This window comes from Salvia splendens, chromosome 13, assembly GCF_004379255.2.
Source record: "Salvia splendens isolate huo1 chromosome 13, SspV2, whole genome shotgun sequence".
Taxonomy (NCBI): Eukaryota; Viridiplantae; Streptophyta; class Magnoliopsida; order Lamiales; family Lamiaceae; genus Salvia; species Salvia splendens.
This window is the reverse complement of record NC_056044.1, coordinates 26,542,138-26,614,226: the sequence shown is the minus strand read 5'-3', so window position 1 is coordinate 26,614,226 and position 72,089 is coordinate 26,542,138. Positions and strand designations below refer to the sequence as shown.

The window sequence follows — 72,089 nt, the reverse complement described above, 5'->3', positions numbered from 1 at the left end:
AAAGGAAAGGTGTGAGTAGTGCGGGACGGAGGGAGCATGCGTCAATTTTCAGATAAATCTCAAGTAGGCTACCAATTAATACATGCAATAATTATACATAGTGACCAAATGTTGTCAGAGACTTTCAACTCCATCAACCACCTATTCTTCAAAGTTCAAACACTATAAACCATAAGAGCATCCACGATGGGGCGGACGATAGCGCGTCCTATACATCGGACGTGCTATCGTCCTCCACTGTGGGTGCGCGGACGACGGACGATGGGTTGTCCGCGCCCTAAGCTTAGTCCGCGGACGAAGCGCGAACCCGGGTTTATTGCTTGGAAGGGTAGTATCCTAACCATTGGACTACAAGTTAATTGAGATATTTTGAAAACTAATTATTAAAAATGCTTAGTGCCTTACTAATTATTTGTTAGCTTCGTGTAATTGGACTACAAGGGTAGTATTCATTTTTCCGATCATACTAATTAAATATAACCTTATTGTGAATAAATTCGTGTAAATCTAAAACTATTTACACGAATTTATTCACAATAAGGTTATATTTAATTAGTATGATCGGAAAAATGAATAAATAAAATTATGATTAAAAACTAGAATTCGGTGAAACAAGAATTTGCTTCTTCGAGTTATTAAGATGATTAATTTTATAAATGAAATGAAGGTTTTTCTCAATTTTTGTAGTTATTTAAATATTCAAATAAAAGAAAATGATTAGGGCGCCCCACTGCAGGTGGAAGGGTAGGAGGATAAAATACTGATGTGGCAGTGCATAAGGCGGGTTTTAAGGTACCTTTAGGGTGCCCCATTGTGGAGGCTCTAAATCTATCTTAGCACCCACCTTCATCACCCTCAAATTCTTTTGTCAAACGCAATTAATTCGAAAATATGCCTTTGGGTCAAATTTGTGTCACAACTCAATCAAATTTTGATACGTATATAGGTGCCACACACATACATATAAACATTCAAATTCGCATCTGATTATTAGAGCATTAGTTCAAGGTCTAGTTAAAATAATATTAACCTCATAATTTCACAATCATGTAATTCTCTGAAAAGATATTTTTTTATAAATTTCACTTTAATTGTTGCTTCCCTAGCTAGATGTGTACTAAAATCTTTTACACATAATTTTATATGAATTTAAGAAAGAGGATATAAATGAAAATAGACTTGGAACCCAAATGTTTCACAAGGGAGAATTAATATCCATAATTTTGGGATATAGAATATATATGTGTGGAATTGTTGGAATAAAAGAAATGTAGAGAGAGGGGGATGGTGTTGGTCTCGGGTCAAAAAGTGGCGGTGCCGGCCTAAGCACGTGATAGGGACGGCGGAGGAGTGGGGCTGAGCCACCACACACGTGGTGCCAAAAATCTATTACTGCCTCTCTACAGCTTCCACGTCAACTCACACTATCACGATTCCCTGATGATTAACTACATTATTTTCACTATCTTTTACATTCTTTATTTCTATCTTTTATTGTTTTTTTTTTGTTTCTTTCATTGCTTTCCCGTTTCACTTTTCATTTTTATTTTTATTCATTTCACCCCATTTAGCTATTCCTTTCTCCTTAAATCTAATCCATTTATGATCCATGTAGGGAAATAAATGAATCATTTACCTTTTTTTTTCTCTATGCAATTGTAACGTTTGATAAACAATATCAAGATTCTTGCATGGTATTTTGGAAAAAAAAAAGATTGTTGCATGTGATGGTTTTTATTTAATTGATGAAGCGTTCAAGTATACTGAGGGGAAGTTAAATAGGTTTTTTATTTTTGAAAAGGGTTTTTAATTTAGCAGATTGGTGTATATACACGTATAAATACGAGGTCCTATTAGACCGCGCTAACTAATTTAATTTGTTAACTTTGCTAACTTGTCGACCTGCATATAAAAAATGTCAACCCGATAACATTACTATGTCAACACAAATCTAGTTGACATACTTATGTTTTTGTGTTGATATCTATATTAAATGTCAACACAAATTTGTGTTAATATGTTAATGTTTTCATATTGATATTTTTAATATTTTTATTAATAAATTAGCTAAGTTAACAATTCATCAGCTCCCTATATATATAGTCGCTATAGTAAGTAGTAACAATTGCAACTAACAGATGGACCGCCCTTATTTTGCTTGTGACTTTTTCAAGGAAAAATAAGATTGAAAATTGAAGTGAAATAAGCATTAGTAGAAAACTAAACTATTTATCTTCAAGACTTCAACAACCGAAATGATCACTTTATTACAGGATGGAACTTTTTATATGGGTACCCTATTCCTGAACCAATGACACATATATCCACGATGTTATAGTTTTATTTTACAAAAGTGTAAACATTCACCAATCATACTTAGTAGTAATTTCATCCAATCAATGACATGCAACGCATAGACATATTGATAACTACCTTGTTTATTTAATTGAAAGCAGATCATTTCATATCTACATTTTATCAGTTTTCCCACAATAGAAACCCACTATCTTTATCTCACTGGGACAAAGCACGAGAGTTCAATTAAATCGAAAATATTAACATAAGGTTGTGATCAATTGAGATTTTTTAGCCTAATTGAGAACTGAGATGCATTATCAGTCACTCATTTTTATTAAATAAGTGGTCTCATGTCAACTATACACATATAATGTCAACTATAAGTTGTTGACATTTGATGTGCAGGCTATTGACGATAATACCTCCGAGTTGACATAATCTACTTGCAGTTGACATTTCGAAAATGTTATGGATGAGTGGCTGAAAATTCATCTCAATTCTCAATTAAGCTAAAAAATCTCAACCTAACATGACCTATTAACATACATATAGTGATGTATTCATTTCCTTTTTGAATCTTTTGTTCTTTGTTCTTTTTAATCTCAGCCCCACGATTTTGTCATCCGACGGTTAGATTGGTGCCACGTGTCATTTAATAATGCAGATTTTCAGTTGAATAATGCACACCGACTAATAATGCACCATTATAGTGTAATAATGCAGATTTCCAGTTGAATAATGCACACCGACTAATAATGCACCATTATAGTATAATAATGCAGATCATCTGGACCGTTGATGAATGAGATCTAACGGCCCATATTAAGAAGAATAAAGGATCTAAGGGATGAATAGGAGAATAACGCTCCTATATATATATATAAACACAAAAAATATCTTTACAATTGTATATTTTGTTGTCCTTTCATCTATATATATGTATATGTAGTAATGAAAAAAATAAAAAAGATGAAGAGGACAAGAACAATTAAAAAGGAGGAAAGTGTCTGGTAGCTATTTTGAAAATTGGGTCTTGCGATGTGAAAGAGAGTATGGACTTTGGCGTGAAAATTGTCATGCGTCCAAACAAACAAGCAAAATGGACGTACTTGAATTACGTATAATTGTGGCCACACAATTGTCATGGAATTAGAGAGAGATGGAATGAGGCTGAGTTTAAACAAATATGATTAGCTATCACAAGCACCATGGTGGCTTCCTACTCAACCAAACATAATTAATTTATTTTAATATATACATGATATAATGTTCTCCACTTACAGTGATTTTCTAGGAATGGTTATGGCGTCAATAATTGAATATGCACAGCGTGTTCCCATAACTAAAAATAAATTCTATTTACATACCACTGTGATACTAATATATTATATAAAACACATTTTTTATAATTATTCAAAAATATTAAATAAAATTTAGTGATTTTTTACTATGTTTACGATTATTAATTATGTATAGTTTAACTTTTAATATACTCTATCCAACAATAGATTATATATTATAAATATTTTAATGCATCATATCAAACACGACACTAATATAGTAATATGTATAAATTGTGCTTTTGTTATAGATCCGGTATCAATGACGGACCCTGGTGGGGTCGAGCACCAGGGTCCGATTTTGGACCTTTCCTCGGTCCTAGTTTCTCCGCCGCCGTCATTGGTGATGTCGCCGCTGTTGCCACCCACCGGAATTTCGGTGTTGGTGGCACGGTCTTGAGCGACGGTTACCGCTGCTCTCCCGCCTCCTCGGCCTCCGTTGTTTCGACCTCCATTTCGGGTCTGCCTCGCCCTCTTCATCTTTTGGTGAGCGAGGTTGTCGGTTGGGGAAGGGCCGAGAGCTCCATCGATATGAGATGCTAAGCCCTTTCCTCCGATAGCCCGCTCCATCAGATTTGACCGGACGGAGCAATTGTCTCCCTTTACCCTGGATTGTAGGTGGAATTCCCCAAACAACTCTGGTTTAGGGGAGATTCGGCTTGGTTAGTTTTGGTTTGATGGCTTTGATTGTTGGCTGTTTTGCCATTTCACAAATTCTGCAAATTGTGCAGCAAGATCTGTGTTTGAAGTCATATTGGATAGTTGGAAGTTTTCTATGGGTTCGGTTTTGGTTTTGTCAAATTCTGACATTTTTTGTGGTTTTGTGACAACAAGGCCGCCATAAGCATCTCAGAAAACCCAGTGCAACACGACAAAACAAAGCACATGGAAGTGGATCGGCACTTCATCAGAGAAAAACTAGACGGCGGTGTTATCGAGTTTCCGTTTGTCCGTTCTGAAGAACAACTCGCGGACATACTCGCCAAAGCAGTTCTGCCAAAAGTCTTCAAGGAAACGTTGGCCAAGTTAAGCATTGGAGATACCATTGCTCAACTTGAGGGGGAGTGTCAAACATACCAAAATTGAAGGACACAATTAGAGGAGAAAGATATGTAATTGATATAGAATTAATGTGTATTACATTGTCCTAGAATAGGTTGATCTCTTACCTAAAATACATTGTAATTCACTCCTACATAAGGAGGTAGAACCGAGACATACACATATCAAAAGAAATGCAATACTCTTCTCCTAAAAGCTTCTAATATGTATCACCTGTTCAAGTCTCTCGATTACCATCGTTAAGATGGTATCAGAGCAGGTTCGGGACTCAGAACAGATTCATCACCGTCCCGGGCATACCTTTCCCGACCTTTCCTAGAATCCCTGTAAAACCAATTGGTTTTAGGATGGAACCCCCGAACAGATTCATCACCGTCCCGGGCATACCTTTCCCGACCTTTCCTAGAATCCCTGCAAAACCAATTGGTTTTACGATGGAACCCATGGATTTCTATCATGGTATCAGAGCGGGTCGCCGACTGTGGGTCATATTTAACTGACCCAACAATATATCTGGGCTGAAACCGAAAAAAAATGACTGACCAGCAGTATAACTGGGCTGAAAATTTGGGCCAGTGGTCCAACCGATCGAAAAAAATTGGGCCGATTGTCCAATCGATCATAAAAAAGTCCAACCCCTCCAAGATTCACCTTCAAGGGTTTGAGGGAGGGTGTTGGCAATTGAAACATAACAATGAACAGTGCGGAGCCAGAGATTTCATAATGGGGGGTCCAAAATTAAACTTCAAAAAAAATTACATAAATTAAATTATAAGGTTCAAAATGTAAAAGTCAAATGCAATCACATCATAACATTTGTCTTCTATTCTTCATCTTCTGAAACCGCTGCATAATAGTTTCATTGGTAACTTTAACAAACACATCCTTTTCGATGTAAGGAACTAAGCAATCATTTAATAGTTGGTCTCCCATGCTATTACGTAGAGAAGTCTTGATGATCTTCATTGCTGAAAAGGCTCTTTCTACTGATGCAGTGGCAACTGGTAAGATCAATGACAACTTAACTAATGAATAAACCATTGGAAAAACTTCATGTTTCCTTGTAGAAACCATCTTTTGAGCAAGACCACTGATTCCTGATTACGTGGTCATGATTACGTGGTTGACACGGACCTTTAAGTAAGTAAGCTCTGCGAACTTGTTCTATTAAATTTGGTGGATAACTCATTATATCAGGTCGTTCTCCTGGATCACTTGGAAGATTCTCTAAATCAACCTTACTTTTATCTTCATTCGATAATTCTTGAGGTTGAAGAAGTGAAGGTTCAACTGATGAAGAATCAACGGAAGAAAGTTTCTTGAAATAACAATCCATATACCTACAAAAATAGTCTACACTGATTAAGTTCAAAATATTTGATATTTTCTGTATGCAAAACTATTAACACACACATCAAATAAAGAATTGGAGTTATAAAATTCCAACTACAGAACCACCGTAGTCCGTAGCCATTGAATTACATAAGCTATCTTCTTTCTCCCCCTTTGAATTATTATTGCAGCCAAACAAAAAAACAACCTATGTAGAAAAATTAATTGAATTATATTTGAGTTTTGAATATACCTAGTTCTAGTTTACCAGATTTCATACTTGGAACGGCAGAATGAATACGCTAAATTCAGACTTGGATTGGAACGGCAGAATGAATACGCTAAATTAAGAGGCACGATTCATATATATTTTGCTGAAACCTATCTCTAATACTCCCTCCGTCCCGTGTTACTTGCACTTATTTCCTTTCTGGGCGTCCCAAGTTATTTGCACTCTTTCCATTTTTAGTAAAAATTATCACCTACAGCCGCAATTGTTGACTTTGCTAATCACTCGTTCCTTAATCTCCGTGTCGAAAAGCAAACGTGCGAGTAGCACGGGACGGAGGGAGTATTATATTTATTATAAATTATAATTATTGTGAAATTACTAAAATACCCCTAAGTTTTTTAAGAATTAGTGGGGGGACCATGGGCCCGGCCTCGCCCCACCCTCCCTCCGCCCCTGACAATGAATATAATAATATCTCACATCAGCTTAATCCACTATATAAGTCTCATGGGTCTCTCCTCTTATCACCAATTGGTTTTAAGATGGAACTCATGGCTTTCTATCAGCCGAAAACTCCATTCTTGGACCTCCGAGATCCCGCACAACTCCATCTTCGACCCCACGGAGCTCCTCCTTGATCGCGAGCTGCGGACTTTCACCACAATCCTTCAGCCTCTGCAGTAAATAAAAGGGGAGATAAAGAAAACACGTGAGTAAAATAGAATATATGAGAGAGATGGAGATAGAGATGGACACAGAAAGAGCAGAGAGTTCAGACGTATATTTTGAAGAAGATACGTTTAATTCTTATTTTATTCAATCAAATTTTTAATTAAATGGGCTAAATATATGGGCCCATTATTGAATTAGTTGTGTACACAGTCTGATAATAAAAGATAGATCCATTGATTAATGGAAGATAATTATGTTTTTATTTTTTTATTTTATTTTATTTATTGATTTTTTTTCAAAATTATTGATAAACATGAAAGTATTTATTTAAAAAATATTTAAATATATCATTCAAAATAAATATTTACATTATAATAGTATATATATTTTTAAATAATTATTTATTACTATCATTTTTGTACTATATTCGACCCCACGAGTTTCGATTCCTGGATCCTCATTGTCCGGTATATTGGTAAAAATAATGATGTGTAATGAATGTGATGAACCCAACATGTTTCGTTGATCCAAAATATAGATTGAACTGCAAAACAATTTTTAGCCAAGTTCAATTGTGAAAGACAAAATTTTACTGTATTAATTTAAAACATGCAAACTATATTACCCTTACAAACATATTCTCCTTCCTGATATCCCTCCCAAGGTGTTAAGGGAGATTTAGTGATTTACTGAAACGTGAACAAATGAATATACTGAAAGGCGTGGATAACACTTTCAGATCAAATCAATTTGGTGGTTCTACTAATATTTGATCGGATATAATTCAGGTTTTAGAAGTTTCGTATGTTAATTAACGATCCAACTTTGAACCAAAAAAGATCAATAAGAAGAGGCCTGAAACGAAACATCGCGTGTCTTCACGAAGCATTGCGTCTCTTCGTTTTTCTTAACTGATTTTAACAGTTTTTTAAGGAGTTTCGAAAATTGCAAATCAGTCCTTCGACAATCAGAAATTATATTTCCTGATGAATTTTCTACATGGCTCGACCCCAGCCAGGGGCTCTGCCCCTTGGACCCTGCTACTCGGGGCGCTGCCCCCGAATCCCCGTCTAATCATAATGAATTCAAACAAGCGTGCGCTCCGCACTTCCAAACTTATATGATGTCTCATTATGACACTATTGATCAATCAAGTTAATCTAATTATACTAAAATAACCAACAATAGGTACACACATAGCGATGCCATCATCTTCGGAAAATGGGGACAGAGCGACACTTGCCTAAACGAATGAGGGAGAATAATGAAGGAGAAGGTTGTTTCTTACTAGTGAATTAGGGAAGAAGAAGCAGGAGAACTGGATTGGCAATGAGTTTCATTTAATTTTTAGTACGTACTTTTTTTCTCTTTTTAGTATTAAGAGTATATCGAAATTCACTTAAAATTACTCTAACTTTTATGAGTATATACTAAGTTAGTGAACATACTCGTTATTTTCTTATAATTAAGCTAAATGGATATTTTTCAACTTATTTAATTTTATTATAATCTTAAAACTGCTCTTGTGTGATACATAAATCATTATAATTTATTGAACAAAAGAAGGGAATTTGAAGCCCCGCCATCCGGAAAGGATCACCTCATGCATTGTATACTACATTTCATAATACACTATTAAATAATCGACAATCGGAAAGGATCACCTCATGCATTGTATACTACATTTCATAATACACTATTAAATAATTGACAAGTGGATCTTATTTTATGGAAAGAAAAGTTGTTTCCATTATAACCGAAAGGGATCACCTCATGCATTGTATACTACATTATATAATACACCATTAAAAAATTGACAAATGAATCTTATTTTATGGAAAGAAAAGTTGTTTCCAATATATCCTCTCCACTTAAGTAAAGAAATTAAACTACACTAAATATAAAAAACGTATTTATTGAAATCAATTTCAGTTAATTATGCTCAATTTTTTTAAAAAAAACAAAGTAATTTCAATCAATTTTATTATATTGATATTGTGTTTTTTCTAGGACTCAAACATGATCGTTTGATACAAGCATATTATATGCAGAAGCTATGTTTATAATAAATAAATTATGAACCTTTAAAATTTTGTATATTAAATATTTTCTTACTTTTTAGTACTACTATTTTCTTTCTTGTTACTTGAAGTTTTTCCAATATTTTTTTTCTTTTTATGATATTTTGATTTTGATTTTTATATTCCTGCTATTTGTACTTATTTCATGATATACAAAAATTACTAATATATGGACTAGTGTTGCTAATACTAATGGTGATGTTATTTTAGCATTGTATACTACATTTCATAATACACTATTAAATAATTGACAAGTGGATCTTATTTTATGGAAAGAAAAGTTGTTTCCATTATAACCTTTCCAATTGGGTAAAGAATTTTAAACTACACTAAATATAAAAAATGTATGTATTCAAATCAATTTCAGTTAATTATGCTTAATCTTAATAATAAAATAAGTAATGTTGGATCACATTTTATAGAAAGAAAAGTTAAATCAAAATATTTTTTCTTGCACTTAATTTCTACACATCTTTTAGTTTCACTAATTCTCCACATATTTTAATAACTAATCTTGTTTCTTTTCAAAGGTTATTTCCTCGTAATTTTGTTAGATGCTATATCAATAATATATATATATATATATATATATATATATATATATATATATATATATATATATATATATATATATATTAATTTTTATGTATTTTATGCTAAAATAACATCACCATTAGTATTAGCAACACTAGTCCATATATTAGTAATTTTTGTATATCATGAAATAAGTACAAATACATAGCAGGAATATAAAAATCAAAATCAAAATATCATAAAAAGAAAAAAATTATTGGAAAAACTTCAAGTAACAAGAAAGAAAATAGTAGTACTAAAAAGTAAGAAAATATTTAATATACAAAATTTTAAAGGTTCATAATTTATTTATTATAAACATAGCTTCTGCATATAATATGCTTGTATCAAACGATCATGTTTGAGTCATAGAAAAAACACAATATCAAGATAATAAAATTGATTGAAATTACTTTGTTTTTTTAAAAAAAATTGAGCATAATTAACTGAAATTGATTTCAATAAATACGTTTTTTATATTTAGTGTAGTTTAATTTCTTTACTTAAGTGGAGAGGATATATTGGAAACAACTTTTCTTTCCATAAAATAAGATTCATTTGTCAATTTTTTAATGGTGTATTATATAATGTAGTATACAATGCATGAGGTGATCCCTTTCGGTTATCATGGAAACAACTTTTCTTTCCATAAAATAAGATCCACTTGTCAATTATTTAATAGTGTATTATGAAATGTAGTATACAATGCATGAAGTGATCCTTTCCGACATTCAATAGTACAGTTTCACTTTTACAACAAATAGCTAATGACAAAAACACACACACATTGTTAATTTTTCATTTCATTTGTCTGTAATACAAATTCTGTCATTGAAAATGGTAAATTTAAACATCCAAAATCAGCGTGTAGAAGGTCTTTCCCTTTTTGCGGTCGATATGTTTTTAAGGTTCAGGTTCAAGCTGGCTAAGGAATTAATGGCTCCATTTCAGCTTGAGCTTTTCTTTCTGGCTCGCTTGGCGCAGCAACAATTAACGAGCTCAAATCGAGCTCAAGCTCGATCCGTCATCATTACTCGAGCTCGAGCTCGAGCTCTATACATTTGTAAGATGAACAGCTTACAACAAGAATAAAGAAAAGAATAAATAGTGAATGTGGAGTGAAGACTAATAATGATGGATGAACTGATTGTTTAAATCTCTCAACTCTAATGTTGCACGTCTGTCTGTGGTTGCAAGAAAACAAATAAACTTGTTCTACATAGAATGTGAGTGGTGTTTGTGACCTCAAACTAAAAGGAAAACTTGAAGGCACCCACCTTGGAATCAGTAACAGTCTCCCAGAAAGACACCTTCTTGGCCTGCTTTTCTTTCTCCTCTGCTTTCACTTTCAGATCATCTATCGTTCCGGGTAGAGCTGCGTCGATAGCATTCCTAAATTTGTCATGAAGATTGACTCTATCTCTCGTTCCCGACACAAGACTGCTTGCATTAGGCCTCTTTAGAAAATCCAAAACGTTCAACAAATTCCTCCTGCAATACAAAAACAATCTCAACTTTTTGCAGCATAACCAAGATGATGCTGGGATTTCTGGTCTTGTTATAGCAGCCCAACATGTTTCTTAACAGTATATTCTCTCTCCCTCACTAACTTGAATTTTCAACAGATGTTAACCATCCATCATTCCAATTTTCATCACTAACTTTCTATATTCGTTATTGCTTAAACAGCCATCAAAATTAGATGAGTAATTGTGGATGCACAAGTTTTGCATTTGTTTCATGTCAGTGACCTCTAAAAGAAAGCATAGGATGTTGAGTTGAACTTGCAACATAAAGATTTTAAGAATACTCTTATAAAACTCATACAGGAAGATGACAGCATGTGAAAGTCCATAACCGAAAAATCATCACATTGTCAAGCCATCAACTAATAACTACTTGTAATAAGTAGCACTTAATCACCAAGGAAGACTGATTGAATCATGAATTGAGCATCAATGAATATATGGCGTAGCAACGAAAAACAAAGGAAACATGATGGAGGGAAAGTGTGTGTACCCGCTAGCAAAATTTTGCGTGATGGCAACAGAATCTTCGAGATTAATAACCAGATGCCACCATCCGTTAGGCACAAATATGACTTCCCCTGCTTTACAAACGCATTCAATGGTCCTCTTCTCCCAACTTTTCGTGGCACTGTAGAAGTTCATAAACCACTCAATTATGGAAACAGGACAAGCAACCTCTGCACCATCTGGGCTCGGATGCACCCCAGGCGGCACCACATCAGGAGGAAACAGCACCCACTTCTTGGAACCTCTCACCACCGCATTCCAAGCAGAGGTCGAGTTAGGATCAATGTGGAAAGACGATCCAGAACCTGCCGGCCCAATAATAATCCATCTATAGTCCGGTCTCTCACTTCCCAAAACACTAAAAAGATCCTCACTGAAATATTCAGGTACCCCATAATCCATCCCCAACTGAGGAACTTTCTCAGCAAACTTAGGGTCGAAAAGATACAACGGCCGTTCCTCTTTCACTTGATCCGAGTATCTAAAGTAGTCCCCGAGCTTCATCTGCACTGGCCCAACCAAGAACTGTTCATCACCACAAACTTCAACCAGATACTCCCTGTCCCATTTCTCCATTGCAGGCCATTTCTCCAGACAGCCTTCCAACAACACTGGCTTATTCGGCTCCTCAAAGCTCAGTATAAACTCATCAACAGAAATTCCCCTTCTCCTCACTATGTTATCCCTCTCAATCCACTCAGGTTTCATCTCAAGATTAGCACAGAGCCAGCTCTGAAACAAGTAATCAGAATAAAAATCCCTAACTCTAACCCCACTGCTAACAATCTTGAACGAGCTTTTATAAGAACTAACAAAAGTGTTTTTCCAAGTCCCTTTATACAAGAACCCATTTTGATAAGTATCCAGTACGAGATTCCTCCAAAGAGGCTCTTGATTGCAGAAAACATAGAAAGATTTGCTCACAGTTGATAAAACCCCCAATTGGGTCCCGCTGAGAAATGCAAGAATCTCGAGAAGGAGCTCATCTGTGAGGATTTGGAGATTGCCGAGGCCCGTGTTCCTTGAATTGGTGGGCGAAGAGCTGAAGTAGAGGTTGCCCAACGGTTGGACGCCGTGAGAGTGGGATTGAGCCGAGTTTTTCAAGCTGAATTTACCTTCTTCAGTTTGCTCGAATTCTTCCTCTTCCGTTAATGAATGCGGCGGCGGTGCCACGCCTGTAGCTTGCCTTTTGAATTCAAGTTTTTGTTTCTTTGCGGCTGAATTCGGCCTCTTGGAATGGGTTACGCGGGATTTTTTCGATTTCTTCGATCTAGCCTTGACCCATAAATTTTTGGAGCTCAGCATTTTTAACAACGGCGAGGTCGGCGGCGGTTTAAGCCGCCGGAGAGTGTATGCAGGGATGAAGGCAAAGAGGAAAGACAAGCAACGAGCACTTGTACAACTAAATATAAAGGTTATTTAACCATTAGAAAAAAACAAAAATTAATACTTTTACTCATAATTTATAGTAGTATTTTATTAGTATATTGAATCACAAATCACAACAATTAGAGCATTAGCAATGGGGAACCCTAAGGCGCGCCCTATGGCGCGCCACGTCAGCAGTTTTATCCTCCTACCTCCCCACCTGTAGTGTGGCGCCCTAAGGTGCGCCCTATGGCGCGCCACATCATCATTTTATTATTTTGTTTAATTAATTTAATCGTTTTCAAATAACAAGTAACGAGTAAATAAAAAACGGTCTAAATAACAAACAGCGAAGTTTTAATAAAAAAAAGTTACATCATTGAACTAATAAAAAAAAAACTAAGTCGAACCAATTCCCAACTTCCGACGCAGCTCATCGAGTAACGCCCGGAGATATTCAGCTTCGTCGGGGCCGGTACACTTCTTGAGGGCCTTGTGCGTCTGCAACATCGTCCTTGCCATCGACGCTGTTGCTAACGACTCAAATGCGGTGGCCGTCTGGGTCGGGAGCTCTACTGGGACCGGAGCTTGGGTTGCAGCGGTCGACGATGAGGTCGCGGTCGCCTTCCCCTTGGCCTTCGCAGCCTTGACGCCGGAAGGACACCGGTGTGCCGGAACTCCCTTCATCCACGTACGTCCGGTTGAGGTCAACCGGGTGACTGCCGCTGCCGCTGCTCGTGTAGTCACCAACTTCGGTGAGCTTCGTCCTCTTCGGCGCACTAGTGTGCAGAATTCCACCTTGGAACTTCTGTTTCTCCCTCAAGAGCGCCCAGATGGCCTCGTGCTTGAAATCGCCGAACATCGACCGGTACGACAACATCGCTTTAGTGCGCACGTCGCTCGCGCTCTCGCCGCTCACCTGTGACCGCGTGAACATCTCGAACTCCGCCGCGTACAAGTTCACTTGCTTCTTGACTTGATCCCAGTGCTTGCGGAGTTGCTCACGCTTGCGCTTGTACGCGGTCGGCGGCTTGACCGAATTGTAGAGGTCCGTGATGCGTTCCCAGTACGCGATCTGTCACTGGTTGTTCGCGAATATCGGATCTTCCGATATATATACCCAACATCGGGCCAAAGTGAGAGTTTCGTCGTCGTTGTAGTTCGTACGGCCAGGGGCGTACTCATCGCAATCACCGGGAGGCGACAACTTCTGCGCCCGCTGCCGGTTCCGCTTCTTTCTGGCTCGGGCGGAAGCGGTCGAGGCGGGGTCGGATCGGCCGCTGCGGTTGGGCGGTGCGGAGACGGCTCCATGTCAGACAACCCATACGATTCCATACTGAAATCGGGATCGTAATGGGTGTTGGTGTCGAACGAACGATAATCGCCGGGTTCTGTACCCGGCCAATGCGCCCCTGCGCTAAACGTAGGACTATTGGGGCTTGAATCCATTTCGTAGTAATTATGTAAATGTAAGTTTCGAAAATGAAATCGCGTGAAATGAAATGTTACAAATGAACGGTATTTATAAAAAAACGAAACCGCGTGCCATCGTCCGCGGTCGATCGTCCGCGACCTCCACAATGGGGCGGACGATGGCCATCGTCCACGCTTTCCTCCGCGACCGAAGTATAGGGCGCGACTATCGTCCGCGCCCTATGGCGCGCACCCGCAATGGGTGCGGACGATGGATGGCGCGGACGATGCGCGCTATCGGGCGTGCCATCGTCCGCCCATTGAGGATGCTATTAGCAAATTAGCTACTGTGAATAAGAAGATAGTCACTTTTAACATTTTATTTTTATGAAGCTCATTAGTCAAAAAATTTTAAGGGAAAAGATGATTTTATTACTCCTAGTATTAAGTTTCTTCACTCTATTTTATTTTATCCACAATTTACGAGAAAGGGTCTTACAATGGAAGGGTTTCAGCATGATTTAATAAAAACTTGATTAAGGTGAGGGCAGAGGTTGTCATTTGCGTCCCAAGAAGACTGGGCATATGTGACAATTGGGGTACAAGAAAAATAACAGATCCAAATTAAAGTGTGAAGTAAAGGAAACAGAAAAAGAGAAGCACAAGCGAAATTTGCTGATCAACCACAAAGAATACAATTCCTATATCGACAAATTTGATGTATGCTATGCCACAAATTGAAGTGATGCGAAACTGCGCGACGACGTGCCAGTATTACCAATCCCCTTAGCAACAAATTAGCAAGATAAAACCTTCACCCACAATCCAAACACCAGAAAAGCTCAAAACCACTCAGCATCCAAACAGTAATGATAATAACAGAGGCTTCGGGGATGGAACAAAGACCAGTCAGTCTTAGTTTCGCAGTGTTGACACAACCCTGCGTTGTCCGATACGAGGACCTTTGTCTAAAAGGATTAGCAAACCTTCATTCCTGGCAGACATCCCGAACGTGTACCTGAGACACTCAAAAAAAGAAAAAATGAGCGGATAATGGTTAACAAATACAATGTCTAACTGCATTAATTCAGGGATAGGTGCTATTATGCATTCTTATTTGGCAGTGGCTCAACCATGTAAAACAGCAAAAGAGAGTATAGAGCAAAAATTTCTGATGTCCAATAAAATCCACAAGTTAATTAGACACTTTCATGGTATTGTATCTTACCTGCTTCTGCGTGCATTCCTTCTCCATAATATGACCCACTGAACAAAGAGAAATACATAGTCAGTATTTATGAAGAAATGGTAATTACAAGATTTACTAATGTCCTGCAATTAGAGTTTTAACAAACAGCTCCCACATGTGACCAGTGTTGCATGAAAATAAAAAACTTCAGATGGAAGTAATTTACAGGATCTTATTACAAACAATGGCTCTGTTTGCTAAACAGCCAGTAGATGATCCCAAGTGTGAGCATACATAATGAAAAGATAAAAGTTGGAAGAAGTCCATAACAACCCAAACCACATAGATCTTAATGGTAGACATTATATCTACGAAAAGATGCTTAGAATCTACACTGTTTTTGTAATCATGAAGTGAGGCTTTCCCCACTAATAAATAGAGGTATTTGGCTGCACTTTCTTTTGTCTGAAACACAACGCTTGTACAGTGCTAACTGCTAAAGGTTGTGAGGCTTTGCATAACCACACATATTAATCAAGTTTTTGCAAATAGTTCCCTATCTTTGATACGAAGAGTGTAATTGCAGATAATGCATCAAAGCAGAAAAAAGGGCAATGTGTCTTTTTCATGTGTAGATGCAACTGGAATTTGGAAAAAAAAATCAGTATTTACCACTATCATTACCTTCAATAAGGAAACGAAGCTTAAACCCTTAGTTACTGGCTTCTTCTGGATAGGCATTGCTTTTGCTGGTGTCATTTCTTTGCACAAGTTCTCAGCTATCTCTTTCAGCAAAATCATTTGTGCTTTATCAGTTCCAACAGAGATAAGAGCCTGCCTCATTGATTCTCTATCAGCTTCAAGAGCCTGAAGCCTTGCATACAGTTTCTGCATCTGTAGGTCCATGACATCAGAGTGGTCTAGTGAACCCTGGGAACTTTTTGAATAGTCCTCATATACGGATCCATCAGAACCCTTATGATCCATGACACCATTAACTGCAGACCGTTGATGGATGGAATCTATTGTGTAAACTCTGTCACTTATGTCATCTCCAGCTTCAGATGCACTATCCACTTTCCTGTAATTAGGGTTCAAATCCAAATGGGAAAATTTCGTCTTCCTGAAACTGCCGCCATATTTTGGGGAATCAGGCGCAAAATCTGGACTCATTTCTTTCACCATTCCAAATTGTGAATATGAGCTATCAGTAGATAACTTCCTAAGATGATTAGGCCATCTTGGAGATTGACCAACAATAACCTTTTCAAGCATATTTTTTGTGCCAGAGTATTCCCTATCAGGCTCGATGGTTCTAGTAGGACTTCGCTCAAATTCATTGAGCCTGTACTCGAAATCCCTCAGCTCATACCGAGAGTGTGGAGTTTCCCCAAAGGGGTATTTCTCAATGTCAGCACTTTCATCATCACCATCTGGATAAGCTTGAGATTCATTTATATTGCACTTGAGAGGTGGGTAAATATCGTATCCAGGAAACTCATATTGTCCCTCTAGGTTCTCAGTCATGCTTGTGTTTTGGCCCACAACCTTTTCTCCATCGGCTTCAGACTCTGTGAGCCCAAAACTCAACATCCTGTGTTTGTAGGCCTGAATCTCACAGGTAAGTGAATGGACGGCCTGTTCCCTCTTATACAACAAATCGTCCAATGCCAATGCCACTTGCTGATCATGTGCCATTTTCTCCTCCGCAAACCTCTTAAACTGCCTTGCCTCCATGTGAACCTCTGCCTTCTCCCTCTGCAGCCTCAGAATCATAGACATGGCCTCGTTTGCAGCTGAAGAAGATGCATTTCTCTCCTCATCTAATTCGATGAGGAGGTCCTGGATAGTCTGCTGCTGACTGCTGACTGTTTCACGCAGTGCCATACATTCATTTTCGACCTCCACACGAGCATTTTGCGGCACAACAAGTCCGGGGACAGTAAATTTGTTTCCTTCCTCGACGTCATCATATTTACGCTTGATAGAGCGTAGACACATCTCAGATAAGGCAGTGTCCGTCATTGAACAGCTGCAACCACAGTCACAACATTGGACATGGCTCATGGATTGGAGCGAATCATCTAACTCCATGAATCAGTCAATACACACCCAACGCAGACCAAGCCCCAGAAACTCACAAGTTCACCCCAACTATCAGTGTTTTTAAACACGAAGAACTATAAAATACAATTAATAAATTCAGAATTAAAAAGCATCAACTCCTCCGCCCGTATGTATATTAATAAACTTCCCTTCAAATTATGCATGAATTTTCCCCTCTATTCCTCAATGAAGACAAAAGAAACCAATGGTTCCGGATAAAAATGATTCAATCGCCACGAATCCCCTGCAAAGAAATGACCAAGAAAACCCAAAACGAAAAATTAGGGTGCAGAAATGAGATATTTCCAGAATGACGTGAAGGGAAAACGAACCTGGAAATTCCCGGGAAGGCGAGAAGAGTGAGAATGATATTCTCCGGAAAGCCAAAGGTGTTCTCTGTAAGGAATTGTGATCGGAAGGGGAAACCAATCTCCCGTTGGAATTGGGAGATTGAGGGAAATGAAAGTATTATTGGGGGAGGATTTGAAACCCTATCCCTTCCGGTGATGAATTATTCTGTGTCAGGTATTTGTGTTTCGCGATGATCTGATAGCTGGTTTAGAGAGAGAGAGAGAGAGAGAGAGAGATACCAAAGTTAGACAGACGATTTGACTAACCAGAGCGCGTGTGGATCGCGCGTAGCAAATTGGATTTCGTTAACTCACCCGCTAAATTTTGTGTGTATACAAGTTACTGCGATGATTACTAACATTCAATTCCTAAAAAATAGAAAATTTGAAATGACATTAATTTTAATATATAATTAATAAAATAAGATAAAAGAGTTAATAAAAATAAAAGAAATAAAAATCAAAATAAAAATAAAAAAGATATCTTAAAATATAAAGTTTGAAAAATATCTAGGGGCAATTCAAAATAAAAATAGTTTATATTGGTCAGGGACGAAGGGTATTACTATATTACTACTAATATTATTTTTACTAAGTACCTAAAAGGTTCAATGAACCACCTAAACACCACCCAGACCGATGAGGCAAGCGGCGGGAAGTAGCACATATACCAGCGTTGGCTCTACAGTTCTGTTTTTGTTTCACATTATTATACGTAATAATTTAGCCTCACGAATACAAATTTAATGAAGACTATTTTTTTCAATGGTTAACTAATCTCATGATTCTATATTATTATGACATACTTTTATTTAGTATTTTTTACTAAGGGAATCAATTTTTTAAAAAATTGAATATACCATAATTATCTACTTAAACATAAATAAATTCTATATTAACAAAAAATAAATTTTCAATATACGCGATAGTCAAATTACATTAACCAGGCTTGGGCCCAACATAAGAGCACCAACAACCGTGCTCTTGCCAACGAGCACGGTTGTGGGCCCGGCGCCACTATTTCTGCATGCTCTTAGGCAATAGCACAACAACCACAGTTGTGCTCTTCCGCAAGGACGAACACAAGGGTCCCACCATTCTATTATTCAATTTAAATAAAAACATTTCCATAATATTAAAATTCATTAAAAAAACCGAAATAATATTACAAATTACAAATAAAATAAAAAAGACATAATTAAAATCCTAAAAAATAAAAACTACATAATTAAAATCCTAAAAAATAAAAATTACATAATTAAAATACTAAAAATTAAAAATTACATAATTAAAGCTAAAAATATCCCCGTGGAAGACTATTCATCCGGCGGCACTACCCCCAATTATTTTTGGAGGCCCAATATCATGGCCTCGTGCGATCGAAGTTGCGAGGGGGTCATATTTGACCTATCGGCCATATTGAGTTGGGCCAAAATCGCCCACAACGAGTTGGTGGGGGGTGGAGGTGGCGCATAGGGCACGGGAGCGGGTTCGGGAGCATCGCTGAATGGAGTCGCGGCGCGACGGCGGTTGGTCGCCGCCTTCTTCCTTCATTGCGGTCGGTGTTGGGAACCGCTCGGGCCGGCGTCGGGGCTACCCAAGTTAGCTCTGGCGAGTTGGCTAACCACGTCTTCGGAGCCGGTGTCGGATAGGGATACCGACCTTGACCGTTTGGTCCCGCTAGAGGAGGATGTTACGTCTCCCCTATACTTCAGATGCGACCGCGTCTCCTGCCAAATGTTGAGGTACTTGAACGCCTTGTAGTTCATGGATTGGTAGGTCGACATGGCGGACCTGATGATGTCGACCTCGCTCCGGCCGCTCCCCGCCGACCGCTCTTCCTGGAGGTAATACCCCCGGAACTTTTGGATTTCTTCGTTGGCTCTGTAGATGGCGTTGCGAACAATACTCTCATTGCGCTCGATTGTTCCATCCGGCCGGTTTTCATTGTACCGGCGACAAATGCGCCACCCAAAGTGATCACCGGATTGGTTCGTGCCAACCTCCGGATCTTCGGAGATTGACAAGAACGCCTTGAACAATTGCTCCATCTCCGCCGGAGTGTACGGTGTGCGGACACCACGAGTAGGAGGAGTCGGAGTTTGGGAGGGGGCGGTTGACCTCGCTCTAGGTTCGGGTGTCCACCCGTATTGCTTTTCGGGGGCATCTTGGTCGTTGATCGGGTAAGGCCGGTAGCCACCTGGAACGCCCGAACTTTGGGTTTGAGGAGGGGCCGAATATTCTGTTTCCGGACTAGGAAACGGTTGTGAACCGAACCAATCGGGGTTCCAACCGTGGGAGCCCGGAGGGTGATCGCCTTGGCCGGACATTGTTATGTTGTATGAGTGGAAGAAAGTTGAGAATGGAGATGAGAGAATGTAGATGAGAATGGAAATGAGAGAATGTAGATGAGAATTGTGTAGTGTGGTGTGAATTTTTTAGTGTGAAAGTGGGGGTATTTATAGATGAAAATGTGTATTTTTGGGGGAAAAAAATTTAAAAGTAGGTAGAAAATGGTAGAAAACGGATATATTTTTTTTGGGAAGTGTGAAAATATTTTTTTTATTTTTAATCGGTTTTTTAATTAAAAATCAAATTTTTTTAAAAAAATTCAAATGCAACGGCTATGCTGTTGCCCTATCACGTCCGGCCAAGTCACCTGCTCGATGCATCGAGCAGCGCCGCTGGCGCGAGAGCAGCGGCGGACGACGTCTTCCGTGCCGCTGGCACGGACGGACGCCGTCCGTCCACAGATGCTCTAAACTACCCCACATATATATTCTTTTACTAGTATTTGAGTAAAAATCATAATATTGCATTATCATCACAATCAATCTTACTTCTACTAGATTTTGTTTGACGGAGTCCTAAAACTTTGAGTATCCATCAATGGATCGTCATGGCCTCCATGAATATGATAAATTATTCAAAATTTTATCCGAGTGGATGGCATCACGTTGGTCAGTTTTACCGAGTTAACAAAAATTAATGGATATTAGATTAAACTAAATTCGAGGATATAATGAAGCAGAATATAGCAGAATGGAATGAATGTAAAAAAGATATGAATGTAAGAAGTAATGACAAAATTTGGATGATTTTTTTTATAAGCACAAGGAATACCAAATGAGAGGAATGGAATACAAAATTTTAATTGACTCAAATATTTATCTACATCTAATGATCTCCATAAAATATGACATTGAGTTATGAGTTCGGATTAGAATTTTGACTCATTTCAATGTATGACAATCGCGAATTATTTTAGATATGTACATAGTATTGTGTAAGACAAGTAAACATACATGTCGCAATCGTACATATATTTGCCTTGTTTGACGGATCTCAACCTATGAAGAAGTCATACATTAGTTTTGGTTGAAAAAAAAGGAAGCATAAGCAATAATCTCAAAAGTAGAGAAAGTTGATCTAGAGGAAATTTATGAATTCTTTGAATTGGGATGGTTAAAATCAAACTGTGCGTGCCGCTCAACCAAGAGGTGCCATCATTTATTGAATGAATCTTATATTCTTATTATCCATACAATCTTATTATATACTACTATTGTGCCATAAATTCATGAGTGACCATCATTAATTGGGTAGGTTTATGTGACTTGAATATTTGTCCTGGGTCATGCTACTTGAGTTTCTACAATTAAAGCTAGATGGCGCCACGATTTAAAATATGTCTCTCATGATATTTACATAATTTATATTCAAAAGTGTTTTCATATAGCACATATAATATACGTTATGGGTCTTTTTAAAACTACACATTTGAAAGTGACGTGTTTTAACTCAAACTTCTAACCTAATCAATTTATACATACAGAGAGGCGAAGCCAAGAATTTATATAGAGATTTTAAAATTTTAAACTAATAAATTTTACACTAATAAATTAAAACATGTGGGGAAATTGGAGGGGCTAGTGTCCCTTTTCATTAATGAATAAATAAATATAAATTCAACAATCTTGCCACGATAGATTTGAAATTAAGACCTTTAATTTGGTCTAAGACATTACTACTCTACTTCTTTGTAAATTCACACTCTAAATTTGTCCTGCTAGCTATATGCTAGATCCGCCCTAAAATAAATATACCGACATTATTAAATTCCAATGGCATGAACTTTCAAATTGTAATTCGATATCATTTTCGAACTTTTGAGTCAATTTGACAGGCTAATTATAATCAATTTATAGTAGGACTAATATTTAAAAAGTGGTCTAATATATTAAATGTTGCTTACAACCCCACTAGCTATTTACTTAGTTCGAAGAGTGTTTATTATATTACTGTTACTTATTAAGCTATATTACTAAAGGCTTTATACGATTTTAATTTAGGCTCGCTTTGTATGACAAAAGCCATGAATTACAAAAAATATATCTTCGGAAGAGTAATCAAAATTAGGCATTTATTATAATTCATGCGGCGGGCCTAGACATGCCCGTAATTATAATAATCGAGTAGTTATATATTAGGTCAAGATTAATATCGGCTTAACATATCTTATCAAGCACATCCTTTAGAAAAATAAGGGACATGGAGGCAAAATATCTTTTATCAAGAATAGAGGTGCTTAAACGGTTCTCGGTTAACCGGAACCGAGACTGAAACCGACCGGTTAATTGAGGAACCGGGAATCGAAAAACCGGTTCTGGTTCTAACCGAAACCGATCGGTTCCTAACCGGGAACCGTATTATAATTCTATTTTATATTTTTTTATAATTTAATATACTAATAAATATAACTTAATTGAATTAATATTGAATTGAAGTAAAATATTTTGAAACATTGAGTCATTTTTAGATTAAATAGTGTCAAATTTACGAGCTCTGTTTTCTGAAGTATTTAAAATATTTAAACCGTGATACTTTGATTCTACAATTATTTACCCAATCCATTTTTATGAACTAGCTACTATAAGTAGGACATCATAAGTTTGTTTTTAATTTCCAAAAGAACTTATACAAATACAATATCATTTCATATGATAGAAATTTAAATTTATAATAAACTTATGCAACAATTCATTTAACTTTTAACTTATTTGTGGATAATTTATTAACTGTTCCGTTATAAACAAAAAGTCATAACAAGATCAATTAGTATTGCAAATTCCTTTGAATACTTGTTTAGCCAATAAAAGGGAAAATGAAATTCAATTGTAAAACTCATCCTTTTAAAAAATTTGCTAAATTATAGAACTACTATATTTTTTTTAAAAATAGACTTGTCCGACCTACTACAGTTGGCATCTCTCTTACCCATACATGAATATTATTGTATTGTTGATTTGTTTTTGTGTATTTATTTGAATTTTTAGGTATTATTTGTTATATTTCTAGATGTTGAACTATTATTTTTGTAGTATTGAACTATTTAAAATTATAAATAAATTCGGATTAAAATTACACATCGGTTCTGGTTTGGAACCGGAATCGGCCGGTTCCAAACCGGAACCGACCGGTTTCGGTTTCGGTTCTAGGATTTACGAAAAATTAAAACCGATTAACCGGTCAAAACATGAGATGAAGAATAAATCCATCCATTTATATATTCTTTCTTGTAGGTTGATCCATACTTTATTATAGTCATAGAGATCTGAATACAGCAAAAGACAACGTGCAAATACATTGTTTTCAACAACAAGGTGTTAAAAAGAAAATACTCCTTGAAAAGAAAAGAAGCCTCAAATGAAGTGGGTTCATAACTCATGAGTCAGGTGTCGGACCGGTTACATAGTTTAGGCCTTTAATTAGGGTGCGAGGATTGGATCAGCTTTGGGTTAGTTGGATTGGGCTGCACAAATAAAATGGGCCTACGACTTGGGCTAGTCAGTGAGCTATAACATCCATCTGATATGATCTCTCCTCTTAAAAGAATCTTGTGGACATGAAATTTCCTTCAAAATATAGAAACTTTCTCTTACATTATTTTCACGCCTAATTATTATTTGTATTTATAGTGGATTTATTAAATAGATCATTTATTATTAATTGATTGGTGGATTCCATAAATAACCAACATTATACTTTCATTAATAGATACTCCTGTTACGTTTATCTATGGAGTAGTATAGAATTGAAGCGAAACTACTCTAATTTTCTGAATTCAGAGTTATAATTAATAAATCTAAAGATTAGGAACAAATACAGGCATCGACAATAAGGGCTAATAAAACAGCCCCAAAATTAGCGGCAACCCATTTTTCTGCAATAAGCCAGCCCCAAAATTACCTACAACTTATTTCATCATTGTTAACTCTTTTTTCACGTTTTTGAATTAATAAATAAAATAAAATTGCAAAATAAAATAGATTTTAAAATACAATATATTAAAAGTGAGGATATTTATAGATGGAAAAAATGTATTTGAAAAAAATTGAAGTCTGCTCGGCGAGAACCAACCAAGGGCTGGAAATCCCACCGCAAGCAGCCACCTTCTGTGCAGCAGTTTCCGCTGGGCTGCCTCTCTTTTTCCCTCTTGTAATAGAGCCCCAAAATTAGCTGCACGCAACCTATTTTAGGGTTCCATTGTGATTGTAAATGCTCTAAATACTTCCTCCGTTCATCAATAAACTTCCCATTTAGTCATTTCCGTCAATCCACCAATAAACTTCTCATTTATTTTTTACTATTTTTGGTAATGGATCCCACATTGTTGCTTTTTATTATTTTTGGTAATGGACCCCACATTGTTGGGATCATCAACTGTACATTAGTTTGATATTGTCCGCTTTGGGTGAAGGCAAGCCCGCACTGATTTATTTTTGGGTCATCCCAAAAGGGGTCAAACTAATCAGGGATGTGTTTTTGGGTCACCCCAAAAGGGGTCAAAACTCTTCAGGGATGGATAGCGCTTATATACTAATCCAACTTCATGGATATCATTATATACTAATCCAACTTCATGGATATCACTTATATACTAATCCAACTTCCCTCACTCATCCGATGTGGGATGGATTTGTACCCAACAAACCTCCCCTCAAACCGAGACCACATCGGGAAAGTTTGATATTGTCCGCTTTGAGTGAAGGCAAGCCCGCACGGATTTATTTTTGAGTCACCCCAAAATGGGTCAAACTAATCAGGGATGGATAGCACTTATATACTAATCCAACTTCCCTCACTCATCCGATGTGGGATGGATTTGTACCCAACAAACCTCCCCTCAAACCGAGACCACACTGGGAACACACAGTCGATACATCGAGACATTACGGGCCCGACTCAAACTAGAGTCATCCAGGGCCCCACTCGATCATGGGTCATCCAAGCCCGACCCAAAGCCACCTTGGCTCTGATACCAGTTGTTGGGATCATAGACTGCACATTAGTTTGATATTGTCCGCTTTGAGTGGAGCCAAGCCCGCACGGATATGTTTTTAGGTCACCCCAAAAAGCCTCAAAGTAATTAGGGATGAATAACACTTATATACTAATCCAACTTCCCTCACTCATCCGATGTGGATGGGTTTGTACCCAACACACATACCACTAATTTTATCACACTCACATTTTATTACTCCCTCCGACCCATAATAGATGTCACACTTTCCTTTTTAGTTTGTCCCACGAAAGATGTCACATTTCCTTTTATGGAAAAAGTTCCCTCTCACATTAATATAAATATATTATTTTCTCTTTCCACCTAACATATAAAACAAAACCTCCTAAAATCTCGTGCCGTCCCACAAGTGTGACATCTTTTGTCGGACGGAGGGTGATAGGAATTAATATGAGATTAATTCCTATTGAATATATTATATGAAAAGAGAGCACAAAGGGAGGAAAATAGCGTAGATTGGCGGTTTCTCCAAGAGGGAGAACCGAAGGAGAGAACGAGAATAATAATAATAAAAGACTCCACACATATTTATAATATGTGTGGTGAAAGTAAATCAAAAGCAAATAAAATCCTAACCACTATGGAAAGTAAATAAAATCATAACAACTAAATAATACTAAAGCATAAATAAACTAAATAAATATACGGAGAGAATATCAGCCCCCTTCCGTAATAAAATAGAATATCATGTGCCTATCAGAGGTAGTATATAAAAGTAAGATTCACCTTTTACTGATCTTTAAATTCGTGCCGGGTAAAAAATCATCTTGTATTGATGGACCAAGGGAGTACGATAGGACCAACTCAACATCAGATAACAAAGATCTGAAAATAAGAATGTCTAGTGCACGTTTATCCTTCTCTATCTGTTTTCTATACAAAAATAGTAAAGACACGTACACACACCCACAACCATAAGTCATAACTAATTATAATTGTTAGTATTAAGGATAATAATTGAATAAGTATAATTAAGAGTTACTAATAATGACATGTTAAAAGAGTATACTATAGTTTGGCAGCAAACCTATTAATTAAAGACGAACTACTCCCAATTTGTTGTATAACTAAGTCTGAGCAATGTTGGAACGTCGAACAACTTTTATAACACTAATATCTAGGATGTTACTAGAGGGCATAAGTTATCATCTTTCCAAGTGAGTATTCAGATTTCGGTTTAGATTTTTGACTAATCCAAACCTATCTGAAAATCCAGTTTTTATGAAAGTTGAATCTTAACAACAAACCAAACCAAACTATCGAAAAATATGAATCCAAAAGACCAGAAATTTAATCATAAATAGAAATCCAAAATCCTAAACACAGATCCGAAGCACCAAAAATTGGACAAAATTACATTTCCATCACAATTTATTATTCAACCTCGGATCTCTAATTTTGATCCTCCAATGCCCATCCGACAAGTTAGCTTCCTTGGCTCTCTTTCTGTTGTTCCAAAACCTATTATACATTTCCGGCGTCAAAAAACAGTTTTCCTTCATTTCATCAGACGCCTTATCATAAACATCCCACCAAATGTTGTTTGCCGAGTCACTCGCAAATTTTTTATTTTTGGGGCCATCCCAATTGCAGTCGTAGTCTCTGTAGCACCACCACGGCTTCCACCCAAGGTAGTGAATCGCATACACATCACTTTCAACTACATGCTCCCTATCTTCATCTCCGTTATTCGGATCAAAGTAGGTGAGATGGTTGATCTTGTTGGGGAGGCGATGCCACCATGGAAACATCTCATTCAGGTAGCCTTGATCGCCGCCGTTGTACGATCTCACCACCCATCTCTTCTCCATCAACCTCCTGAAAGTGCACATTGATGGCTCTAGGAGCATCAGCCCCGAGTTGAACCGGTCTTGGTTGTTTCCCCGGGCGGAGATGCCCGGGTATTTGAAGAAATTGTCGAGGCTTTTTGTGACGATGAAGTCGGAGTCGATGAAGATGATTTTGTCGTAGTCTGTTAGCTGCCAGAGGCGGAGCTTGCTGTAGTTCCACTCGTTGTACGATTTTTTTTTCGAGTGAGGGTTTCGTATGCGTTTGATCTGCTTTATCTTCCACCCGGCCGATTGGAGGCCGTTGATGGATTTGGGAGAGATGTGATAATCGGCTAGCAAGATGAGGTCTTTGGTTGTGTTTAGTTTGATGATGCTTCTTGCTAGAGCTATTGCTCCACACACATAGGTTTCTGTCGAGTGGACTATAGTAGCATAAGCCTCTCTTGGTTGCTTCAACCTCTCAATCCCTAATTCTTTACCTAAATATAGTACAAAGTCAAAATTTAATAAACATATACTCCTCCTATATAGGGCCGGGAGTGGTTAACTTTTTTAAAATTAGAGCTTTGATAACTGAAAATCACATTTGTTATCTGATATATTAAAATTAGTTGGCATCACAAAATATATTAGTTGTTGATATTGAGTCAAAAATTATATTAATGAATCAACTTATTTGAGAAGTAATATAGTTTTATGTTCTAGCTTTGAGAAAAGTTCTATCACGATCCATGTCACACTCAAAATTTAGCCATTTTTTTCTTTTTACGTTGCCCTATTATAAATTACACAATTTTAAAATAGAAATATGATTTTCTCTACTTTTTCTCACTCTTACTTTATCTTCTTTCCACTTAACTCACAAAATAATACTACCTCTGTCCCCCAAATATTATCCCACTTTGACCCGACACGGGTTTTAAGAAATGTAATGAAAAGCGGGTTGAAAAAGTTAGTGGAATGTAGGTCCTACTTTTATCTATTAGTTTTATAATAAAATGTGAGCAGGAACGAGTTAGTGGAATATGAGGTCCACTACAAAAAATGGTAAAAAGCTAAATGAGACAATTTTTGTGAGACGGACGGAAATGGAAAAATGGGATAAACTTTCAGGGACAGAGGTAGTATTGCATAAAGTCCCGTGCCAAACAAGAAATGCTCCACTTCGGTCCATGATTTAAAGTGCTATTTTAACTCGGTGGGAGTTTTAAGAAATATGAAAGAAAAATGGTAGAAAAAGTTAGTGGAATAAGTAGCCCACTTTTATATGGAGTATTAATTTTATAATAGAGCATAAGTATAATTAGTTAGTGGAAAGTAAAGTCCACTTACCAAAATGGATAAAGCAAATGTAGACCGACCAAAATAGTAAATATGAGCATTATTTTATCGATGGAAAGAGTATGTATAGCTAGGTCAAGTTTTGTTAAGCTTACCAATATGTGGTAAAGGAGGGTTGAGTTGGCAACTTCCGACAGGCATGAGTACAATCTGTCTGATCCTTGTCAACTCAGGTCTGTGAATCCAATAATCAGCATCGTGCAACACAAGATCATCACATCGAAATATCTCCGACATGGGCCCACTTGCCCCTATAAACACAGCAAATATTGGTCTACTAATCCCACTTTGGACTCTCCCACATCTCACTAACAAGTTAGCAACCACCAAATTCACTTGCAACCGAAAAACATCCTTCAAACCAAATTCATCCGGAGGAACCCTAGCAACCACCACGTCCAGTTGGTCGTAGTTTTCGAACACGGGCATGGGCACATTCGGGCACTTTGCATTGGTCTCATCGATCCACTCCGGATACAAATGAGACCACTGCACAGCCTCGACCACGCGGTCGAAATCCACCTTGACAATCTCCCCTTTGGTGGGGATCTTGTGTGGAAGCGTCGTTTCGTCGTCCATGTTGACCAATGCAACGTTGATGGCCTCGTGTCCCAGCTCTCGTGCAACAAACTCGAACCAATTGAGGCTCGTGGCCGTTGTGCGGTGGTTTACAGCATTCTGGACTTCTTGATGCAGCTGGATTAGGTATTGGATGTTGAATGTGACGAGTGTTGCCAAGAAAATAATAGCGGGAAAGGTGAATGGCTTCCGCCTTGAGGGCTTCGACGCCGCCATTAAGGAGTATGCGTGCTTTACTCAGTGTTCTTATTGTATACATTATCAAGAGTTTGAGCTAAATATATGTAATATGGGATGGTAAAGAGTTTTAATATTCTCAACCAATTAAACCTCCAAACCAGTGTTTTAAAAACCGGACCGAACCGGCCGGTTCGACCGGTTCAACCGCGAACCGGCAGGCAGTTCGGTCTGGTTCACCCCTAAAAACCACTAGCATATTGAATCGCTGCGAACCGGTGGAACCGACCGGTCCGACCGTGAACCGGAAACCGGTTTTAACTTTTTCAAAATATCTATTTAAAATTTGTTGTTGATAGGACTTGAACACATGACCACATCTCTAATACCAACTTCTTTACCACTCCACCAAATGGTCATTTTGAAATATTATGAACATTAATTATCCTTATACATTAAATCTTAAATTCTTTTTTCCACCGAAACTAATAATTCATTTTAATTTTGTATTCTTTTAAGATAATTCATTTTAATTTTATATTCTTTTAAGAAATTGTTAATTATAATATATTTCTTATATTTTAATTATTTTTTTACACTCACTAATATTTTACAATATAGGAGTTTATAATTATACATAGAGTTTAATATTAGTTTTTAATATTGTGTATTATAATTTATTATTGTATTCAAACTTAACATCATTAAATATTCTAATATACTAGTACAAGACTTTTTTTCTGTAATAATACTATTAAATGTATAATACTCTAATATTTATTGATAAAACATATAATTAAATTTTATTATTTACTACTAAAGAAATAAATATATATGTATAAACAGTATTTTGGTTCAACCAATGGTTCGACCAGTGAACCATTGGTTGAACCAGTTAACCAGTAACGATGCAGGTTCGCTTGCCGGTCCGGTTTTTAAAACATTGCTCCAAACCTTGCAACAAATATTGATTAGCTAGGTGTTGTATATTTATGTACTACTCCTATATAACATGGTTTATTATGAGCTCAATAAATGACAATTATGATGTCCGGTAAAAAATTAACGATGGATAAAGTGAGAACTTTTTTTTACAAATTACTAATATTGATAATGTATTTATAATTATAAAAAATGCAAATATGTCAGCTAAGTGTATATTTGGATTTTACATCTTAAGTCATCTCACCACGATCCGATCTTGCTCTATGTTTTGTGATTATTATTAATAGAAATATAGGTTTTTTTAAAGTATTAATAAAAATTTAGGTTAACCACCAAAAGTTGGTTCTCTTAATTTAAATGTGAATTTGATTGATCATTTAAACATTAAAAGCAATTAAGGTATCAATACCTTTATGAATTAGTTTGGTGACGTTTGTAATGAAACTTCTACCTTTATATTTAATGTTGGAAAACTGACACATAATTAATGTTAATTATTAAATATAATTAATTTTCATCTTAAATAACAATATGCAATAGGGTTAACTTGCAAATAAAATTACCATCTATGTCCTAAATAGGAACTAAAATATCATTTTGAAGTGTTACAAAAAATAACACTAGTACTGTAGTACACAACATTAATAAAACACAATAAATACGGAAATGATAAAAGTGGAATATAATGTTTTGATGGAGAACTCTAAATATGACTTGATCTACTTTGAAATGTCAATTACATTATTTAGGTATTGATATATAGTTAGAAGAAAGTGACCATTCAACAAACCTGATAATGTACAAAACACGTAGACTCCAATTCAAAGGCCTATTTATTAGGATTATTTAATGAGATCAAGGCGATGAGTTTGGAAGTTTTGAAAGTTTTTATAATTTTCTCACGGGTCTAGTAAAAGTGACCACTTTTCATTATTTCCTTATCCCATTATAAATGGCCCAAACTCAAACATAGCAAAAATTAAAGGATCGTGTAATTAGCCCGCTAATCAATCCTCTATTTAGTCTAATCCTAATCGAGGTATCCAGCTAACACTCCCACTTCACTTCAAATATTTCGTTAAAGATCTTATTATTCTTTAACATGTAACGGTACTCGTCTATTGAATCTCAGCTTTTTTCTTGAGGAGAAAATAGAAAAGATGTTCTTAGTATGGAGAATGATATGATACGAGCATATCTCAAATATCTTTCATATTTCTAGTATTTAGTCTATTATTGATTACCATATCTTTATATTATATTTTCTTGTTCATTAAGTTATGGTTAGTCTTATAAATAGAAGACATTGTATTTTCACACAACTTCCACTTTATAACAGTATATATGATGATAGGACTGTGATCAATACCAAACCACTCTTAAACCTTAAACGCCGAACAACATCATTATATGATAACATAGAGTTCATTATAATGAACTAATAACAAACTTATAATGAACTTCAGATTTCTAAACTATGCATGATGATGTCATTATTTTTAAATCTCAGAATTTCCTTTAATGAACTACAAATAAAGTTGTAATGAACTCCGCGTTATTATATAATAATGCATTTGGTGTTTAGTGTTTTAAAGTAGTTTGGTATATACTAATTTCTCTCTACACCTAGCACACAAAATAACATTTCTAAAATCATGTGTTATTACCTAAGCGTGTCATCTATTATGAGACCGGGGGTACTATTCAACTATTAATTACTTGCATTTATTCATTCTTTGTCATTTTATCTAGAGTAAAAGTCAATCTTGGTCCTAAACATATGACTAAAATACGAATTTAGTCCAAAATATTCACTTTTTAAAAAACAGGTTCATAACAAATGAAATCCTCGTCGCAGTGGTCCTTTTTTAACGGTTCCGTCAAAAAACTAACGGTTATGCCACTGTGCAATTAGCGTTGACCGCTAGTTTTTTTGACGGAACGGTAAAAAAAGGACTACTTCGGCCACATTTTCATTTGTTATGGACCTATTTTTCAAAAAGTGAATGTTTTTTTACCAAATTCGTATTTTGGTCATATGTTTAAGACAAAAATTGACCTTTACTCTTTTATCTATTCTAGTTATAAAAATCACATCAAAAATCTATTTTCCCATATAGTATATGAAACTTGCTTGCACTACTCAGTTTGAATATTAGACATCATAATTCAATACCCATACCTACCTTTAGCTATAAGACATCATAACTCAATACCCATCCTTATCTCTAGCTATACTATAAAAGCATGTAAACTTGCCGTCTGTTTTAGTGTTAATAGGTAATACCCATCCTTATCTCTAGCTATACTATAAAAGCATGTAAACTTGCCGTCTGTTTTAGTGTTAATAGGTAGTGTATCATAACAAATATTTGCAGGATTGACACTGAAAATCACATTTACGATGTGAAGCAAATGTGTTGTGCTGGTAATGTGCAAATAAGCATTTGTCCCATGACTTGTCAAATAAATGGTCAAATCTTTTGCACTGTAGGAAATGTTGATTATGTCATTAAAGGATCATTTGTTGAGCATTGCCAAAGAGATTAACGGTTGCAGTGCTTAGGAAAAGTTGTTTAACCTTTGGGTTGACTAATGACACCGATGTGTGGTGTATTACTAAAAGAATTCATAACATGAAATGTTTTTCATCGTAGGTAACTAAGATAAAGTCAATTCGTAATGTTTGTATTCCATTATGCAAACTCTAATGATTAAACGATATCAATGGGTGACAGTGGCCTATCTAGAATTTTTGATTCGGTGGTGCGATACTTATATTGATTTGAAGCTTTAAAATTCGATCGATCATTTTTCTTTTGTTTTATTAGTGGAGAATATCTTATTTAGATATTTTTGTTAATTATAAATATAATAATTATATAGCAGTAATAAAATATCCTGAAAATAAATCTTTTGAACATAAATTATTTGAACAAAGTTGCAATTACTACAAGAAAAAATAATACATAATAACCAAATAATTGATAAAATATTTGCAAATCTTATTAGCAAAAAATACAATAATAAATCTAAATTATTCAAGGATATAACTATTACTCCCTCCGTCCCAAGTAAGATGACCCATTCCTTGGGAGGCACGGGATTTTATGTAGTTTTATTTTGTGTATTAAGTGGAGAGAGTAAAGTAAGAGAGAGCGAATAAAGTAGAGATAAAAGGTGTTTCCATTAGTAATGAGTCATCTTGGTTGGGACAAACTAAAAAGAAAAGTGAGTCATCTTTAATGGGACGGGGGGAGTACTATTCTTCAAACAGAAAAGAAGCAATATAATAAATATAAATATATATTGAAAGTTTTGTATACAAACAAAATACACTCGCTCTGTCCCAAGGAAGATGAACCACTTTCCTTACAAAACAAATAAAAATATTAATAACTTCATATAGAATATAACTACAAAATAAGGAAATAAAACAAAAATACAACAGCAAAAACTTGAAAGTAGCATCTGGGATTCAAACTTGGGTGAGTAAGAAGAATAATAGGTGTTTTACCACTAGACCAATAGAGCTTCCTTACAATGGCTCGACAATATATAGTAAAAATATCAAAATTTGGGGGTACAGTTGTACCCCCTTGTTCCTATACTGGATATGCCACTGATGGGTGATGGTTTTTCCGCAATCCAAGTACTTATATCTTCGGTAGTGATTTTTAATATATCAGCGGTGCCAGTAATGAAGTTACTATAAGCCATGTTGGCAGAAACCATGTCGATTATAACATCCACGAAAAGGTATTCGAGAAAAGTTTTATTGTACGTGAGCATGATAAGTTAGAATTGCTTCCGTACAATAAATTAAGGTTCATGGACTAGTCCCACTCTTGCTAAAATGCACACTCTACGTCCATAAAAATAATCTCATGTTTCAGTCCGTCTACCAAAACTAGTCTCATACTTAAATGAAAAATTTGCCATAACTAAACACTGCTGATTATATAGGCAACGTCCATTGCTACTTAACCAAATATTTTTATTTCTCATTTATACTGTACCAATTTCATATTAAATTCGTGTCATTCAGTAGTGGAACTATTTTTGATGGATGAGCAAGTATTATAAGATCAAATTTGATTAACTAATGAATGTTAAATATCTTAAACAAAATTGAATAATTTAATTATAAAATGATCTAAATTATTCATAACTTGATAATGGACGAAATGGTTCAATATTAATGTCTATAGTGATCAAAATTAATTTTTCAAGCCATCATCAAATTTCCGGAGATTCAAATTTAGGTTTGATGCCGGATATGTATCCTAATAAATCTCTTGTATGCATGTGTGGGAATTTAATTTGCATGCATACGAATTAAATGTGTTCTAGTTTAGGAATAATTGTTGAATGTATGTCTATACATTTTAATTTTATTTATCTTAGATAAGTTTGAAAAAATTGAATACTCTATACTCCCTCCGCCCGCCATTAAATGTCTCATTTTTCCTTTTTCTTCCGTCCGCCATTAAATGTCTCATTTCACTTTTACTCTATTTAGTAAGTGGACCTAATATAAAACTAATATATAAAAGTAGGACTCACATTCCACTAACTTTTCTACTCACTTTCATACATAAAGTCAAACAATTTCTTAAAACTCGTGCCGGTCAAATACGGGACATTTAATCACGGACGAAGGAAGTATTTTTAAGTGAGTCACAAAAATCCCAACGTTCTCTTTTATTGTGACTGTGTTAGCAGTGATTGTGTCCATGAGTTGTGATTGTTGTTCGCTGTGATTTTACCTTTGTTAAAAAACAATCAATTTATATTGTTTCCAATAAATATCTCAAATTATTTTATTTGGATGGATTTCAATTAATATTTCATTTTACTTTTATTATTTTTAATAATTTTTAGTAAGTGAACTTCCAGGAACGTCTATAGGGAACCAGAGAGAGTAGTTCTTAAATATACATTGTTCATACATAAACATATGTTTACACCTCACACATTCCGGTTACACATCTTCGTGAATGTTTGTTGGCATAAAAAAATAGAAATTGGACAATGAGTAATGAGTTTACAACAAATAAACACGAGAGTCGTGTTTCTTCTTAGTTAAATTTCCAACGATACAAACTGATCCATAAGCTCTTATTGCTAAAATGAATATCTCAATTGTTCCATTACTTATAAGTACTACTCCTATTTAATCTTTGAATCATTTTCAAGTATTTAACATGCATTTCTTCTATAAAACTTTGTAGCACTTCTAGCCGCAATGACATTAATGGGGACAACAAATTCATTTTAAATTAATTAATTTATACACGCGTATATATAACCATGACAACTGAATTTGCCTGAGATCCTTCACCTTAATCCTCCAGTGTCCATCACCAAACTTAGCACGCTTCGCCTTAACCCTATTGTTTCTAATCCTGGCATCCGCCACCGGCGTCAAGGCGCAGAACCGCCTCAACTTCTCCGGCATGCTGTCATACACGCGCCACCACCTCTCATTGGCAGAGTCGCTGGCGAATCTCTGCGTGGCCGCCTTGTCCCAGTTGCAGTCGTAGTCCTTGTAGCACATCCACGGCTTCATTCCAAGGTAGTGCAGCGCGTAGGCATCATCCGCTATCTGGTGCTCATGGCCTCCATCCGACCGGAAGAACTTGAGATGGTTGATCTTCTTGGGGAGGCGGTACCACCACGGGAACATCTCGTTGAGAAAGCCCTGGTCGCCACCGTTGTAGGAGCGGACCAGCCACCTGTTTGCATATGAAACAAAAATAAGTATAAAATTGATCTTAAATTAGTTTTTCTAAAATTAATTAAATCGTGCATAGCAGGTCACAGGGAAGGTTCTAGAAGCATGAGGCCCGAGGTGAAGATTTCCTTGTTGTTGGGGGCGGCGGAGATCTGCGGGTGGGTGAAGAAGTGGTCGAGGCTTCTGGTGACGATGAGGTCGGCGTCTATGAACATGACCTTGTCGTAGTCTAGGAGCTGCCAGAGGCGGAGCTTGCTGTAGTTCCACTCGTTGTAGGAGTTTTTCCTCGACTGAGGGCTTCGTATCCGTCGGATTCGCTTGATGTTCCAGCCGGCTGATCGGAGGCCTTCAATTGATTCGGGGGAGATGTGGTCGTCGGCAAGGAGGATGAGGTCGTGTTTGTTTGGAGGATGCTATGTGCTAGAGCTATGGCTCCACACACGTATGCTTATGGGGAATGTAGCACTGTCGCGTATTCCTCTGCACCTCTAGATTCTGAACCTAAACACAACCCACCACTTGATTTAATCTCAATTAGTTAGATTAGTTTACTAACTATTACTCAAGAAACCACTCTCATTCGTCTACTATATCGAACCTACTTATTTCCTACTTTAGGAATTACTATCATACTATGCTTTTAATGATTTATATCTTCCAAGTATAATATCATTGGAAAACTTTCGTAATTCTATGTCCTAAGAGGTCAAACGGGGCTAAAAAAGGGTTTCTAAAGAAAGACGAATAGCCAAATAAAACAGAAAGATAGTCAAATTCGAGTTCGTCCTACACTTTTCAAAATTTAAAAAATAAATTACATAGTTTGAGATTTTCACTATCATAAAATACATCTCTCTTTTTTTTTTGACAATTATGTGTTGATGTAGCAATCGGTTTAAAACACGTGAACAAAACAATATTCAAAATTAAGTATGAAATGACGTTTTGTCCATATATTTTGAACTGACTGCTACATCAGCACGTAATTCGTCGGAAAAATTGAAGGATGTGATAATAATTGCGAAAATCTCAAACTTTGTGATTTATTTTTCAATGAAAAGTGTCGGATGGACCAAAATTTGACCATTATTCGTGATTTATTTGACAATTTTTCCTCTAACGAAAAGGTTACGGTTCAGCAGCACGTAACACACAACGGAACTAAATCTTACTTGTTGTGTTGTTCTTCTTCGATTGAATCCTGCAAGTTGAATCCACTACTATCGAGGTCCACGTGCAATCCAATCCGATGCAGGAACTATCCCGGTACAATTGCTCCGTAGAAGAAAGCTAGGAATTCTCTCTACAGAGCTTTACGTATTTTCTCTCTAATGTTACGCTATTTCTCATCTCCCACAATGGAGAATAAATAACCATTATATAGACAAAGAGTCATTAGAGTTTCATGATTGTTGGGCTTATGGACTAATTATAATTGTAGCCCAACTATAATTATTTAATCCATATTCATCTAATCTAGCCCATATTCTTTCAATCTCCCACTTGGACTAGCATTAGATATAATACGCAGTTCCAACTTTGTACCCTTGAGCGGATCAAAATACACTTATAGTGTGACCCTTTAGGCCCTCATTATCGACGACGATCTAATCGAAGTCTGCACAAAACTCCTAGACTGCGTTGGCAGCGTAGCTCGATATATGAAGGACGTTTACGTGAATTCGGTAAACAAGCATTTACACAAAGTTTATAGTAACTTCCTTTCATTCACGAACCACCCGATTGAGCCTAAGATTTGTCATGTGTCACCCAAATAGCTCAATCACTTTATCTCATCTTTATTAAATGACCCATTCGATCATATTTAATTACTTTAATTGAATATATCTTTGCATTGGCCAATGACTTAATGGTCAAGTAATATAGAGAATTTGAGTGTTATCTCAAAATTCTAATCGAGGAATGAATCTCATTCTTGGCTCAACTACCATTTCCATTTATCTTATGATGTACCCAACACAAGTCCGTGTCTTAATCCTCCGAGGGGAGGTAAAGCGTTGTACAAGGTCAAAGCACACCACTCAACAAACAAAATGTGTAATGACCTCAGATCCAAGGACTATTACATACTTCATGTACTAATAAACTGTAGACACTCAACAAAACAGTTTAATAGTAGGGTATACCAATACTCTCCAAAGTATACCATGTGTCCATCACGAGTATCTAATATCTCATAGTTGTGAGAACAACTACATTCTCGAAGAATGTGATGCAAACCCCATGCTAACCTATAACATATCATCAGTATCTCATTCTTGATGATCATTGGTTAGGGCTATTTTAGAATTATACTATATCATTAATGTCTCACACCATTAACGACAGTCATAATTCAAGGGAACAAATATTTAGAATAAATGCAAACATTTTAAACAATTATTCCAATAAGCGCACAAAACCCATAGAAAATAAAATTTTCATATAACGTGATCAAGTAATATTGTCCCAACACAAAATGTTTCTAAGACATATAAAACTGTAACTCCCACTGATTCAAAGCCATCTACCAACACACTTAACACCTAAGCTCTCAAAGTGCTTGTTGTGTTTTGCTATACATAACGGTTTGGTGAAAGGATCAGCCAAATTATCATCAGTGGGTACTCTTTCTAATTTTATGTCGCCTCTTTCAATTATTTCTCTGATCAGATGATATCTTCTGGGAACATGCTTGTTCCTGTTCGTAGCTCTGGGTTCTTTTGCTTGCGCAACAGCACCAGTGTTGTCACAATACAAAGGTATTGCACTATTGGCACTCGGAATGACACCCAGTTCTTTAACGAACTCTAACAAAGCAACAACTTCTTTGGCAGCTTCAGATGCAGCAATATACTCGGCTTCGGTGGTGGAATCGGCAGTTGTACCTTGTTTGGAACTATTCCAACTCACTGCTCCACCACTGAGGACAAAAACATATCCAGACTGAGACTTATAGTCGTCATGGTCTGTTTGGAAACTAGCATCAGTGTACCCAGTAACTGATAACTCTGGTTGTCCACCATAGACTAAGAAATATTCTTTAGTCCTTCTAAGGTACTTAAGAATAGTCTTAACAGTTTTCCAATGTTCCTCACCGGGATTTTGCTGAAATCTGCCTGTCATGCTAAGCGCATAGGCCACATCTGGCCTAGTAGAAATCATGGCATACATAATAGATCCTATAGCCGAAGCATACGGGATCCTTTTCATGTTGTCTCTTTCTTTGTCATTAGAAGGACAATCCTTCTTTGACAATACAATGCCATGTCCCATAGGAAGAAAACCTTTCTTAGAATTCTCCATTGAGAAGCGCCTTAGCAACTTGTCTATGTAAGTGGATTGTGATAATCCTAACATCCTATTTGGTCTATCTCGATTGATCTTAATTCCAAGGATGTAGGAAGCATCACCCAGATCCTTCATCATAAAGGAACTAGACAACCATTCTTTCACGGATTGCATCATGGAACGATCGCTTCCCATAATCAAGATGTCATCAACATATATGATGAGGAAGACAACGTTTCCATTCTCGCGTTTACTATAAACACATGGGTCCTCTTTGCTTCTGACAAAACCAAACGATTTGATTGTTCTGTCAAAACAAATATTCCAACTCCTCGAAGCTTGCTTAAGTCCATAGATGGACTTCTTTAGCTTGCACACTGCATTCGGCCTTTCTTTCGATACAAAACCTTCTGGCTGTGTCATATAGACATCGCCTTCTAATTCTCCATTGAGAAATGCGGTTTTGACATCCATTTGCCAAATGTCGAAATTGTAGTATGCAGCAATTGCAAGTAATATCATAATGGACTTGATCTTAGCAACTGGCGAAAAGGTTTCATCATAGTCAATGCCTTCACGCTGACTATAACCCTTTGCCACTAACCTAGCCTTGTAGGTTTGTACTTTGCCATCTGCATCTCTCTTCTTTTTGAAGATCCATTTGCAACCTATGGGGTAAACCCCATCTGGCAAGTCAACTAGTTCCCAGACTAAGTTGAAGTACATCGAGTCCATTTCAGATATCAAGGCTTCAAGCCACTTCTCTCGATCGGTGTCTGACACCGCCTCAGTATAGGTCTTAGGCTCATCATCATCTAAATCAACTTCATCATCTTGGTTCTCAACCATTAGATTCAGTCTCTCAGGTGCACGACGAATCCTTCTAGGCCTATTGAGTTGGTTTTGCTCTGGTTCAGGCTGTTCATTCTGTATGTGAGAAGGTTCAGGAATATCACTATGATCTTCTTGAGGTAGAGGTGATGCAACTATTGTATCATCTTGTCTTTGATGCATCTCATTGTTTTGAGGTGGTCCTTCGAGAGTCTCTCTAAGGTCCTCTCTAAGAGTAATTTCCCCTCCCAATAGATCATCAAAAACTCCCACTAAGTTATTGTCCAATCCAGTGGATAATACTTCATCCTCATTGTTAACTTGTGGTTCTTGAATTTCTTCAAGATCTACTGTATTTTGACCTTGTTCCTTGCAGACATAATTGTCTTCAAGGAACGTCACATTCCTTGATGTTATCACCTTGTGATTTTCAGGACAGTAGAAATCGTACCCTTTAGTTTCTTTAGGATATCCCACAAAATAACATTTCTCACTTTTGGTTTCCAATTTATCAGTCATCATTTTCTTAACAAAAGCTGGACAACCCCAGGTCCGGATATGGTTAAGACTTGCTTTCTTGCCACACCATAACTCATATGGTGTTTTCTCGACTGATTTAGAAGGAACCCTATTTAGAATGTAAATAGCCGTTAGTAAGGCATGACCCCATAGGAATAAAGGAAGACTAGCTAAACTCATCATGGATCGAACCATATCTAATAATGTTCGGTTTCTCCTTTCAGATACTCCATTCATTTGTGGTGTACCAGGAGGTGTCCAGTCTGACTGAATTCCATGTGATTTCAAGTAATCAAGAAATTCCCAGCTCAAGTATTCCCCTCCTCGATCTGATCGGAAAGTCTTGATACTTTTCCCAAGTTGTTTCTCAACTTCACACTTAAACTCTTTAAATTTCTCAAAGGCCTCAGATTTGTGTTTCATAAGATACACATATCCATACCTTGTCAAATCATCAGTGAAACTAATGAAGTACGAATAACCACCTTTTGCTTGAGTTGGAAACGGTCCACACACATCTGTGTGGATCAACTCCAGCACACCATTAGCACGCACCCCTTTCCCAGAAAGTGGCTTATTAGTCATCTTTCCTTTGAGACAGAATTCACAAGCACCATATGATTCAAAATCAAATGAAGTGAGATAGTCTAACTTTCTCAATCTTGCTATTCTTTTCTCATTAATATGACCAAGTCTGCAATGCCAAAGATAGGTTGCATTATTCGTATTACTTAGTTTAAGTCTTTTATTTTGCACATTGAGAATATCCCGTTTGCATTCAAGCATATACAATCCATTCTCTAAAGAGGCATTTCCATAAAACAATCCATTATTAGAAAACGAGCATCTGCTGTTTGCAAAATGGAAGGAAAAACCTTCGATGTCCAACATCGGAATGGAAATAATATTCTTTGAAATAACTGGAACAAAATAACAATTATGTAAATCTAGTCTATGTCCTGAGAGAAGATTTAATCTATAAGTTCCTACGCGTTCGGCAGCAACCCTTGCTCCATTTCCAACACGTAGGTCTACTTCCCCAGGCCTCACTTTCCTGCTGTCAATTAAACCTTGCACATTATTACAAATGTGTGAACCACAAGCGGTATCCAATACCCAGGATTGTGAGTTATTCATAGACATATTTATCTCAATGACAAACATAGCTGAACTCCCACTCATTGCACCTTGTGCCTTGAGTTTTGGGCAGTCTCTCTGCCACTCCGTGAAATTTGACCTAGTCAATTTGTTTGTTTCCATCATACACTCATAAGATAAGTTTGACATATTATCTGAACAGAAAATAAAACGAAAAGCAAATTAGAAAAGCATACAAAGATCACATTCGGATCACTAATCAAACAAGGGTTTATTGTATTGATTAGCTCCCACTAATTTTAACGTATATTATGTCCCCCAAACATAAAATACGAATTTATATCAAATATAAATTTTAGTGGTCCAAGATCCAAGTCTACATTATTGCAGCCCTTGCTTTGGCTGATCACTACAATAATATCACAAGATAGGCCTCAAAGCCAATTGCAACAACTATTTTGCAATTCTTGGTTTATTAATCCAATTAATATGCATCCATAAACTATTTAGGTCGCTTTGGCGTCACTAAACAATTTAAGCAAGTCAACCCCATCACACGATGCCAACCATGCATCTATGAATGAGCCTAGGCCTTGTAGATTTAGAGTAAACACTTTGGCGTAAAACTCGTGGTCGAAAAGGCTAGGAACATCAAATAATTATGATGGACGATGCGTTTGTATCAAAACAAGACTTATATTTTATGGGGAAAAGTGTGATACTAGTTTCGTGAATATAATATCCAATATTAAATTTCAAACAATTACTGGGCGCCGCCTACCCAGACATAGTATAACACGGACTACAAATACTGGGCGCCGCCTACCCAGACATAGTATAACACGGACTACACATACTGGGCGCCGCCTACCCAGACAATAAAACGGTCTCTAACTACTATAGTTTAAAATAAATAAGCATAAATCAAATAGCATGCTTATCACATAGGATATCAAATAATGCTCAACAAATAGAATTATTAATCCAATTAATATTTCATTACAAATTAAACGTGGACTAACAATTCATATTAATTCTAAATTAATATATTAAATATTCAATATTAATTCCAAATCAATATTAAATATATATTATTTCCAAATAATAATATATCACACATTGTTAATATTATAGCAGATTATGAAATAATGAATCTAATCATCATATATTATTCTCGAATTATTATATGCTATATTATTTCAATAAATAATGAATCTAATCATCATATTGGGATTTATCACTATTATCACTTCCAAAATAATGACATCGTGATCTGTATGGACCAATACATCCAGTAACACAACAATTGCTAACCCACGTCCCAATTATTGAAACAATTTGTGTGAATAATAATTTATTGATCAAATCAATAAATGTGATGTAATTGAGAATTTATCAAGTTCAATTTCCAAAATTATCATAACCCAACCATTACCATTAATTCTCCAAAATTATTGTGTACCACCGACTTTAGAAACAAATTAGCAATTTGAATAGCTAAACCCAATTTTCAAAATCCACAGTTCAAAATTTCTTTCGATTGCATGAAGTTTCGAAATTGTTGTAAAGAATTTCCAAAATACAATAGAACTTTTGCTGAACTTTCAAAACACATGCGTAATCCAATTTCCACAAAATTTCAGAGAGGCGGAGAGAGCTGTTCAAAATCAATTTTCGAAAGCATTAACCTTTTCGTAAAGTTTTGGAATCAGATTCCAAAGTATACCCAATTACATATGATTTTAATTTCCAAAATTATTCCACGAACTAATTAGAGGACAAAATCAATTATGAATCAAGCCCCGGGCTCTGATACCACTGTTAGTAATTCTTGTATTCATCTAATGAGCGCAGCGGAAATTGCAGACAAGAATAACAGATCTAGATTCATAATCATATTGCAAGTTGAGCACGTAACACACAACGGAACTAAATCTTACTTGTTGTGTTGTTCTTCTTCGATTGAATCCTGCAAGTTGAATCCACTACTATCGAGGTCCACGTGCAATCCAATCCGATGCAGGAACTATCCCGGTACAATTGCTCCGTAGAAGAAAGCTAGGAATTCTCTCTACAGAGCTTTACGTATTTTCTCTCTAATGTTACGCTATTTCTCATCTCCCACAATGGAGAATAAATAACCATTATATAGACAAAGAGTCATTAGAGTTTCATGATTGTTGGGCTTATGGACTAATTATAATTGTAGCCCAACTATAATTATTTAATCCATATTAATCTAATCTAGCCGATATTCTTTCATTATTTGACAATTTTTCCTCTAACGAAAAGGTTACGGTTCAGCAGCTCACCGGCGGATTGTGCTAACGCTGGGCTAACCTGGCAACTTCCGACCGGGAGGTGCACCAACTGTCTGATCCAGTGATCCTCCTTAACTCAGGTCTATAAATCCAAGAATCACCAACTCGCAACACAAGATCATCACGTAGGAAAATCTCCCACATCGGACCACAACACCCTAAAAACACTGCCAAAACCGGCCTCTCACCTCCCACTCCTCACCAACAAATTAGCCACCACCAAATTCACATGCAACCTAGCAACATCCCTCCACCCACTCCCCTCACACTTCCTACAAGGAACCCTAGCCACCACCACATCCAGCTCCTCATTCCTCCCGAACTCCGGCATAGGCAGCTCCGGGCACCTCGTCTTCATTGAGCTCTCGTTGATCCACTCCGGGAACAAATCCGACCACCGCAACCCCTCATCCAGCGTTCCCATCTCCACTTTCACAACCCTCCCTTTAGTCACCAACGCAGCGGCTTCGTCCTCGTCCATGTTCAACAGCCCGATGTTGAACCACTCGTGCCCCATTTCCCGCGATACGACGTCGTACAAGGCCGGATTTAGTGATGATTTGGGGTGGATTTGGAAGTCTTCGTTAAGCTATCTTAGGTAGTATGTGGTGAAGACTAAGAGGGCTATCAAGAAGAGGAGGAAAGAGGAGGTGAGGGGCTTCGACGCCATTGAATTTTGATTGTTGTGTTTGCCATGGATTGAGAGGGTTTGAGGTAGTTAAGTATGGGATGGATCGAATGTAGGTGGATTGTAACTGTAAGAGCAAGGATGCACGCTGCAATATTGTATTTCCTTGTCTAATCCGTTTTGGCAGTTTTATAGTATTGCTTTGCTTTTCCACAATGCGGGTGACATGTAATTAGCATTTTGAACATTCTCTACCAACTCTAATTTTTTATTACTGCTACTATATTTCTCAATGTTATTATATAACTAATTCTTGTAAAATAGAAAACAATTTTAGCATAGTACATCTATATTCATATACTCTCCCGTCCTATAAAAATAGGCTAATTATATTGGGGATAGCACGAGTTTTAATGCGTAATTAGTAAAGTAAAAGTGAAGAAGAAAAAGTAGTTTAAATAATATAGTGGACGGTGGAATCCATAAATAATAAAGTAAAAGAGAAGATAAATAAATTCCATAAATAGATATGAACAATTTCTACACTCCTGAAAAGGAAAATTCAGTTTATATGTATAGAACAGAGGGAGAATTAAAAAAATAGTAACCGAAAATGACAGCATGGAAGAAACAAATGCATTTTCTTCTAAGAGAGCATTAGAGTAGAAATGTTCTTTTATTGGGCGCTAGCTAAAACTGCTACATATTTCATAATTATTAGACTAAATCAACGTATTTATCCAAAAATCAGATGGGCAAAATGAGTTGAACTTGTAGTTAGTGTTGAGGTACGGTTTTGGACGATCAGATCAGATTGGTAATGAGTAAAAAATGAGTAAGCTATATTATTATTATTATTATGGAAATTTGGGTATTAAGTGTAATCCAAGGGTTGCTCTATGTGTCAAATCGTCGTACCTCAATTTTTCAATAAATCAACTACTGTCTGTGGATAACTATTCTACCTGTATCGATACAACTGACTAGCCCAAGTCGGAGGCCCATTATATTTGTGGCAGCCCAATCCCACAAGCTTGAACCCAGCTTCCCCACCCTAACCCGATACAAACTGTTTGATGGGTTATGAGAAATTCAGTGGCCCAATAGAAACTGGAAGCAGCCCAATTTTTTAGGTGAAATTTTTTGAGATTTTTCCTGCGTCTACATGACCGACTACTTAAAGTGCTTTGCCAATTTAGCTTAGCGAGCATCGGAGGGATCCCATTATTTTTTTTATTTCTTAAATTTTTCAATGCCAAACAATACTGAACACTAGACTTCGCGTTCGAATTATGCTACGTAAATATGGCAATTACCGATCACTTATGTGCTCGAATTCTATTTTCCAAAATATTACTCCCTCCCTTCATAATTACAAGGCCAAATTTGATCGGATACGGATCTTAAAAAATGTAACCCTCCGTTCTTAAATAAATATATCATCTTTTTCATTTTGGGATATCCTTAAAAATATAACAAATCTATTTAAGGAAATTTTTTTCTCTCTAATGAAGTGCATCCGATACATACTTCACTAACAAAAGTAGAATAGACCCCACATTCTTATAAGGCATAACACACAAGGTAAAAAGTGGATGAATAGGATTAGTGGAAGGTGTACTTTTATATATAGTTATACTGAAATAAAGTTATTGAAATATATGGTCCATTACCAAAAGTAGTAAAACCAAATGAGACATTTATTGGTAGACTAACGAAATGGCAAAATGAGACGATTATTGGTGGACAAAGGGAGTATTGCTCATTTGAGTTTGGGGCGGGTGTAAAGAAATATGAAGAAAAGCAGATAGAAAAAAATAGTGGAATGTGAGTGAAAAGGGTTAGTGGAATGTGTGATCTATTTGCTATTTATAGTAAAAGTGAATTGAGACTCTTATTGACGGATGAACAAAAATGACAAAATACGGAACTCCTAATCACGGACGGAAGGAGTATCAATTAGGGGAATAATTTAATGTTCCGACAGCATAAGAGAAAAACTAGTGAGGAAACTTTAGAGGAAAAAGAAGAATGAGTTACGTAATTTCGTCACCTTTGCATTAAGAAGGCTGTCATGTGGAAATCGCAACAACTGTTCCCCTAGTGTGCCTTTAATACGCATATGCTTCCAACCACTCTCATATAATAATAAAATTTTAGTGAAAAATGTTTCTTTTTTCAAACCAAAAACATATAAAGAACCGATGTTAGCCATCTTTGATGCTTTACCGATTTCTATATCGGAATCACATTCTAGATTCGTATTAATTCAATCATAACACATAACATATCAAAGAGATGATATACCAACCTCCATCCATAGCTTATATTTGATGTAGGGTTGTATTCCACGAGTTGATGTTTCCCCTAAAAGCTGCGGTTGATCTTTTCGTCTCTTTGACCTTTCTTTTATGAATTCTTTTGATGAAGAAGAATTCAATATCAATATGACTTTTCTGTATATAGAATTCTGTAGTAAAATTGTGTCTCTAAAGGTATAAAATCTGATTGTATATATAGGCAACACACAACCTTTCAAGAAGAGTCGTGTCCGTTCGCTCACACCTTTTCATATAAACATCAGATTTATCCTACAGCTTTTAATATTCTATACACATTAATATACACATATTTATATCATCTATGCAAGGCAAGAGAAGAGGGTTATCAATACACCCGATTCTAATTCTTTAATCGAAACTGATCCATCACGGTATCGTCTTTCATATTAGAATCCAACTGATATGTTTGAACTTGATCTTTATTATTAAATCAATATCTACATAGGTCACATATAGGAATAAATATTCCTACATTCTCCCACTTGACCTTTGTAGCTTTCAATGGTTTAATAATCCTTTATGCGCACTTTACAATCAAATTCATATATCCTTTAAATACCTATAAAGCTAGACTTGATTGAATCATGGCGGTCACACAATCATTTAGTCGACATGATTCCTTCCATATATCACAAATCAATTCTAACTTTATATGAATAAACCTTTCATTGAGATGAACTTTAATTCTCAATTCAACATATGTTATCTAAATATCCATACTGTATACAAACTTTAATGATAACATATAAACAAGCAGAAACATAACTTTTATTGAATTCACAAGAGTGTTTTACAATACATGAGCACACATCTAAAATAGCAAGGCTTTATCTATAATACCCATACGCTCTACATGGCCAATAAACATACTGGGTGGTAGTCCTTTAGTTAACGGATCCGCTATCATCATATCCGTCCTAATATGCTCAAAGTACATTCTTTGTTTCTGCACTTCTTCTTTAACCGATAAGTATTTCAACTCCATGTGCTTAGCACCCTTCGAGTACTTATCGTTCTTTGAGAAGAAGACAGCTGCGGAATTATCACAATAAATTTTCAGCGGTCTAGCTATAGAGTCGACAATTCTATGCCCTGAAATAAAGTTCCGCAACCACAATCCGTGAACAGTGGCCTCAAAGCATGCCACAAATTCGGCCTCCATAGTGGAAGTAGCAATGACAGACTGCTTTCCACTTTTCCATGATACTGTTCCCTCGGCTAAAAGGAACAAATTGCCAAACGTTGACTTTCTACTATCAACGCATCCGGCATAGTCTGAATCTGAATATCCAATTACCTCTAGATGATCGGATCTTCTATACGTAAGCATGTGCTCTTTGGTGCCTTGCAAGTACCTGAGGACTTTCTTTGCAGCCTTCCAATGGTCCATTCCGGGATCACTTTGATATCGACCCAACATACCAACCGCAAAGGTGATATCTGGTCGAGTACATGTTTGAACATAGTTCAAACTCCCAACCACTGATGCATAGGGAATCTTTTCCATCTCCTTACGCTCCAATTCATTTTTCGGACATTGCATTTTACTAAATTTATCTCCCTTCTGAATTGGAGCAATTCCTGCGGAGCATTTGTCCATTCTATATCTCTCTAAGACTTTATTGATATAACCTTTCTGAGACAAACTTAATAATCCTTGTGATCTATCCCGAAATATCTCTATTCCGATCACATAAGATGCATCACCCATATCCTTTATTTTGAAATTCAAAGAGAGATACTTATTTACATCATGTAGTAAACTCATGTCATTTGCAGCTAGCAAAATGTCATCAACATATAGGACCAATATAATAAACTTGCTCCCACTGATTTTAATATAGATACATCTATCAACGATGATCTCTACAAAACCATATGAAACAATGATATCATTAAACTTTATATACCATTGTCTAGAAGCTTGTTTGAGTCCATATATTGACTTTCTCAACTTACATACTAAACCTTCTTGTCCTTCTATCATGAATCCTTCGGGTTGTTTCATGTATACCTCCTCTTCAAGTACTCCATTTAGGAAAGCCGTCTTTACATCCATTTGGTGAAGCTCTAAATCATAATGAGCCACCAAAGCCAACACAATTCTTAAAGAATCCTTCTTTGAAACTGGAGAGAAGGTTTCTTTGTAGTCAATGCCATCCTTTTGAGTGAAACCTTTGGCGACAAGGCGAGCCTTGTACCTTTCAATGTCACCTTTCGAATCACGTTTCGTTTTAAAGATCCATTTACAACCAATGGCTTTAAAACCTTTAGGCAATTCTAATAAGTCCCAAACATCATTATCGCTCATAGATTTCATCTCATCCTTTGCTGCATTTAACCAATTTTCAGAATTGTCACTTTCCATGGCTTGTTGGAACGAAATCGGATCTTTATCAATGCTCAAGTCACATTCACTTTCAACGGAATATACCACATAGTCATCCGATATGGCCGATCGACGTTCCCTTACTGATCGCCTTAAAGGCTCTATTGGTTCATCATTCCGTTCTTGAATTATGACTGATTCATCTTCAATCTCAACAGGTGGGTTATGCACTTCATATTGCTCAATAGGAACAACAATCTTAGGTGCAACAAAAGGTGGATGAACAACCTTTTCTTGAACTTCATTAAGGTCCACTTTTCGAGGTTCATCACTCCCACTAGTTTCATTGTTTTCAATGAATCTAGTATTTCCCGTCTCAACTATCCTCGTACTATGGTTAGGACAATAGAATGTATATCCCTTCGACTTATCTGGATAGCCAATGAAGAATCCACTGACCGTCTTTAAATCCAATTTCTTTTCATGTGGATTATACAACTTTACTTCTACAGGGCAACCATAAATACGTATATGCTTTAAACTCGGTTTCCTTCCCGTCCACAGTTCAAAAGGGGTCTTTGGAACTGCCTTACTAGGAATTCGATTAAGCATATATGTTGCAGTCCTTAATGCATAAATCCACAACGAAAGAGGTAAATTACATCCACTTAACATGCATCTAACCATATCCAAAAGAGTACGATTCCGCCTTTCCGCTACACCATTCTGCTGCGGAGTACCGGACATTGTATATTGTGCACAAATCCCTTACTTTTGAGGTACTTTGCAAATGGGCCCGAACATTGTCCAGACTCATTAAAATTTCCGCTGAATTCACCACCTCTATCTGATCTCACAACTTTTACTTTTCTATCTAATTGTCTTTCCACTTCATCTATGAATATCTTCAAGACATTCACCGATTCAGCCTTTTCACGCAATAGATATATATATATAACTATATCATGAGAAATCATCAATGAAGGTGATAAAATAATTTCTACCATCCCATGAAGGTGCATCAAAAGGACCACATATATCAGTATGAATTAACTCAAGAAGTTGAGAACTCTTTGTGGCTGGTTTCTTTACTATGTGTTTAGTTTGCTTTCCCTTTATGCAATCTATACACATATCTAGATCACTAAAATCCAATTGAGGAAGAATTTCACTCTTTACCAACCTCATTATCCTTTCTTCGGATATGTGACCTAGTCTTTGATGCCACAAGTAAGCCGAACATTCACTTGACATACTACGTTTTATGCCTCTACTTTCAATATTAAACAAGGATTCAGAAAACTTTGCATCAAGATTGAAACTATAGAGTGAATCAAACAAAGTACCACTTCCATAGAAGTAATCATTTTTGTACAATGTGAATACACTATTTACAAACTTGATTTTAAAACCTAATCTATCCAACCGACTAACAGATACAAGATTTCTAGCACAATCTGGTACATAGAGACATTCCTTAAGATCTATATGACATCATGTGTCTAAGATCAGTCTGTAGGTCCCGATGCCTTTAATTTGTGCCTTCATCCTATTTCCCATGAACAAGTATTGTTCACTTCCTTTTATAGGTCGGATCGTACTGAATCCCTGCTCAATATGAGACACATGAGTAGTAGCACCGGAATCTAACCACCAAGTATTATTAGGCACTTCAATAAGATTTGATTCAAAGCAAACGAAACTGTTATGTTTACCTTTCTTATCAAACCATGCATTTCTTTTCGGACAATCCTTCTTGAAGTGTCCCGTTTCTCTACAGAAGAAACACTTCCTTTCCTTCTGGATCTTCTTTTCGGGACCTTTAGGATAAGAAGAATCCTTGCGTTTGTCCCTTTTACTTGCATTTCCCTTACTGGTGCTTTCTCCTCCATGACCCATTAGATTCACAACTTGGCCACCCACCTTCTTTAATCTCCCTTCCTCTTGTATCAACATGGCCTTTAGTTCTTTAAGGTCCCATTTATCTTTTATGGTGTTATAATTCACCTGGAACTGGCCAAATTCAATAGAAAGAGAGTTTATGATGAATTGAACCAAGAACTGTTCGTGAACCTCCATTCCCAAGGTCGAGAGCCTTGCTGCCAAGTTTGACATGTGTGTTACATGATCATGAATAGGCTGTGACCAGTCAAACTTTCTTGTAGTGAGTTCACTCATTAAGCTCCCTACAATTGACTTGTCGGCCAATTCCGATTGTGAACACTCCTTTATATTTTCTATGAATTCCCTTGCACTCTCTGTCTTAGGCATAGATGGCTTAAAACTTTCCGCCATCGTCATCCTCATAAGATTGAGACTTAGCCTGTTAGAGCGCTCCCAAGTCTCATATCGAGACTTGTCCGTTTCGGGGCTCTCTTCCGTAATGGCTGCAGGCTCATCTTCCGTAAGTATGGCATGGTCAAGTGACATAACACCCAGTGAAAACCGGATCTGTTCTGACCATTCACCATAGTTCTGCCCATTGAACTTTACGACAGAGTTTGCAGATGCATATATATTAAACGAAGCTGCAACATTTATACATGCTTACAATTAGTGCTTTGAACATTAAACACCGATTCAGATAACTGTAATAAACTTTAAACAACATGCATTCAAGCAACATTGGGCAATACTTAAACACACATACTATCATCGATGCTAGAATATACTTTAATGATCAATCGTATCATACACATATCAAATAACCATGTTGCCTTTGGGTATACATACTACATGTGATACTGTAGACAAAATTAATCCTTTTCGTTTTATTAACTTATATACAATGATCCACCTTTGGGTGATCTCCAAGTATATAGATAATAAAGTTATTGACCAATCAACTTTCATATCATTTAGCATCCTTTAATCATGATCAATAAATAAATAACTTTACATCATTTTCCATAATCATAATATCATATAACAAGACCACTTTGGTGATTAACATGTCATATAACATCAATATGCAACTTAAAAGGATTAAAAAATAACATGTACGGAATTGTCATTGGTGAGTCCAGAGAGTTCGCCCGATCGGGCGTTTTTATACCATCTAAACGCCCGGTCGGGCGTTTAGCATCGATGATTCCAGAAAGTTCGCCCGGTCGGGCGTTTGTATACCGTCTAAACGCCCGACCGGGCGTTTGTCAACCGACGCACTATTTGACAACGCCCGGGCCGGGCATATTATCGCCCGGTCGGGCGTTTTCTCTGTATTCTGAATTCTCCCTTCGATTTTCATGTTTCAACATTCCATGAAACAATCACCCAATGCGCAGCGGAACCAAATAACATCAAAATGAAACATAAACATCTATATTTCAATTTTGAACACTTAATATGGTGAATTAACAAATCTAGGTTGGCTCTGATACCAACTGTTAGCCATCTTTTGATGCTTTACCGATTTCTATACCGAAATCACATTCTAGATTCGTATTAATTCAACCATAACACATAACACATCAAAGAGATGATATACCAACCTCCATCCATAGCTTATATTTGATGTAGGGTTGTATTCCACGAGTTGATGTTTCCCCTAAAAGCTGCGGTTGATCTTTTCGTCTCTTTGGCCTTTCCTTTATGAATTCTTTTGATGAAGAAGAATTCAATATCAATATGACTATTCTGTATATAGAATTCTGTAGTAAAATTGTGTCTCTAAAGCTATAAAATCTGATTGTATATATAGGCAACACACAACCTTTCAAGAAGAGTCGTGTCCGTTCGTTCACACCTTTTCATATAAACATCAGATTTATCCTACAGCTTTTAATATTCTATACACATTAATATACACATATTTATATCATTTATGCAAGGCAAGAGAAGAGGGTTATCAATACACCCGATTCTAATTCTTTAATCGAAATCGATCCATCACGGTATCGTCTTTCATATTAGAATCCAACTGATATGTTTGAACTTGATCTTTATTATTAAACCAATATCTACATAGGTCACATATAGGAATAAATATTCCTACAACCGAATCAAATATACGTATCACAACGAAACGCTGCAATAAAAAAAAGGGATCAAAGGCCAATTAATCTAAAACATGTAGTCATTCACTTTAATCTTGATCTATCTTGATCTATCTCCTAAAGGCTATGTCATTTTCATCACATTACTTATTTAATTCGGAGATACATTCAAGCTAGCCCAACTTGTTTAATTATAGTTAAATTAGATAATCATCACCAACAAATACAAACTTTTTTGTGCATAATTATATATTCGCTCTCACATAATTAGTTTAGAAGACCTAAATCAATGTGTTTTAGAAAAGAAATTAAATCGCTTTAGCCCCCACATGGCCACTTTACGCGTATTTGAAGGTCGAAAAGCTTAAGTCTTTTGAGTAGATAGTGCCATACATTGCTTTTCGTTAATAGTGCTTTTAATCTACTTTAAGCAAGAGACAGAAAAGATAATTAGTGGGGGTGCTAATCCTCTATTATCTCCTGACACACACGCATACTTTCTTTTATTCTTCTCAACAAATATAGTGTAGAGTGTGGACTGGTGAAGAGAATTTAGATAGCTAGATATGTGAAGAGATAATTAAATTTAATATGACCAATAGTTTTGGTAGCTTTATCTAGATTTAACCTATTTGAACAAGGTTTCTTTACTTAGGGAGACATCAAAGCAAGGGTCAAATAGTTATCAAAAGGAGCATATATACATAAAGAGAGAGAGTTAAATTTGGTTCAAACGAGAGTGCTTTAGTGGTAGTAGAGAACTTTTCATAATTCATACAGTTTATTTGGGTGCTCTTAATTTGGATGTCTTTTTAGGCCATCAAAGATAGGAAGACCCCTTTTTGACTGAGACTACCTTTGAATGAAGATAATACTTAGCTATATTTATACATGAAAAGGCGCACATCAATACATACGGAAAAAACCCTAAAAATCAAGGTGATTTATACATACCCATATTCATACATACAAATATACTGTACATGTATGTATCTGTTTTCATGCATACATACATGTATACAAATAAATGTAGGGATAAGACAAATCTTGAGTAGTACAACAATTTCGAAATATTCTTGCTTGCAGAATTTATCATGTCTTGGGTCCCCTGAGCAGAACCTTCTCAGTTTTTCTTCACTTCTACATAGAATTAAAGTGCACTTTTCTCCTTTCCTAGAAGTAGAACACATAAATAAACTCAGAATTTTGATCCTAGCTATTTATGGTTTCTAGCTTTACTATTTTCACAATGTATATTATTGAAGTGTTGGCTTTGTCGTTTGACCTTTCTTTGTGTTTAAGAAAGCATTAGGTTAAGAGAGAGAGAGAGAGATGTAAATGATTAATTAAGTTGAAAATTATTGAGTTGTTCTTTTCATCCATTTCATTAATTAGGTTGCTAAATTATTGTGTTATACTAATATTCTTTTCATCCCTTTTATTTCTTATCCGAATTGAATATCAAAGATAGAGATTGATATGAAATGGATGGTGACCAATGCATGGGTTCATCTTTCTATACCTACACGCTGAGAAAAATCAGGACGCAGCTCAAACAAGGTATTGCCCCAAAAATAAAGTCGATGTAAATTAAATAATTATGAGCCATTCCATATGTACAATAATGCATCTAATTGTATACATATATATATATATGGAGATGTGATCAGTCTCAATGAAATCCACTATTTGTAAGTGGTTTGGAAACCATAATAATTTCAAGGAAATAAAGCAAAATCGCAAAAATTTAAAATAAATCCGGAAAAACAATAGAAATAATTTAAAGGAAATAAAACAAAAACAGGGAAAATTAAAAATAAATCGAGAAAAACAATAGAAAGACCACTCCTCAGCTGTTTCACAAGCGCTATGCGAATTTCACGTTATTGTAACACAATTGACGTTTTGGCGTCTTTCGCTGGAACTACATCAACAGTGGTTATTTTGGTTAAAAAATTTCAATACCCCAATTGTCCCTCTCTCCCTCTCACGCTGGTTGTTTCACCCTCACTCTCCCACCATCGAAAACAAATCTACACCAACCATAATTCAAAAATACCTCAGCACAACAATGAACGATACTCCATACAACAATTAATTATACTTTCTTACACAAATGAAATATGATACGGAGTAGTATGCATATGTTTGTGTTGTATGATCAGTGTACTGAAAGTATGCTCAGATACTTCATACTTACATATTTTAATTTTGCATGCAAAACTTATCATGCGAACGTGTGCAATTAAAATTTATTTAAATCTTAATAAAATTTTCAACCTTGGGAATAATTGTCATTTAAATCACAACTTTTTATTAATTTCTAGTCAATTCCATAACTCTTGAAACTGAAATATAAAATCGTAAATTTCACTAGTTTTTACAATTGTCCTCTAGTGGTTGTAATCACAATTGATGCAGCAACAAATTACCTTTAATTTTGTTTACTTAAGAGATATAAAGTGGGTCTATTCAAATTTCAATTGTTTTTGGAAATGAATTAACCACAATGAATCATATACTTCAACACGACAAAGAATCATACTTTTAGCGCATCAAAAATAATATCACAAATGTCGTTGCATATTGCAATCAAGACCGTTTAAAATTCAAAATCAATAACTGATACTCAATCAATTTTTAAAATTTAGTATACAACGAAGTTGCATTGGCTTGTTCCACTCTAATTAATCATTTGTTTTATGATAAGAGAGAAAGAGAGGGGTGAGGGAATGGTTAGGATGTTCATAATCCCCATGCAAAATAGAGAAAAGGAGGTTGCATGCAAAGCTTTATAAACTTTAGGTAAATGGAGAGAGGCTTTATTCGCTTGGTTGAAGAAGCAAAATCGTACACAGTTCCCGATTCCTTCAAACAGACAGCCCCCACACCTTGCTTCACTTTTTCACCTCCTCGTTTTCTGTGTTTATTCATTCTGCCATACTTATTTTTTTTGTGTTTGTGCCCACAAACTACTCAAAAATATTAAAGCGTTAATGTATTCATCATTTGGAAAAAAAATTTTGTAAAACTTTTTACCCGATTCAGATAACTATAGAACTACGACCACCTGCATTGATTGGGAAAAAAGAAAAAGTTGCACCTAGTTATAATGATAAAACATTCTCCAATAATTTGAGAATAGTAGATATTGATAAATGTCAAGTAAATTATGTTCGACTCCAAATTTCTAATATAGAATCATGAAGAAATAATAATGAGATATTAGTGGTATTCACATTCATAAGGATGAACAATCATGGTACAAATTGCAATCACTCCATCACACAAGTGTAAAAGAGCTAAGGAATCATATAAATGGTGACTATTAATTTAAGTAGTGTATAATCTGCATGAAAGGTAGAGTCCCACTAACACCACAATAAATATATGCATAGAATAAAATGATTATAAAATGTATGGAGAAAGAATGAGATAGAGATAAAGCTGATTTGCCTTTGGTATTCCTCCTCCTTGTCAGCACATGCATTCCACTTTCCCACTGCAACATTCGACTTTGGACTAATGCACTATTTCTATAATTGCCATCACAACCATACATTATTCCTCATACATATATGTATGTATTCCTACACATCCAAACATAAGTGTCACAAATCGGATAACACACTTTTACTTTTATTCAAAAATTTATTTTATTTTAATTACCTCATCTACAAGAAAAGAATTCCCATTCTCTCCTCTATCTATATTTAATAGTCTTTCATAAGAAATTCCCCAACAACAAACACACACACACAACATCCACTAATGTTTTTTTTCCGTTTTCATGCAACATAACTAGTAATTGAAGCAAAATGAGAGCTAGCGGCAGCTCTGCGGTGCAGCAAGCCCTGACGGCGGAGGCGGCCGGGATGGTGAAGCAAGCAGTGGTGCTGGCGAAGCGCCGTGGCCATGCACAAGTGACCCCACTCCACGTGGCCAACACCATGCTTTCCGCCTCCCCTGGCGGCCTCTTCCGCGTGGCATGCCTCGACTCCCACTCCCACCCCCTCCAGTGCAAGGCCCTCGAGCTCTGCTTCAACGTGGCCCTCAACCGCCTCCCGGCCTCCTCCTCCCCTGCCCCGGCCATCTCCAACGCCCTTGTCGCCGCCTTCAAGCGCGCCCAGGCCCACCAGCGCCGCGGCGACAACATCCAGCAGCAGCAGCCTCTCCTTGCAGTGAAGATCGAGCTCGAGCAGCTCATCATCTCCATCCTCGACGACCCCAGCGTGAGCAGGGTCATGAGAGAGGCCGGGTTCTCGAGCACGCAGGTCAAGATCAACGTTGAGAAAGCAATCTCCTTGCACCTCTCCACCTCCTCCTCTCCCTCTCCTACACCAAAACAAACCCTCTCCTCATCTCCAGCCATCCCGGCAGCAGAAGCCAGGAATGAAGATTTGGATGTCATAATCAACACTTTACTATTCAAGAAGGAGAAAAGGAGCTTGGCCTTAGTGGGAGAGAACACATCCAGCTTAGAAGATACAGTGAAAGCTTTAATGGAAAGGGTAGAGAGAGGGGAGGTGGCGGAGTCGTTAAAAGAGGTGAAGTTCATAAGCATCCCGCCGCTCTACACGTTCAGCAACCTCCACCGCGACCAGGTGGAGCTGAAGATAAGGGAGCTCACGCGCCTCGTGCAGAGCCTTGTCAGGAGAGGGGTGGTGCTGTATCTAGGAGATTTGAAATGGATCAGTGATTATGTGGAGAGGGAAGAGAGCTACTACTGCTCTGTGGAGCACATGATCATGGAGATTGGGAGATTAGTTTGGAGCGTTGGGGAAATGGAGAGGTTTTGGCTGATGGGGATCGCCACATTCCAAACTTACATCAAGTGTAGAAATGGCTACCACTCTCTGCAAACTGTTTGGGGGCTCCATCCTCTCACCATTCCTGTTAATAGCTTGGCCTTCACCCTTGTTTCCCACAGGTATATTTGTTTTCCAAGATTTATCATTACTATAACCTAAGTTGATTATGAGTGTGTAAATACTTATTTAGAAATTTCTGTGTATTGGTTCAGTGATGAGAAGAGTGAAGGTGGAGAAAATGGAGAGATGAAACTTTCTTGTTGTGTGGAATGTTCGGAGAAATTCCACGGCCAAGTACGAGACTTGGAAGCCGGTGCTAACGGCCCAGCCTTGTCGAGATTGCCTTCTTGGCTTAAAGATGAAAGTAGAAGACTAAATGACAAAGACCAGGTGCCTACTTATCTCGTGTTTTAGTATTGTATACTATAAAGTCCAAAAATAATCATATACCCCTACAAAAAAGCGGACGACATTTCCGTTGTTATACAAGTCCGTTCGATTAATTGCACGTTGGATATTTCCGTTGGTAGACAATTTGTCCGTTTGATTAATTGTACGTTGGTAAAATTTCACCGACAGGGAATGTCCGTTCGATTATTGTTGCCGTGCATCATAGTTACCGAATGACAACGGGATAAATATCATGCTTTATGTAGTGCAAGGCCTTCACTTAGTCCTTCCTCTTAGTTTTTTGATAAATAAACTAAAAAAAATTAAAGGCCACGTCACATTCATAATTCGAACAGGAGACCTTTGACATCAGGCACTAACCATACTACTACTATGCCAGTGCATGCACACAAGTCCTTCTTTGTCTTATCTTACTTGTTTACTTCATAGCAATAAATAACTAATTGTTGATTTCAGAAATCTGATGCGATGAAGGAGCTATGCAAAAAATGGAACTCATTCTGCAGCTCAGTTCACAAAACACCTTCCTCCTCGTCACCACCATCACTCGGAGATGCCATGGACACGGACGGAGCACAAAGGTTCAAAGAATTCAACGCAGAGAATCTGAATCTCCTATGCAACGCGCTGAAGGAGAAGGTTCCATGGAAGAAAGAGATCATCCCTGAAATCGCGGGGACGGTCCTGCAATGCAGGTCGGGAATGCTGAGGAGGAAAAGCCAGAGCAGCGACGTTAAAGAAGAGACATGGCTCCTTTTCCTCGGCCCGGATCATAACCAGGCCAAGGAGAAGATCGCCAGGGAGCTGGCCAAGATCGTGTTCGGATCACATTCAAACTTCGCATCATTCGGATTGAGCAGCTTCGTGGATTCGGATTGCCGGAACAAGCGGGGGAGGGACGAGTGCAGTAGCTTCATCGATAGGTTTGCGGCGGCGGTGGCGGTGGATCCACACCGAGTTTTCTTGGTGGAGGATTTGGAGGAGGCGGATCACTGCTTGCAGATGGGGATCAAGCGGGCGATCGAGAAGGGGAGGATAGTTGATCAGAGTGGGGAGGAGGTTGGCCTCTGCGATGCCATTGTTGTGTTGAGCTGCGAGAGTTTCAGCTCCAGATCGAGGGTATCTTCTCCTAGCGATGATCGGAAAGAGGTCGGCGGCGGAGGAGAGGAGGAGGCGGGCGGTTTCTTGGATTTGAATATGTCGTTTCAAGATCAGGATGATGATGATGATGATTTGGGAATTCTTGAAAATGTTGATAGGCGCGTAGTGTTTAAGATTCAGGATTTGCGGTAGTTTTTTCTTTTTTTTTCAGTCATTTTCTAGGTAAGTTGGGTTATTTAATTGGGTATAATAGAATTCTCAGTTCCCATCATAATTTCTAAGTCGAATAAAATAAATTTAATCCATAATATTTTCCTACATATTAGTACGAATAAGCTCAACCTTGTGCGTTCATACTGAGACTTGGAGTAGTAGTATTTAAGCTAGAGTAATTGGGCATTGGAAAAATAGTAAAAGAAATCATAAAGTTTGGTCAAATTCTAGTTTACCATTTAACATTAAAAATGACCAATTAAATTGTAACTTTGACGATTTTCTAAATTGTCCCATAATGTTGAATTTGGGAGAATTGAACATGACATGGACGACGAGAACTTATGACGTGGATGGCGAAATTGAATACTTCATGTTTTTTGAGCTTTTGGAAAATTGATGTATTGCATTCACGTCATACTCAATTTCAGCCCATGTCATGCTCAATTTTCCAAAATTTAATTCCATGGGATAATTTAGAGACACGTCAAAGTTTTGATTAATTACTAGTACTAATTAGTTATTTTTTAAAGTTAGAGGATAAATCAGAATTTGAACAATTTTTTATGGGTTTTTTTTGCTATTTTCCCTTGAATACTTATCAATAATTTTTAAGTAGAAAATAAATATCGAAGTAGCACTAAAAGAATAAAAATTTGAAGTGGAAAATATAAAGTCTCAAACACAAAATAGAAATGAATAGTACTCCATCAATTGCACTTTTAGACTAGTTTGGCTTTATCATAAATTTTTACCGACATTTTTTATCTACTCAATATTGAAGAATGAAGATCAACTCCCTCAAAGAAAAAAGAAAGCAAAAATATAGAAGCCGCGAGCAAAGTTCTTGATTAAGGAGTTCGGCCCGTTCCGAAAAGGTTGGTAATGGTAAAGTTAATTTCAAATTCTCTTTCTACGTTTTCAAAATTTTAAGAAAATGGTAGTAGTAGATTTTTATTTCCAAATGTATCCCCCATTAATATTTCTTCTCAAAAGTCAAGGAACTAAACTACTAGGGAACTAGCCGAGGATCGGCTTGACCTCACGTGTAATAATGTGAGGGATGAGGTGCTGAAAACCAATTAATTATGTTGATTAAAATTTATATTTTTTTAAATGGGTAATCATTAGGATTTCAACGTCTAAATTGTGAATTAATGTGCAGACTTCGAGGAGTGACGAGTATGTTAAACACAAAGCAAATGAACGAGAAAAGAAGAAACTACTAGAAAAAAAAAGCAACAAAACAAAAATGGAAAATAACGTCTTAAAAATTGAGATAAAATATCTTGCTTTCTCTTTTTGTTTTACGAGGTCGGGAACAAATGCAACGGAAAAGGCCGTTTGGAGTCTGTTAAAGCATCCACGATAGAAATAACCCAGCAATAGCTCAGTCATAGTCTAGTCACAAATTCCTCCTGTCATATCAACAATACTAAAAATCCTCCTGGCACATCATAAATAGCCAAGCCATAGCCTAGCCACATCATAAATAGCTCAGCCACATCAATAGCCACATCACTAATAACACAATATACGGAATTTAATTTACGAGACATATACGAGAAACATTAATAATACTATTTTAATTTTTTAAAAAAAGTACAATAAATTAAAAAAATTATAAAAATTAAGATAGAGAGAGTACTCGTTAATACAAGTGGTGCGAATGAAAATGAAGTGCAAACCGCGTATATATAGTGTTTCGAAAATTAAAAATAAAAAATATGCTAGGCTATGCGCTGGGCGATCCGGGCGCTGCAATGGAGCCGAGCGGATCGCCCAGCGCATAGCCCAGCGGTTTTTGACCGCCTAGCGCTAGGCGAAATTGATATCCGAAAAACCGCTCGGCGGTTTTCGGATCCTCCAATGGTTCGCCTAGCGACCGCCTAGCGCCGGCGCTCGGCTAGGCGGTGCGCTAGGTGCCATTGTGGATGCTCTTACTATTATTAAGTGGGGCAAAAATTATTTTAAAAAATATAGATATAAATTTTACTATACCACGGGTTAAAAATGTACTTAGCATATTATGTGTGTGCAACTAGGCATAGTGGCTAGTAGTAGAGCGATTATTGCCTCTAGGCAAAATTTTTGGATTCGAGTCCACGTAACGTGTTTTTAAAAATATTTGTTTATTTATTAAAGACTAAGTTTTTCCAGATTTGAGTAGTATTTAGAGCATGCGCAGCGGTGGCGTGGAGTAGTATTTAGAGCATGCGCAGCGGTGGCGTCCGTCGCCACCGCCATCCGCGCCGCTGGCACGGACGCCATCCGCCGCCGCTGCGCTCGCGCCGCTGGCACGGCGCTGTTCGATGTATCGAGCACGTCCGTGCCAGCGGAAGCACACGTTGCGGCACGGGATTGGGCAACGGCGTAGCCGTTGCATTCAAACTTTTTTTAAAATCGGTATTTAATTATAAATAATGCTAAAAAATAAAAAAATTATATTTTCCAAATCCCAAAAATATGGCCGTTTTTCCCCGTTTTTCTGAATTTTTTTGATTTTTTTTTCCCAAAATCATCTATAAATACACACATTCATCACTCATTTATCACATCAATTCATCTCTCATTCATAATTCTTATACAAACTATCAACACATTCAACCTTCACTCAAAACATCAAATGGATTTCACTCATCTCATGGCGGAAGCGGAGCGCGAAGAACAAGAATACTACGAACAACACCGTGCCGCTTACGAAGCATATGTCGCGGCGAATACCCCCGCTCATCCTCCTCAACGCACTAGATCAAATCGCCGCTACATCCATCGTGACCGGGAGGGAGCCCACGAAAGGCTCGTTGCCGACTACTTTGCCGACCATCCGCGGTTTCCGGCAGATTACTTCAGGCGCCGTTTTCGCATGTCAAAGCGCTTGTTCATGCGAATTGTCAACACATTGTCCGCACGTGTTGAATACTTTCAAACAGGTGTAGATGCAGCCGGCCGGCAAAGTATCACGGCGTTGCAGAAGTGTACGTGTGCCATCCGACAACTCGCTACTGGGCAAACGACCGACATCTTCGACGAGTATTTGCATATCGGTGAGTCCACTGGAATCCTTTGTTTAAAGAATTTTTGCGAGGGCGTTCGTTCTGCTTTTGGGGATGAATTCCTTCGGGCACCCACCACCGATGATTGCCAACGGTTGCTTCGTCTTCACGAATCAGTCCATGGCTTTCCCGGAATGCTTGGCAGCATTGACTACATGCATTGGAGGTGGAAGAATTTCCCGACTTCTTGGAGGGGGCAACACTTAAGCGGTCACAAAGGCGGCGGCCCAACACTAATCCTTGAGGCGGTCGCCGACTATCGCCTATGGATTTGGCATGCATATTTCGGCGTTGCCGAATCCAACAACGACTTGAACGTGCTCTATTCTTCACCACTCTTCAATGATGTGATGAATGGTGTAGCACCGGCGATCGACTTCACCATCAACGGAAATACATACCGCATGGGTTACTATCTCGCCGATGGTATCTACCCAAGGTGGTCGACGTTCGTGAAGACGCTCCACAACCCGCACGACCTGAGATGGGTTATTTTTGCGCAGCGTCAAGAGTCAGCGCGGAAGGACGTCGAAAGAGCCTTCGGGGTCCTTCAAGCTCGATTCAACATTGTGAAGGCTCCGGCTCGGCTGTGGTACGTGAATAATATCGCCGACATCATGTTCACGTGTATTATATTACACAACATGATTACAGCCGACGAAGGGCCGAGGGCGGCTAGCTTCTACGACGAGGACGAAGCCGGAAGCTCAACAGCGAGGTCTCCCCCACTCCGAGGAGAGCATACGACGGTTGGCCAGAGGATCGAGACAAGACACACAATGCGCGATACTCGAATCCACAATCAACTACAAGAAGACCTAATCAACCACATGTGGGCGAAATTCGGCAACGAGTAGTGGGTTTTTTAATTTTTAGGATTTTAATTATGTAATTTTTAATTTTTAGGATTTTAATTATGTAATTTTTCATTTTTAGGATTTTAATTATGTAATGTTTAATTTTATTTGTCATTTTTAATATTTATTGTGATTTTTAAATGAATTTTAATATTATGGAAATGTTATTGTTTAATTGAATTTTAAATTAATTGTGCTCGTCCTTGCGGAAGAGCACAGTTGTGGGTGTTGTGCTCTTGCCAGAGAGCAGGCATGAATAGTACCGTCCGGGCCCACAACCGTGCCGCTGGCAAGAGCAAGGTTGTGGATGCTCTTATGTCGCTAGTACTACTTTGTTACAGCCATTGTAGCTCCATAAGCTGTTTTTTTGCTAGAAATAGTGATGTTGAACAACTTTAGATCATTCTCAACACGGGCCTTAGGGCACTCCCATGCCAGCTAAATGATACGATCCTACAACCCCCCAGCCCGGAGAGGACGACGGTCGTCGTGGAGGAACCGGAGACGGGTGGAATTGAGCACGTTGAGCAGCCGCAACAGGACTCCGTCGCGGCAACGAGGCCGGTAAGGAACCGACGACCGCCCGAGAGGTTGGGAGACTTCGTCTCCAAATAAGCGTGGCGTTTGATGCTTCTTTTTATTTTTTATTTGACTTTTATTTTTATTACTTTCGGTTGTTTTTATTTTCAAGAATATTATTTTTGTTATTTATTTTACGTACGAGTCGAGCGGGTTATAAGCTCCGTTTCGGGTTTTCTTTGCTGATTCTTTCCCGAGATGACTAGGAGGTCGAATCAACCCTAGGGTCCTTAGATTATAAATAGGGCTTTGTCATATTTTTTTTGATCATAATAGAAAATCCAATTGCCCTACTTTCGTGACTTACAAACCAAGCAACCCAGAATCTTTGCTGCCCGACGAAGATTTTCGCGCACAGCCAAGTCTGGACAGCCGCCGACCCTCTGCCAGGGCGCCGGAGAGTGTCTTTGATCGTAGTTGAGGGGAAAGGCCTTAACATCTGGTGCTTTCATTGATGAACTCATGAGTCGTTTCAACAATAACGGTAAATCGGTGTGGGGCGTTAATCGCCCGGATACGTTCCCTAACGGTGCTTCTCGTCGGCCGAATTTCAACATCCGACGGAACGAGATCTTCCAGTGCCAGGATATCGACGACGGCGATTTGGAGGGTCGTCCACAAGGAGAGTCGCATCGCGATGATCCCATGAATGACAAACTTGATCGTATTTTGGACAAGATGGAAAGATTTGATCAATGGAAAGACGCGGCGGATCGCCGCTTTGATCGTTTGGAGCCGGTGGTGTCGCGGGAGCGGGAACCGTCCCTAGGGGTCGACCCGACAGACGAGGAGGAATACGAGGAATTCAGAAGGAGGAAATCGGGGGAGAAGGGTTACCGCGCAAGAAACCCTAATATCGGCTTTCAAGAATTGGAGTCGGACGTGAGGGGTCGTCGCGCCGACAGGTTTACCGGAGGCGCTGAATGGGAACCGCCAGGGAATCGATATGGCCGCCCCGCGTTTGGTGGGTGGCAGCAGCGGACCGACACGCCACCGTCGTGTTGGGACCCCCCCAACGATATCACCCAGCCACGGCGGGGTTTGACAGGAACCAGGTTTCGATGAAGCCTCCCAGATTTGATGGGAGCGAGGCAACAAACTGGATTGTCAGGGTGCAATACTACTCTAATCACGTCATGATGCCCGATGCCCAACGTCTTCACTATGCAGTTATGTTATTCGATCCACCGGCATCTGAATGGGTCTTCAATTATTGCGCGAACAACGAGTTCGTTACTTGGCAAGAATTTTTAGAGGATGTTCGGCACCGTTTCGACAGACAAAGCTTCAAAGATTACTTTGGGTTGATCGCTAAGTTGACGCAAACCGGCTCAGTTTTGGAGTACCATGACACATTTGAGAAGTACCTAAATCGGGTCCGGGGTGTTCCGGAGGCGAAACTTTTCACTTTGTTTGTAGCGGGGCTGAAGCCGGATATGCAAGAGCGCCTGACATTACGTCGTCCACCGTCGTTGGCAGCAGCCATGGCGTTGTCGTTGGAACTCGCGGATACACAACCCAACCGCGCCAACGAGCATTCCGGGGCGCCTTTCCAGCGCAGACAGTGGCCGAATCGTGATAGCAGACCCACGTCGAGCCCTTCGGGCCCAATCCAGACGCAAGGCACGGCTGTAGGCGCAACCCCGCAATCAGGACAACCTCTGCGCGCGAAGGACCAGCCGCGCATGCCGTTGATTCGGGTGTCACAAGCAGAACGTTCGGAACGTTCACGTCTGGGCCTTTGCTGGCACTGCCCGGAAAAATGGGTGGTGGGCCACGTATGTAAGCAACGCATACTATGTTACGCGGTTGAGGAAGACGCGTTATCTGATGCGGGGAATGACGATGTTCCAGACGAGGAGACGCCTACAGAGGTGGCGCACATTCACTCATTGGACGGGGGCCGTCGTTCGCGACCACTCAGGGTGGTAGGACGGATTCAGGATCGGGAGATCGTCATACTTGTGGATACAGGAAGCGACAGGGACTTCTTGCACCCGAATATCGCGGAGGGGTTACATCTGCCCTTGTCGCCAATGCGACCATTTAGGGTGTTTGTAGGTAATGGGGCAGCTTTACTATGCACTCACATAGCGAAGCATACCACGTTGAAAGTGCAGGGATCCGAGTTCGTGGTGGACCTTCATATTTTGCCAATTCACGGTCCAGATGTGATATTAGGGATGGACTGGTTGGAGTCGCTGGGCAATATCTCCGCAAATTTCGCCAGCAAGACTTTGGAATTCACCCACAATGGTGCGCCCTTTACCCTGCAGGGCATCACGGTTCCACCTAAGCGCCTGGCCGCTCGGTCTATACTGGCATTACATGCTGATTCGGAGGTGGCAGCATGTTTTGAGATAACCTTACTGGAGTTGGAGTCCGCGGCACCGACGTCAGAGGAGTTTCCGCCAGATTTACCGGGGGAAATAGCGGGTGTATTGGAGAGTTTTAGACCGATTTTTAGAATGCCGACGGAGATGCCTCCGAGTAGGCAATATGATCACCGGATTCATTTGCTGCCGGGGTCTAAACCGGTGAATGTGAGACCATATCGATATCCCTACTTCCAAAAAAACGAGATAGAGTGCCAAGTTCGTGAGATGTTGGAGCAAGGGATAATTCAGCGAAGCAGTAGCCCGTTTTCGTCACCCGTGCTATTAATTAGAAAAAAAGACGGGTCGTTTCGTTTTTGCATTGACTATCGCGCATTGAACAAGGCAACGGTCCCAGATCATTTTCCAATCCCCACGGCAGATGAGCTATTCGATGAATTGGGGAAAGCACGAGTATTTTCAAAGCTGGATTTAAGATCGGGCTATCACCAAATTCGGATGCATGACGAGGATGTGTTCAAAACCGCTTTCCGCACGCACGATGGCCACTTTGAGTTCCTGGTGATGCCTTTCGGACTAACAAATGCGCCCTCCACTTTTCAGGCGACGATGAATTCTATATTCCAGCCGATGCTCCGTAAATTCGTCATTGTCTTTTTTGACGATATCTTGATTTACAGTCCATCCGTCCAGGATCATGAAACCCACATGTCGGCCGTTTTGGCGGTCTTGCTGAAGCACAGTTTCTACGTCAAATTGTCAAAGTGTTCTTTTTGTAGTTCGACGGTGGAGTACCTAGGCCACTTTATTACCAACGGGTTATTGAAGGCGGATCCTGCTAAGATTGAAGCGATGACGGCTTGGCCCGTACCGCGAACGGTAAAGCAGCTTAGAGGTTTTTTGGGACTAACAGGATACTACAGGAGATTCATTGCTCAATATGCCTTCATTGCCGCCCCACTTACCGATCTCCTCAAGAAAGAGGCGTTCGGTTGGTCGCCAGCTGCGGACGAGGCTTTTCGCGAATTGAAAACCGCAATGACGAAGGCGCATGTGCTTCGATTACCCGATTTTGAGAGACCGTTTTGTGTGGAAACAGATGCCTCGGATTCGGGCATTGGGGCAGTTTTGTTACAGGATGATCATCCCATTGCCTTTTACAGTAAGAAGTTGGGTCCACGCCGGCGTGTGGCCTCAACGTATCACAAGGAATTGTACGCGATCGTCGAGGCTGTTCAGAAATGGCGTCAATATTTGTTGGGCCGCGAGTTCGTAATACGCAGTGACCAGAAGAGTTTGAAAGAGTTACTGCAACAGGTGGTTCAAACCCCAGATCAACAACTATACGTAAGGAAGCTCATGGGGTACAAATTCACTATTGAGTATAAGAAAGGGAGTACGAATAGGGTTGCGGATGCCTTGTCTCGCCGCGCAGCTTCCAATGAAACAGGGGAGGCCGATGGGTCGGGGGCGGATCCCATCACCGACGCGGGCCAGCTCTGCCTCCAGTTGATGTCGGTCTCACAGCCGTTACCGGAGTTGCTGGGCCTGCTTCGCCGGGAAGCCGCGTCATCGCCCGAAATGCGAGAAATCACGGCGAGTATTCGAAATGGGACAGCGGCGCCGCACCTCTCCTTGGTGGATGGTCTGGTCTACTACAAGCGTCGCCTTTTTGTGGGGTCCCGATCGTCTGCCCGGCCCCTTATCCTAGCGGAATATCACAGTTCGCCGTCGGCGGGCCACCCGAGTTTTGAACGGACCCTACGATGAGTAGGGGCAGATTTTTATTGGCCTCGGCTAAAGAAGGAAGTAAAAGACTTTATGGAGTCCTGCATTATATGTCAAACGACCAAGTATTCAACGCAAAAGCCTGCGGGCCTTCTGCAACCACTACCGGTTCCAACGCAGGTGTGGGAGGATGTTTCAATGGATTTTATCACGGGCCTCCCGCAATCCAGGGGTTATACTGTGATTATGGTGGTGGTGGATCGGTTGTCCAAGTACGCCCATTTTGCGGCGCTGCCAACTCGCTTTGATGCTCTTCGCGTGGCTCACTTGTTTATTAATACAGTAGTGCGTCATCATGGATTTCCCACAACATTGGTGTCGGACAGGGATTCGGTATTTCTCAATCAAGTATGGAAGGAGTTGATGCGTTTGTGTGGAACAAAGTTAAATTTTTCAACAGCTTACCACCCCCAATCGGACGGTCAGACGGAGGTGCGCAATAGGGGGTTGGAGCAGTACCTCCGTGCATTCACCGCGGATCGCCCGTCTAAATGGGTCAACTTTCTTCCGTGGGCGGAACTGGCCCTCAATTGTTTCCATCATGCGGGGTTGGGCGTGTCGCCTTTTAAAGCGTTATATGGTCGCGATCCCCCGAGCTTGGTGTTCGCGAGACCGTCGACGGCGACGCCGCCTTCGGTTGCCGAGCTGATCCTTCAGCGGAGTGAGCTACTAGTGGAGCTAAGACGGAATTTGGAGCGCGCACAGCAGCGTATGCGTGAGTCGGCGAATAAACATCGTCGACACGTGGAGTTCGAGCTAGGGGATTGGGTCCTTTTGAAACTTCTCCCGTATCGGCAACATTTTGTGGCTCGACCCCAGTCCGCCAAGTTAGCGAGACGCTATTATGGACCCTTTGAGGTGTTGGAGCGCGTGGGTCCGGTTGCGTACAGGTTACGATTACCCGAAGGGAGTAGAATACATAACGTGTTCCACGTTAGTCTCTTGCGAGCGTTTGTGCGGGGGGACACGTCGAATGAGGCGATGCAGCTACCCACGGAATTTTTTGGAGACCGCCCATTGGTATATCCGGTTCGGGTGTTGGATCGGAGGATGTTGTGGTATGGCGGAAAACCGGTGGAGCATGTCTTGGTACGATGGTCCGACGGGACAGAATCCCCGACATGGGAGCCGACTGAGGTGGTGCGAAACAAGTTCCCTAACGTCCTCCTTGAGGACAAGGAGGTTGCTATGGGGGAGGGAGTTGATACGATCCTACAACCCCCCAGCCCAGAGAGGACGACGGTCGTCATGGAGGAACCGGAGACGGGTGGAATTGAGCACGTTGAGCAGCCGCAACAGGACTCCGTCGCGGCAACGAGGCCGGTAAGGAACCGACGACCGCCCGAGAGGTTGGGAGACTTCGTCTCCAAATAAGCGTGGTGTTTGATGCTTCTTTTTATTTTTTATTTGACTTTTATTTTTATTACTTTCGGTTGTTTTTATTTTCAAGAATATTATTTTTGTTATTTATTTTACGTACGAGTCGAGCGGGTTATAAGCTCCGTTTCGGGTTTTCTTTGTTGATTCTTTCCCGAGATGACTAGGAGGTCGAATCAACCCTAGGGTCCTTAGATTATAAATAGGGCTTTGTCATATTTTTTTTGATCATAATAGAAAATCCAATTGCCCTACTTTCGTGACTTACAAACCAAGCAACCCAGAATCTTTGCTGCCCGACGAAGATTTTCACGCACAGCCAAGTCTGGACAGCCGCCGACCCTCTGCCAGGGCGCCGGAGAGTGTCTTTGATCGTAGTTGAGGGGAAAGGCCTTAACACTAAACGAGATAGATGCGGAATGCATTGCAGGGGACATCACTCCGCGGAGGGAAAGAGTGAGGGACAACTTAGCATACAACCTACCCTCCGCGGATAAGGGCACCCGCAACGCTGTGCCGTTGCGGTTCCTATGCCGTTCCGGCGGAACGGTTCCGCGGCGGCACGCGTTGCAGGCCTCGTTCCGTCGCCATTCCGTTCCCATACCGTGCCGCGTTCCGTTCTGGAGGAACGCGGAACGAAACGTTCCGCCACGCGCTGAGGCGACGTGGCGGCCTCCCATTCGACGCGTGAAGCCCACTCGCTGCCCCGCGAGTGGGCTTCGTCCCGGTGACGCAATAATTCAATTTTTTTTAAAAAAATTCGAATTTAATAAAAAAAAAAGTTTTGCAACGGTAATGTGACCGCTTTTTTATATCCGTTTTGTATTTTTTTTTATTTTTTATTTATTTATTTACTCTATAAATACTCCTATTTCATACTCAGTTCAATCACAAACACACATCTATTCCTCTCTATTTCCACCCCAATTTTCATCTCAAATCAACTCTGCTTTCCTTCTCCCAAATTTAATCAAACTAATGGATGCTTTTGAACAAATGCGTCAAATATTGCAACAATCACTTGAAGAAGATTGACGACGGGAGGCCGAAGAAGCCGCGCCGCCCCAACGACGCTCCCGTACGTACATCCATCGTAACCGGGAGGAAGCCGCTGCAAGGTTAGTACGCGACTACTTCTGCGATAACCCGGTTTGGGGAGATACGTACTTCCGTCGCCGTTTCCGCATGGGGAAACCTTTATTTCTCCACATCGCGAATACTTTGGCAGCCCGGGAAGAGTTCTTCCAGGAAGGGTACGACGCAGTTGGCCGTCCCAGCCACACGACGCTGCAGAAATGTACTGCAGCAATCCGCCAGCTTGCGACTGGACAAACGACCGACATGTTCGACGAATACCTCCACATCGGAGACAGCACTGGGCGAATGTGCTTGCTCAAATTCTGCAAAGGCGTCCGGGCAGCCTTCACCGATGAATTTCTCCGGAGGCCAAGCACGACCGATTGTCAGTTCCTGCTCGACCTTCACGAAACAGTGCACGGATTCCCCGGGATGCTCGGCAGCGTCGATTGCATGCACTGGCAATGGAAGAATTGCCCGGTGGCATGGAAGGGGTCCTACACGAGCGGCCATAAAGGCACCCACCCAACCGTTATACTTGAGGCCATTGCCGACTACCGCCTTTGGATCTGGCACGCGTACTTCGGGGTCCCCGGGTCGAACAACGACGTAAACGTGCTCCACCAGTCCGACCTCTTGACCGAAGTTTTGGATGGTAAAGCGCCGGCCATCAACTTCGTCGCCAACAACCGGCTTTATAAAATGGGGTACTATCTCGCCGATGGCATCTACCCGAAGTGGCCTACCTTCGTGAAGACGTGCAGTGGGTCTGCGAACCCAAAGCAGGCTCTTTTTGCGCAGAAGCAGGAGGCTGCTCGCAAGGATGTGGAGAGGGCGTTCGGGGTTCTCCAAGCGCGCTTCAACATCATCAAAGCCCGACTCGTACGTGGTTCATGGAAAACATGGTCGACATCATGTATACGTGCATAATCTTGCACAACATGATTGTCCAAGACGAAGGACCCGAGGCGGGAAATTGGTTCGACGACTAATCCCCCGGAAGCTCAACCGCAAGTAGTCCGCCTCGAAGTGGAGCGCATCCGTCTATACAAGAACGGTTATCTATTAGTGCAAGGACACGCGACTCTAGTGCCCACACCCAACTCCAACAGGATCTAATTGAGCACATTTGGGCAAATTTTGGC

At 38.6% G+C, this 72,089-nt stretch overlaps 4 protein-coding genes and 1 pseudogene across 6 annotated transcripts; 1 reads left to right on the top strand and 4 right to left on the bottom strand.

The window, feature by feature from the left end:
- Positions 1 to 10,228: 10,228 nt before the first annotated feature.
- LOC121761173 (F-box protein At5g06550-like) lies at positions 10,229 to 13,002 on the bottom strand. Of its 3 annotated transcripts, XM_042156776.1 has the most exons (4): positions 11,610 to 13,002; positions 10,868 to 11,081; positions 10,639 to 10,666; positions 10,229 to 10,591 (listed from the first exon to the last, which is right to left on the bottom strand). In XM_042156776.1, exons 1-4 carry the CDS (start codon positions 12,929 to 12,931, stop codon positions 10,581 to 10,583), a joined length of 1,575 nt encoding a protein of 524 aa, XP_042012710.1. In that variant the 5' UTR covers positions 12,932 to 13,002; the 3' UTR covers positions 10,229 to 10,580. The 3 variants fall into 3 exon arrangements, with proteins under 3 accessions (XP_042012710.1, XP_042012708.1, XP_042012709.1); XM_042156774.1 differs by having other exon boundaries at positions 10,229 to 10,666; XM_042156775.1 differs by having other exon boundaries at positions 10,229 to 10,643.
- A 2,005-nt stretch (positions 13,003 to 15,007) lies between these two features.
- Positions 15,008 to 18,298, bottom strand: LOC121762821 (myosin-binding protein 7-like). The gene is made up of 4 exons (XM_042158825.1): positions 18,035 to 18,298; positions 16,281 to 17,946; positions 15,636 to 15,673; positions 15,008 to 15,425 (listed from the first exon to the last, which is right to left on the bottom strand). The coding sequence occupies exons 2-4, from the start codon at positions 17,688 to 17,690 to the stop codon at positions 15,323 to 15,325; spliced, it is 1,551 nt and encodes a 516-aa protein (XP_042014759.1). The 5' UTR covers positions 17,691 to 17,946; positions 18,035 to 18,298; the 3' UTR covers positions 15,008 to 15,322.
- Positions 18,299 to 26,779: 8,481 nt separating this feature from the next.
- Positions 26,780 to 29,341, bottom strand: LOC121760794 (putative UDP-glucuronate:xylan alpha-glucuronosyltransferase 4). Its single transcript, XM_042156411.1, has 2 exons — positions 28,642 to 29,341; positions 26,780 to 27,684 (listed from the first exon to the last, which is right to left on the bottom strand). Exons 1-2 carry the CDS (start codon positions 29,339 to 29,341, stop codon positions 26,780 to 26,782), a joined length of 1,605 nt encoding a protein of 534 aa, XP_042012345.1.
- Positions 29,342 to 35,486: 6,145 nt separating this feature from the next.
- On the bottom strand, positions 35,487 to 44,771 carry LOC121761538 (annotated as a pseudogene).
- A 12,244-nt stretch (positions 44,772 to 57,015) lies between these two features.
- On the top strand, positions 57,016 to 59,981 carry LOC121763092 (protein SMAX1-LIKE 3-like). Its single transcript, XM_042159156.1, has 3 exons — positions 57,016 to 58,268; positions 58,362 to 58,539; positions 59,017 to 59,981. The coding sequence occupies exons 1-3, from the start codon at positions 57,157 to 57,159 to the stop codon at positions 59,851 to 59,853; spliced, it is 2,127 nt and encodes a 708-aa protein (XP_042015090.1). The 5' UTR covers positions 57,016 to 57,156; the 3' UTR covers positions 59,854 to 59,981.
- The last annotated feature ends 12,108 nt before the right edge of the window (positions 59,982 to 72,089 follow it).

Bases quoted from the DNA above. Each gene is read 5' to 3' on its own strand.
- LOC121761173 (XM_042156774.1), bottom strand. From the start codon at position 12,931: ATGCTGAGCTCCAAAAATTTATGGGTCAAGGCTAGATCGAAGAAATCG. The intron at 11,082-11,609 runs GTACACACACTT...TTTGTATTGCAG, and splicing joins ACGCAAAATTTTGCTAGCGG to GAGGAATTTGTTGAACGTTT. The intron at 10,667-10,867 runs GTGGGTGCCTTC...TCTTGTTGTAAG, and splicing joins AGACTGTTACTGATTCCAAG to CTGTTCATCTTACAAATGTA.
- LOC121762821 (XM_042158825.1), bottom strand. From the start codon at position 17,690: ATGGAGTTAGATGATTCGCTCCAATCCATGAGCCATGTCCAATGTTGT. The intron at 15,674-16,280 runs GTAATGATAGTG...CTCTTTGTTCAG, and splicing joins GCTTCGTTTCCTTATTGAAG to TGGGTCATATTATGGAGAAG. The intron at 15,426-15,635 runs GTAAGATACAAT...TGAGTGTCTCAG, and splicing joins AGGAATGCACGCAGAAGCAG to GTACACGTTCGGGATGTCTG.
- LOC121760794 (XM_042156411.1), bottom strand. From the start codon at position 29,341: ATGGCGGCGTCGAAGCCCTCAAGGCGGAAGCCATTCACCTTTCCCGCT. The intron at 27,685-28,641 runs GTAAGCTTAACA...TACTATATTTAG, and splicing joins CCCTCCTTTACCACATATTG to GTAAAGAATTAGGGATTGAG.
- LOC121763092 (XM_042159156.1), top strand. From the start codon at position 57,157: ATGAGAGCTAGCGGCAGCTCTGCGGTGCAGCAAGCCCTGACGGCGGAG. The intron at 58,269-58,361 runs GTATATTTGTTT...GTATTGGTTCAG, and splicing joins TTCACCCTTGTTTCCCACAG to TGATGAGAAGAGTGAAGGTG. The intron at 58,540-59,016 runs GTGCCTACTTAT...TGTTGATTTCAG, and splicing joins GACTAAATGACAAAGACCAG to AAATCTGATGCGATGAAGGA.